The sequence below is a fragment of the Vitis vinifera genome, chromosome 18, assembly GCF_030704535.1.
Source record: "Vitis vinifera cultivar Pinot Noir 40024 chromosome 18, ASM3070453v1".
NCBI classification, from domain to species: domain Eukaryota; kingdom Viridiplantae; phylum Streptophyta; class Magnoliopsida; order Vitales; family Vitaceae; genus Vitis; species Vitis vinifera.
In genome coordinates this window covers 15,441,904-15,502,851 of record NC_081822.1, presented here as the reverse complement: position 1 = coordinate 15,502,851, position 60,948 = coordinate 15,441,904, and the positions used below count along the sequence as shown (strand labels likewise).

The window sequence follows — 60,948 nt, the reverse complement described above, 5'->3', positions numbered from 1 at the left end:
CATCATCAGTGATCGCGACCCGCGCTTCATTGGGAAGTTTTGGACGGAGCTCTTCAAGCTTATGGGTTCGGAGCTTCACTTCTCCACAAGCTTTCACCCACAGATGGATGGGCAGACTGAGAGGGTGAATGCCTTACTGGAGCTCTACCTAAGGCACTTCGTAAGTGCCAACCAGAAGGATTGGGCCAAGTTGCTAGACATAGCCCAGTTCTCATACAACCTGCAAAGGAGTGAGGTGACCAATAGGAGCCCGTTCGAGCTAGCTACGGGATAACAACCGTTAACTCCTCACACCCTAACAATTGGCTACACGGGGAGAAGTCCAGTGACTTTCAAGTTCGCGAAAGAGTGGCATGAGCAAGCTGACATAGCCCGCTCATACTTGGACAAGGCCGCTAAGAAAATGAAGAAGTGGGCTGACAAGAAGCGATGACACACGGAGTACTTGTCAAGCTCCTTCCTCAACAATTCAAGTCCCTAAGGCCGGTGCATAAGGGCCTTGTGAGGAGGTATGAAGGACCCTTCCCCATACTTGGGAAGGTCGGCAAGGTGTCCTATAGAGTCGAGCTGCCCCCGAGGTTGAAGATTCATCATGTCTTCCACGCAAGCTACTTGAAGCCCTATCACGGAGACAAGGATGATCCAAGCCGAGGGTTGTCTAAAAGGGCACCTACAGCAGTCGTGACCTCCTATGACAAGGAGGTAGAACACGTCCTCACAGACCCGGTCATCAGGAGACGATGGGTACCTCTTGCTACGGAATACTTAGTGAAATGGAAGGGACTACCAGAAAGTGAGGCTAGCTGGGAGCCAGTAGAGTATGGCAGTTCCAAGAACAGATCGAGCGGTTCCGGGCAGAAGGCGCGACGAGGACGTCTGCGGCATAGGTGGGGGAGAGTGTCACAAGCTGATCCAAATGAGCCTCCCCATGGCCTTATATAGAGCCAGGAAGCTTCTGGAGACTCCTAGAGTGGGAAGAGTGTGGAAGGTTCTAGAGAAGTCTGGAAGAATCCACACAATTCTACACCATGGTAGAAGGCACGAGAGGAGTTCGGGGCTTTCTAGAGAAATCTAGAAGACTCTTGTATATACTTGTATATAGGCTTGTACCTAGAATGATGTAGGACATTCTAGAATAGTCTTGAGTTGTAAGGAACCCTCCAAGGTTCTAGAGAGTTCCATTGGTGCCTATAAATAGGTGAGGGCCTCATTTGGCCAAGGCACCAAGCAAGTGAGCTTCCAAGCACTTGTAAAAGCTTCTTTGAGTAATAAAGAGCTTCCATTCTTTAAGGAGTTGCCTACTAAGCCTCTTAAGCTTTCGAGTCGCGAGTGTCTTAGCCGAGCAAGCTAAGCATTGGGGATTAAGGCTGACTTAGCAAGATCAAGTGTCTTGACTTGCCTAAGTGCCGCACGAGCTTAGTGAACGACTAAGTCCGTGACACTGAGCTCCTGACTTGGAGTCTTTCATGACATCAACAAACCTAAATTGTGCATAGCATTTAGAGCTCTAAGCTCACGACTTGAAGTTTTTTATGTCATCGACTGCCTTAATATGAGCATAGCATCTAGAGGCCTAAGCTCATGTCCCGGAGTCTTTCATGTCAACCACAACCCTGAGCTATTCATAGCATCTAAAGGCTAGAGCTCATCACCCAGATTCATTCTTGTCTTCCATAGCATTGAGTTATTCATAGCATTTAAAGCCTAAGGTCATGACCTGAAGTCATTCCTATCAACCACAAGCCTGAGCTATTCATAACATCTAAAACCCCAAGCTCACAGCCCTAAGCTGTCAACGACAACCCTGAGCTATTCATAGCATCTACAACCTTAAGCTCATAACTCAGAGTGGCTCATCTTAACTAGAGCAAAGAGTTCTTCATTGCATCTAGAGCCCTCAGCTCACGACCCATAATAGCCCATCTCATTCACAACCCTAAGTAGTTCATAGCATCAAAATCCTTGAGCTCATGACTCAGAGTCGTTTATGTCAATCACAGTCTTGAGTTGTTCATAGAATAGCCTTGAGATCACGACCAAGAATTGTTCATGTCATCTATAGCCCTAAGCTATTCATAGCATCTAAAGGTTTGAGCTCATGATGAAGAATTGTTCATATCATCCACAACATTTAGCTGTTCATAGCATCTTAAGGCGTGAGATCATAGAATCTTGAGTCATTCATAGCCCAAAGTCTTTCATGTTGACTACAAGCCTATTCATAACATCTAAAGCCCTAAGCTCATGACTCAAAGTTATGCATGTCATTCATAGTCCTAGGTTATTCATAGCATCTAGAGCCCTAAGCTCAAGACTTGGAGCCATTCATATTAACCACAATCCTGATTTGTTCAGCATGTTGATCCTAGAGCTCCTAACTCATAGTCTTTCAAGTCAATAATAGCCTTGAGTTATTAAGAGTATATACTGCCTCATTTCATGACTCACAGTCGTTCATGTCATCCACAACCCTGAATTGTTCATAAGATCTAAAGCCTATAGCTCACAACCTCGAGTTGTTTATTTCAACCCCAACCCTGAGCTGTTCACAGCATCTAGAGCCTTGACCTCAAGACCCAGAGTCTTTCAAGTCAACAACAGCCTAGAGCTGGTCATAGTATCTAGAGGCTTGAGCTCAGGAAATGGAGTCATTCATGTCATCCACAACCTTGAGTTGTTCACAACATCTAAAGCCTTGAGATCACGAGTTGGAGTTGTTCATGTCAATCGTGGCCCTGAGCTTTTCGTAGCATCTAGAGCCCTGAGCTCACAACCCATAGTTGTTCATGTCAACCGTAACCCAGAGTTATTCATAGCATCTACGGACTTTTCCTTACGACCTGGAGTCATTCATGTCAACTATAGCCTTGAGCTGTGCATAGTATCTCAAGCCTAAAGCTCAAGACCTGTAGCGGTTCATGTCAAGCACAACCCAGAGCTGTTCATAGAATTTAGAGCACTAAGCTCATCACCTAAAGTCATTCATGTGAACCAAAACCCTTAGTTATTCATAACATATAAATCCCTAAGCTCATGACCTATAGTCGCTCATGTCAGTCATAGCCTAAAGTTGTTTGTAACATCTAGTCGTTCATGTCAACCACAACCTAAAGTTACTCATAGCTTCTAAAGGTTTGAGCTCACAACCTGGAGTCATCATGTCAACCACAACCCTAAGCTCTTCATAGTATCTAGCGGCCTGAGCTCATGACCTGGAGTTGTTTAAGTCATCTACAAGCATGAATTATTCCTAAGATCTAGAGCCTTGAGACCATGACTCGAAGTCGTCATTGTCAACCACAACCCCGAGTTGTTCATAACATCTAGAGCCTTGAGGTGACGACTCAAAGTCTCTTAAGTGAATAACAGCCTTGAGCGGTTCATAATATCTAGGAGCTTGAGCTCATGAGCCATAGTCATCCATGTCATCCATAACCCAGAGTTGTTCATACCATCTAGATCCTTGAGCTCACGACCTGGAGTCGTTCATGTCAACCACAACCCTAAGTTGTTCATAGTATCTAGAGGCTAGAGCTCATGACCCAGAGTTTTTCATGTCATCCATTGGCTTCATTTTTTCATAGGATCGAGATCCTTTAGCTCACAACTCATAGTCATTTATGTCAATCATAGCCTTAAGCTACTCATAACATCTAGAGCCTTGAGCTCACGACCTGGAGTCTTTCAAGTTAATATCAAACTTAAGCTATTCACAGTATGTAAGGGCCTGAGCGCATGAGCCAGAGTCATTCATGTCATCCATAGCCCTGAGTTATTCATACTAATATAGAGCCCTCTGGTCATGACCTAAAGTTGTTCATGTCAACCATAGCTTTGAGTTGTTCATAGCATCCAAAGCCCTAATCTCATGACCCATAGTCATTCATGTCAACCACAACCTAGAGCTGCTCATTGCATCTAAAACCCTCAGCTCACAACATGGAGTCATTCATGTCAACCACAACTCTGACCTATTCATAGCATCTAGAGCCTTGAGCTCATGACCCAAAGTCATTCAAGTCAACAATAGACCTGAGCTCATGAGTTGAAGTCATTCATGTCATCCACAACCCTGAGTTGTTCACAACATCAAGAGCATTGAGATCACGAGCTAGAGTTGTTCATTTCAACCAAAGCCCTCAATTGCTCATAACATTTAGTGTCCTGAGCTCATGACCCATAGTTGTTCATGTCAACCACACTCTAGAGCTATTCAAACCATTTAGAGACCTAAGCTCATGACCTGGAGTCATTCATGTCAACCACAAATCTGAGTTGTTCATAGCATCTAGAGTCTTGAGCTCAGGACCTACAGCTGTTCATGTCAACCACAACCAAGAGTTGTTCATAACATTTAGAACTCTGAGCTAATGACCTAGATTTGTTCATGTCAACTACCACCTTAAGCTCTTCATATTATCTAAAGGCCTAAGCTCATGACCTAGAGTTGTTCATGTCATCTGCAACCCTGAATTATTCATAGGGTTAAGATCCTTGAGATCATGACCCAGATCTATTTCTTTCAACCACAACCTTGAGCCATTCAAAGCATCTAGAACCTTGAGCTCACAACCTAGAGTCATTCATGTCAACTATAGTTCTAACCTGTTCATAAAATCTAGAGCCTTAAGCTCATGACCCAAAGTCATTCAAGTAAAAAACAACTCGGAGTTGGTCACAGTATCTAGAGGCCTCAACTCATGAGACAGAGTCATTCATGTCATCTACAACTCTGAGTTGTTCACAACATCTACACTCTTGAAATCATGGGCTGCAGTTTTTTATGTCAATTATAACCCTCAATTGTTCATACCATCTAGTGCCTTGAGTTTACGACCTGTAGTCGTTCATGTCAACCGCACCCCAGAGCTATTCATACCATCTAGAGACCTGAGCTCACTCATGTCAACCACAGCCTAGAGCTATTCATAGGATACATGGTTCTGAGCTCATGACTTGGATTTGTTCGTGTTAACCATAACCCTAAGTTCTTCATAGTATTCAGAGGCCTGAGCTCATGTCCCAGTGTCGTTCATGTCATCTACAACGCTAAATTATTCATAGCATCAAGATTCTTGAGCTCACAACCCAAAATTGTTCATGTCAAGAACAACCTTGAGTTATTCAAAGCATTTAAAGCCTTGAGCTTACGACCCAGATTCTTTCAAATAAATAATAGCCCTGAGTTGTTCATAGTATGTAAAGGCCTGAGTTCATGAGCTAGAGTCATTCATGTCATCCACAACCTAAAGTTGTTCATGGAATCTTGAGCCTTAAGCTCATGACCCGGTGTCGTTCATGTCAATCACAACCCTGATCTCTTCATAGTATCTAAAGGCCTGAGCTCATGACCCACAGTAGTTCTTGATATCTACATCCCTAAATTAATCATATGATTTAGAGCCTTGAGCTCACAACCCCAAGTCATTCATTTCAACAACAACCCTAAGCTATTCATATGCTCTAAAGCCATTAGCTTACGACTCAGTGTCTTTCAAGTTAATAACAACCTTGATCTATTCATAGTATCTACAGGCCTGAGCTCTTGAGCCACAGTCGTTCATGGCATCCACAATCCTGAGTTGTTCGTAGCATCTAAAGCTTTGAGCTCATGACCATGAGTTGTTCATGTTAACTATAACCTTGACTTGTTCATAGCATTTAGAGCCTTAAGCTCATGACCTGTAGTCGTTCATGTCAGCCGCAACCCAAAGTTACTCATACCATCTAGAACCTTCACTACATGACCTAGATTCAGTCATATCAACCATAACCTTAATCTATGCATAACATCTAAAACACTAAGCTCATGACCAGAGTGTTTCATGTCTACCATAGGCTTGAGCTGTTCATAGTCTCTAAAGGCTTGAGCTTATGACCTGGAATCGTTCATGTCATCCATAACCTTAACTTTTTCATAGGATCCAGAGCCCTAAGCTCACAACCCAGAGTCGTTCATTTCAACCCCCAACCTTGATATGTTCATAGCATTTAGAGCCTTGAGTTGATGACCTAGAGTCTTTTAAATCAACAACAACCTTGAGCTAGTCATATTATCTAGAGGCTTGAGCACAAGAGTCAGAGTCATTCATGTCATCCATAATTGCTCATAGCATTTAGAGCCTTAAGATCATGGGATGGATTTTTTCATGTCAACCACGACCCTGCGTTGTTCGTAGTAAGTAAAGGTTTGAGCTCATGACCCGAAGTTGTTCATGTCATCTACAACCCTTAATTATTCATAAGATCTAAATCCTTGAGCTCACAACCAAGAGTCATTCATGTCAACCTAGAGTGGCTAATGTCATCTATAGCCTTGAGTTATTCATAGCATCTATAGCCCTAAGCTCACAACTCGGAGTCTTTCATTCCAACCACAGCCTAGACTTGTTCATTGCATCTAGGGCCCTGAGCCCACGACCTAGAATCGTTGATGTCATCCATAACTTTGAGCTATTTATAGCATCTAGAGCCTTGAGCTCATGACACAAAGTCATTCATGTCAACCATAACCTAACGTTGTTCATAGCATTTATAGCCTTGAGCTCACAACTAAGAGTATCCCATGTTATCCACAACCTTGAGCTCACAATCTAGAGTTGTTCATGTTAACCATAAGCCTGAGTTGTTCATAGCATCTACAACATTGAGCCCATGAACTGTAGTCTTTCATGTCATTCATAGTTGTAAGTTATTCATAGCATCAAGAGCCCTGAGCTCAAGACCTGGAGTCGTTCATCTCAACCATAGCCCAAATCTATTCATAGCATTTAAAGCCCTAAGCTCACGACCTAAAATACCTCATGTCTTCCACAACCTTAAGCTATTAAATCTAGAGCCTGATCTCACGACTTGAAGTCGTTCATGTCAACCACAACCCAGAGTTGTTTATAGCATTTAGAGCCTTGAGCTCAACACCTTGAGTGGCTAATGTCATCCATAGCCTTGAGTTATTCATAGCATCTAGATCCATGAGCTCACAACTCAGAGTCTTTCATGCCAAGCACAACCTAGAGTTGTTTATTGCATCTAGGGCCCCGAGCCCACGAGCTAGAGTTGTTCATGCCATCCACAACTCTGAGTTATTGTAAGCGTCTAAAACCCTAAGCTCATGACACGGAGTCATTCATGTCAACCACAGCCCAACGTTGTTCATAGCATTTAGAGCCCTTAGCTCACAACCAATAGTATCCCATGTTATACACAACCTTGAGATGTTCATAGCAACTAGAGCCTTGAGCTCAAGATTGAGAGTTGTTCATGTCAACCATAAACTTAAGTTGTTCATAGTATCTATAGTGTTGAGCCCATGACCCATAGTCTTTCATGTCATTCACAACTTTAAGTTGTTCATAGCATCAAGAGCCCTGAGCTCACGACCTAGAGTCGTTCATCTGAACCATAACCCAAATATGTTTATAGCATCTAGAGCCCTGAGCTCACGACCTAGAGTACCTCATGTCTTCCATAACCCTGAGCTATTAATAGCATCTAGGGCCTGAGCTTATGACTTAGATTCGTTCATGTCAACCACAACCCAGAGTTATTCATAGAATTTAAAGCCCTGAGCTCAACACCTAGAGTGGATAATGTCATCCATAGCCCTGAGTTGTTCATAGCATCTAGAGCCATGAGCTCACAACTCAGAGTCTTTCATTCCAAGCACAACCTAGAGTTGTTCATTGCATCTAGGGCCCTGAGCCCATGATCCATAGTCAGTCATGCCATCCACAACTCTGAGTTGTTTATAGCATTTAGAGCCTTGAGCTCATGACACAAAGTCATTCATGTCAACCATAGCCCAACGTTGTTCATAACATTTAGAGCCCTGAGCTCACAACCAAGAGTATTTCATGTTATCCACAACTCTTAGTTGTTCATAGGAATTAAAGCCTTGAGCTCATGATCGAGAGTTGTTCATGTCAACCATAAGCCTGAGTTGTTCACAGTATCTATAGTACTGAGCCTATGACCCGTAGTCTTTCATTTCATTGACAACTCTAAATTATATATAGCATTAAGAGCCTTGAGCTCACGACCCGAAATCATTCATCTCAACCATAGCTGAAAGTTATTCATAGTATTTAGAGCCCTGATCTCACTACCTTGAGTACCGTATGTCTTCCAGAACCTTGAGCTATTAATAGCATCTAGAGCCTGGAGCTCACGACCTAGATTCGTTCATGTCAACCACAACCTAGAGTTGTTCATAGCATTTAGAGCCCTAACCTTAAGACCTAGAGATTCTAATGTCATCAACAACCCTAAGTTGTTCATAGCATCTAAAGCCATGAGCTCACAACTCGAAGTCTTTCATGCCAACCATAGCTTAGAGTTGTTCATTGCATCTAGGGCCTTGAGCTCACAACCTAGAGTCGTTCATGTCATCCACAACTCTGAGTTGTTCATAGAATATTAAGCCCTAAGCTCATGACTCAGACTCATTCATGTCAACCATAACGTAAAATTGTTCATAACATCTAAAGCCTTGAGCTCACTATCCAGAGTTGTTCATGTCAACCACTGCCCAATGTTGTTCATAAAATTTAGAACCTCGAGCTCATGACCTAGAGTAGCCCATGTTATCTACAACTCTCAACTATTCATAGCAACTACTGCCCTAAGCTCACGACCAAGAGTTGTTCATGTCAACCACAACACTGAGTTGTTCATAGCATTAAGAGCCTTAAGCCCACGACCTAGAGTTGTTCATGTCAACCATTGCCTAGTGCTATTCATAGCATCTAGAGCCTTGACCTCACGACCTAGAGTAGCTCATGTCATCCACAACCCTAAGCTATTAATAGCGTCTAGATCCCTGAGCTCGCAAACCGTAGTCATTCGTGTCAACCATAGGCTAAAGTTGTTCATATCATATAAAGCATTGAGCTTAAGACCCAAAGTGGTTCATGTCATCCATAACCCTAAACTATTCATAGCATGTAGAGTTGTGATCTCATAACCCAAAGTCTTTTGTGTCAACCCCAACTTAGAGTTGTTCATTGCATTTAGGGCCCTAAGCTCACAACTCAAAGTCATTCATGTTATCCACAACCCTAAGCAGTTCATAGAATCTAGAGTCTCGAGCTCATGACTTGGAGTTTTTATTGTCATCGACAACCCTGAGTGTTTCATAGTATCTAGAGCCCTAAGCTCATGACCTGGAGTTGTTCATGTCAACCATAATCCAGAGTTGTGCATAACCTCTAAAGCCTTGAACTTATGACCGAGAGTGGCGCATGTCATCAATAGGCTTGAGTTGTTCATAGCATCTAAAGGCCTGAGCTAGTGACTTAGAGTCATTCATGCCAACCAAAACCTAGAGATATTAATAAAATCTAGAGACCTTAGCTCAAGACCTAGAGTGGCTCATGTCATCCAAAACCATAAGTTGTTAATAGCATCTAGAGCCCTAAGCTCACAACCCAGAGTTGTTCATGTCAACCATAGCCCAAAGTTGTTCATAACATCAAGAGCCCTTAGCTCATGACCCAGAGTAGCCCATGTTATCCACAACCCATAGCGGTTCATAACATCTAGTGCTCTGAGCTCATGACCTAGAGTTATTCATGTCAAACATAACTCAAACTTGTTCATAGCATCTAAAGCCTTGATATCATGACCTAGAGTAGCCGATGTCATCCACATCCCTAAGCTATTTGTAGCATCTAGAACCCTGAGTTCACGACTCTAAGCAATTGATGTCATCCATAGTCCTAAGTTGTTCATAGCATCAAGAGCTCTAAGCTGACAACCTATATACTTTTATTTCATCAACAACCTTGAGTTGTTAATAGCATCTAGAGCTCTGATTTCCCGATCGAGAGTTGTTCATATCAACCATAGCACAAAGCTATTCATAGCATTTAGAGCTCTGAGCTCATGACCCAGAGTCGTTCTTATCATCCACAATCCTGAGCTCTTCATAGAATCATGAGGCTTGGGCTCATGACCCATAATATTTCATATCATCAATAGCATAGAGTTGTTCATAACATTTAAAGTCTTTATCTCAACACCTAGAGTGGCTCATGTCATCGGAAGCCTTGAGTTGTTCATAGCATCTAAACCCTTTAGCTCACGACCCAGTGTCATTCATGTCAACCATAACCTAGAATTGTTCATAGCATCTAGAGCCTTGAGTTCAAGACCTAGGGTTGTCCATGTTTTCCACAGCCTTTAGATAATCATAGAATCTAGTGGCTTGAGCTCATGACCCAGAGTCTTTCATGTCTTCAGTCACCTTGAGTTGTTCATAGCATTTAGAGCCTTAAGGTCATGACTCGGATTGGCTCATGTCATTGACAGCCCTGAACTGTTCATAGCATCTAAAGCCCTTAGCTCACGACCCAAGGTTGTTCATGTTAACCACAACTTTGAGATGTTCATAGTATCTATAGTCCTTTGTTCATGACCCCGAGTCATTCATGCCATCTAGGACCTTAAGCTTTTCATAACATCTAGAACCCTAAGCTCATGACCCAGAGTCTTTCATGTCATCGACAACCCTAAGTTGTTCATAGCATCTAAAGCTCAGAGCTCAGAACCTGGAGTCATTCAAGTCAACCACAACCCAAAGCTATTCATAGCGTCTAAAACCCAAAGCTCATGACCCAAAGTAGCTAATGTGATCCATAGCCCTATGTTATTCATAGCATCTAGAGCCTTGAGCTCATGACCCAAAGTAGATCATGTCATCCATAACCTTGAGTTGTTGATAACATCAAGAGCTCTTAACTCACTAACTATAGTCTTTCATGTCATCAAGAGCCCTAAGCTCACAATCGGGAGTCATTCATATCTACCAAATCCTAGAGCTATTCATAGCATCTAGAACCCTGAGCTCACAACCCATAGTAGCTCATGTCATACACAATCATGAGCTATTAATAGCATCTAAAGCCTTGAGCTCATGACTCAGAGTTGTTCATGTTAGCCATAACCTAAAGTTGTTTTTAACAGCTAGAGCCCTGAGCTCATAACTTTGAGTGGCCCATGTTATCAACAACTCAAAGCAATTCATAGCATCTAGAGGCCTGATTACTACCAAAAAGTGCTATTTTGTAGACCTAATTATAATGGTTTTAAGCACCTTTGAGTAGTAATCATATTCATTTAACCCAATTAATTCATTAAGGTCCTTAGTAATTGGTTTTAACCATTTTGTGGCAAGTTTACATGTTTTTATCAGCTTATGAATCAATTCAAGCATGCCAAATGATGGAGGAGCTACTTGGACAAGTTATGGCAAAGCTTTTGGAAGCTCAAATTCATGAAGAACCAAGCTTTGGAGCTCCATAGCCCTTTTCCAAAGTCGTTCAAAGTATGCAAGGAAAGAACAATGGAGAAGAGGAAAACAGAGTGAAGAAAATAGAGGACAGCAGCTGCAGTCTTCTTTCGCACTTTTGGAGCACTTTACGAAGTCCATTTTATACATGCTATATACCATTTCAAAGCTCAGGAAGTCAAGAATCCAACGCTTTAAACCATGTACGATTTGGAGCTGAAATGAGGAAGATATGGCCTTCGGAAGCCAACTACTCCAGGCTTGTGGGAAAATTTCGCACAACACCTTCAAAATTCGCACAGCCCATGCGTGATGCGAATTTTCCTCTGTTTTTGCCGACTCCACTTTAGATATTTTCCTATGTATTTTTTGATGTAATTTCCTTTCTTATCCTTGTAACTAACCAATCACAAGCTTTTGCTTTTGTAAAGACTATATAAGGAGTGGAAATCACCTCTTGGAATATATAATAGATATTACGTTTTACACTTAGAAAATATACAGAGCTCTCTCGTTTCTCTTTTCTCTTTACTATTTCTATTTTCTTAGTAGCCAAACAGCCTCTGAGGGCTTTTCCTTAGAGGATGATTGGCTAAAACTTTTAGTTTCTCAAAGTATGGATGTTATGTGATGGCTTGGATGCAATCCCCATGGAAATTTCTCGCACTTGGAAGGTAAGGTAGACGTTTTTCATTAAAGGTTCATTAATGCAAAGTTTGGTTTTTATTTCCTTTGGACAACTTCCAACGACCAATACTTGATAAGCTTTTGGATTTCTATCCATTAGTTATCTCCTACGAGCTATTGGAAGGTGAGGTTTTCAATTCCAAGTTTTGCATTAATCCGTTAGAACCAATTTCAATGGGCATTGAAAGGTGAGTTTATCACCTGGAATGACTTTGAGTTGCCAATATTTGGTAAGCTTTTGGCTTTAGACCATTAGTTATCTCTTACGAGCCATTCAAAGGAAGTCTAAGGTGAATAACCATTGATGAAATTCACTACCATCTGTTTTGCCATTTTAAAGGATTAAAACTTGATTTGCTAAATCCATACCGGTTCGGGAAGCAAGCATCACCATAGTTGCAATCCCAATGCGAGGAGCCTATCCTGAGATTTCCAATTTGCATAAGAGCCAGAGCATAGATATCCTATCTTTGAGAAACTTGTTTTTACACCCTTTCATTTTAGTCTTTAATGTTAGCTTAGATTAGTTTAAATCTTTCTAAAACATTTACATTTTATTTTAAAGCTAACATCCATAAGAAAATCACCTATTTTCGTAATTTGAATATCACTTGTGTTTACGAAAACCCTTCCCAGTGAACGATCCTAGAACCACCATGCTATAGTAGCTTGGCTACTTTAGTAATAGTATTTAAGGTATAAATTTTGTTGATACGCCTTTAAAGCTAAGCTACCATGAGTCGAATCAAGGCTTAAGCTCACGACCTAGAGTAATTCAAGTTAGCGATAGCCTAAAGCTATTCATAACATCTAAAGCCCTGACCTCACGATCTATTATAACTAATGTGATCCACAAGCCTGAGCTATTAATAACATCTAAAGACTTGACCTCACAACCCAAAGTAGATCATGTGATCCACAACCTTGACTTGTTTATAACATCAAGAGCCTTGAACTAACGACCTGTAGTCTTTCATGTCATCGACAACCTTTAACTATTCATAGCACTAAAAGGCTCAAACTCACGATTGAGAGTCGTTCACATCTACCAAAGTCTAGAACTGTTCATAGCATCTAAATCCTTAAGCTCACAATCCATAGTAGCTCATGTCATCCACAACCATGAGGTCTTAATAGCATCCAGAGCCTTGAGTTCCCGACCCAGAGTTGTTCATGTAAGCCACAACTTAGAGCTATTCATAGCAACTAGAGCCTTGAGCTGATGACCTAAAGTAGCCCATTTTATCCATAGCCCGAAGTGGTTCATAGCATGTACATACTTAAGCTCATGACCCGGAGTCATTCATTTACACAACAGCTCAGAGCTGTTCATAGCATCTAGAGCCCTAAGATCCTGACCTAGAGTAGTTCATTTCATCGAAAACGTAGAGTTGTTCATATAATTTAGAGCCTTTAGCTCAACACTCAAAGTAGTTGATATCATCCACAGTCCTGAGCTCTTCATAGCATTAAGAGCCCTAAGTACATGACCTAAAGTTGTTCATGTCAACCTTTGCCCAAACCTGTTCATAACATCTAAAGACCTTAGCTCACAACCTAGAGTAGCTTATGTCTTTGACTATCCTGAGCTATTCATAGCATTTAAAGCCATGAGATCACAACCCAAAGTCATTCATGTCAACCACAACCTTGAGATGTTCTTGGCATCCAGAACCTTAAGTTGTTCATATCATTTAAAGCCCTAAGCTCTTGACCTGAATTCTTTCGTGTCATCAACAACCCTGAGTTGTTCATAGCATCTAGAGTTTTGAGCTCGCAACCCGAAGTTGTTTAAGACAACCATAGCTAAGAGTTGTTCATAGAATCTAGACCCCGAGCTTATTACACAATGTTGCTCAAGTCATCAACAGCCCCGAGATTTTCATATCATCTTAGGCTTTAAGCTCACAAACTAGAATCGTTCATGTCAACCACAACCTTAAGCTATGCATAGTATCTAGAGCCTTGAGCTGACGACCCAGAGTACCACATGTCATCCATAGCCTTGAGTTGTTTATAGGATCTAAAGCCTTGAGATGGCAACTCGAAGTCGTTCATGTCAACCACAACCTTGAGCTATTCATAGTATATAGAGCCCTAACCTCATAACCCTGAGTCGTTCATTTTGTCCACAACCCTAAGCTATTCATTGCATTGAGAGCCTTAAGCTCATGACCCAGAGACTTTCATGTTAATGATAGCCTTGAGTTGGGCATAGTACCTAGACCCCTAAGCTTACGAACTAGAGTCGTTCATCTGAACCATAACCTAGAGCTGTTGATTGCATCTAAAGTCCTGAGCTCGTGATGTAGAGTGCCTCATGTATTTGATAGCCTTTTGGAGTCTCTCATGTCATTCACAGCCTAAAGCAGTTCATACCATCTAAAACCTTGAGCTCATGACTTGGAGTCGTTTATATCATCCATAACCTTGAGTTGTTCATAGCATATAGAGGCTTGAGTTCACGACCTAGAGATTTTCATGTTATCCACATCCTTGAGTTACTCATAGAATCTAAAGCCCTAAGCTTATGACTCATAGTCATTCATGTTAACCACAGCCCAACGTTGTTCATAAGATTCAGAGCCATGAGCTCACGACCTAGAGTAGCCCATGTTATCCATAACCCTAAGTTGTTCTTAACATCTAAAGCCTTGAGCTCATGACCCAGAGTCATTCATGTCAAGCATAGCTCTAAGTTATTCATAGTATCACGAGCCCTAAGCTCACAACACAGAGTCATTCATGTCAACCATAACCCATAGTTGTTCATAGCATTTAGAGCCTTAAGCTCACAACCCAGAGTTGCTCATGTCATCCATAGCCCTAAGCTATTCATAGTATCTTAAACCTTGAGCTCACGGGTTCCTGAGTCATTCATACCATCCATAACTCAGAGTTGCTCATAGCATTTAGAGCCCTAAGCTCATGACCCAGAGTCATTCATATCAACCACAACCTTGAGGTGTTCATAGTATCTTGAGTCGTGAGCTCACAACCCAAAGTCGTTCAAGTTATTCATAGCCCTGAGCTCATGACACAGAGTCATTCATATCATCCATAGCCTTGAGTTTCTTATAGCATTTAGAGGCTTGAGCTCACGGGATCCCTAGTCGTTCATATCATCCACAATGTTGAGTTGTTCAAAGCATCCATACCCTTGAGCTCATGACCTAGAGTGGCACATATCATCCACAGGCTTGAGCTATTCATAGCTCTTAGAGCCTTAAGCACACGACTCAGAGTTGTTCATGTCATCAACAACCCTGAGCTATTCATAGAATTTAGATCCCTAAGCCCACGACCTGAAGTCGTTCAGGTCATCATAAGCCTTGGGCTATTCATAGCATATAGTGTTGTGAGCTCATTGCGTGGAATCGTTATGTTATGCACAACCCTGAGCTATTCATAGAAATTATAGCCATAAGCTCATGACCAATAATCATTCATATTATCTAAAGCTCTAAGTTGTTCATAGTATCTTGTGACCTGAGCTCACAGGATCCTGAGTCATTCATATCATCTATAACTTTGAGCTGCTCATAGCATTTAGAGCCTTGAGCTCACGACCTGAAGTCATTCGTGTCAACTACAACCTTGAGCTATTCATAGTATCTTGAGTCATGAGCTCACAACTCAAACTCATTCATGTCATCCACCACCCTTGGCTTATGATGCAGAATCATTCATTTCATCCACATCCCTAAGTTGCTCGTAGCATCTAGAGGCATTAGCTCACGGGGTATCAAGTCATTCATATAATTCACAATGCTTAGTTGTTCAAAACATCAATAGCCTTGAGCTCATGACCTGGAGTAGCACATATTATACATAGCCTTGAGTTTCTCATAGCATCTGGAGCCCTAAGCACACGACCCAGAGTCATTCATGTCATCAACAACCCTAACCTATTCATGGCATTTAGAGCCCTATGCCCACAACTAAAATCTTTCATGTCATCTATAGCTTTAAACTTTTCATAAAATCTAGAGCCCTGAGATCACGGTCCTGGAGTCGTTCATGTCATCTTTATCCCTAACTTTTCATAGCATCTGAAGCCTTGAGCTCATGACTCAGAGTCATTCATGTCCACCACAACCCTAAGCCATTATAGCATTCAGAACCTAGAGCACCCTACTCAGAGTTGTTTATGTCAGCTTTGAGCTCCTAACATGAAGTAGTTCATGTCATCCACAAGCCTGAGTTGTTTATAACATTTAAAGACCTAAGCTCAAAAATTGAAGTTGTTCATGTAATCCACAACCTTCAGTTGTTCATAGCATCTAGAGCCCTGAGCTCATGACCCAAAGTCATTGATGTCCACCATAACCTTGATCTGTTCAAAGCATTTAGAGCTCTAAGCAAACAACCTTGAGTCATTCATCTCATCAATAGGCTTGAGTTGTCATATAGAGCCCTGAGCTATTAATAGCATCTTGAGTCTTGAGTTCACGACCTAGAGTAGTTCATGTCATCCATAGCTCTAAGCTATTTATAATAATTAGAGCCATAGGCTCATGACCAAGAGTCATTAATATCATCCTCAGCAATGAGTTGTTTATAACATCTTGAGGCTTGAGCTCACAATATCCCGAGTTGTTAATATTATCCTCGGTTTTAAGCTGCTCATAGCATCTAGAGCCTTGAGCTCACAACCCTGAGTCATGCCAACCATAGCCACGAGTTGTTCATAGTATCTGGAAATGTGAGCTCATGACCTAAAGTCGTTCATGTCATCCATAACATCTAGAGGCCTAAGCTCATGGCATCCCAAGTCGTTCATATCATTCATAATGTTGAGTAGTTCAAAGCATCCACAACCTTGAGCTCATAACTCAGAGTAGCACATATTATCCAAAGCCTTGACTTGTTCGTAGCATCTAGAGCCCTAAGCTCACGACCTAGAATTTTTCATGTCAACTACAACCCTTAGCTATTCGTAGTATGTAGAGCCCTGAGCACACGATGAAGAGCCATTCATGTCAACCACAACCTTGTTCTATTCATAGCATCTAGAACATTGAGCTCACAACATAGATTTGTTCATGTCATCCAAAGCTATGAGTTATTCATTGCATCTTGAGCCTTAAGCTCATAACCCGAAGACATTCATGTCCACCACAACCCTGATTTGTTCATAGTATCTAGATTCCTAAGCACATGACCTGGAGTTGTTTATGTCATCCACAACCATGATTTGTTCATAGCATCATGAGCCCTAAGCTCATAACTTGAGGTATTTCTTATCATCCACAACCCTGAGTTGTTCATAGCATCTAAAGTCTTGAGCTCACGACTTAGAGTCGTTTATGTCAACTATAAGCCTGTGTTGTTCATAACATTTTAGAGCCTTGGTCTCATGACCAAGAATCATTCATATCATCCGTACCCCCGAGTTATTCATACCATCTAGAGGCCTGAGCTCATGAGATCCCGAGTCATTTGTATCATCCATAACCTCCAGTTGTTCATAGCATCTAGACCCCTAAGCAAATGACCCAGAGTTGCTCATGTAATCCACAACCTTGAGTTGTTCATAGCATCTAGAGTGCTGAGGTCACGACCCAAAGTCATTCATGTCAACGACAACCCTGAGCTATTCATTGCATCTAAAGCCCTGAGCTCATGGCTTGAAGTCATTCATGTTATCCACATACCTGAGTTGTTCATAGCATTTAGAGTCATAGGCTCACGACCAAGAATCATTCATATCATCCATGACCCTGAGCTATTTATAGCATCTAGAGGCCTGAGCTCATAAGATTCCAAGTCATTCATATCATCCACAAAGCTGAGTTGGTCATAGGATCCATAGCTTAAGCTCACAATCTAGAGTAGCTCATATAATCCATAACCTTGAGTTGTTCATCACATCTAGAGCCTAGAGCTCATGAATCGGAGTGTTCATGTCAACCGTAGCCCTGAGTTGTGTGTGAGATCTATTGCCCTGAGCTCACGACCCAAAGTTGTTCGTGTCATCCACAACCCTGAGTTATTAATAACATCTAGAGTCCAGAGTTGTTCATAACATTTAGAGCCTTGAGCTCACAACCCAGAGTCATTCATGTTCACCATAGCCTTGAGTTGTTCATATCATCCTTAACCTTGAGATGTTCATAACATCTTGAGACTTGGACTCATGGGATTTTGAGTCATTCATATCATCCAAAAATCTAGGCTTTTCATAGCATCTAGAGCCCTAAGCTCACGACTCGAAGTGGTTCATGTCAACCACAACCTTGAGTTGTTCATAGTATCTGGAGTTGTGATCTAACGACTTGGAGTCATTCATGTCATGCACAGCCTTGAGCTCAGATGTAGAATCACTTATATTATCTACATCCCTAAGTTGTTCATATCATCTAGAGGCCTAAGCTCATGGGATCCTGAGTCATTAATATCACCTACAATTTTGAGCTATTCAAAGCATCCAACCAGAGCCATCTCAGGCCTCTCCTCTCGTAGTGCAGACTTTGCCCTCTGAGGAGCCCACTACAGGAGATGATTACTACTCAAAAAGTGCTATTTCATAGCTTGTAATTAACTCTTTTAAACACTTTTGAGTAGTAGTTATTACCTTCTAACCCAATTAACATGTTAAGGACCCTTGCAATCAATTCTAATCAAATTGTGTTAAGTTTTGGTGTTTTGATAGCTTTTTGATCACCAAAGCAATCCAAGATTGAGGAGAGTTATTTGGAATCCATGGCAAAGCAATGGAAAGCTTAGAAACATGAAGAACCGAAGCTTTGAAGTCCTTTTCCATAAGCAAATCCGGAATGCAAGGAGAGGAAGCAAAGAGAAATCTGCCATGAAGCATTCTTGATGACAGTCATGTCAGACACTTTTGGAGTACTTCCTGGAGTCCAATTTATGCATGCTATTGTCGTTTCGAAGCTCAGGAAGTCAACAATCCAATGCTTCAAACGGTGCATGATTCGGAGTTGAAATGAAGGAGTTACAGCCATTGGAAGCCAATCACTCCAAGCTGAAGGAAGAATTTTGCACGGCTGCGAAATCACCCTTTTGCTGCGAAATGATTTCGCAGCCATTTTGCACACTGCTGTGGAATTTCTCCTGAAGTTTCCCGATATTTGCGACCGACACTTTTGAATATTTTGCTTCAGATTTTTTATGTCTAAATCCCCATTTCCTCCTTGTAACCCACCAATTATAGGATTCCTTAGTTATTAAGTTTGGAAAAGGGGTGAATAACCTCAGATATTTTGTTTTGTAATTTTCTTTATATATAGCTCTTGGGAGCCTGTTCTCGAGAGGAGGAAGAAGAGGATGACAACCCTTTTGTATAAGTAAGAAATATACCTACAGAGCACTTGCTCTGCTTTTCATATATATTTTTGTTTTCTCATTCTTTTTATTTCTAGCCAACCAAACTCTGAGGATTTTTCCTTAGAGGACGAGAGGCTAGGCTTTTCGTCTCTTGGAGTGAGGAAAGTCGGGTAAGTTTTCACATGCATAATTTGGAAGTTTTGTTGTTTTAGTTTTTAATGAAGGGAAAGTGTAACCCGTTAATGGTTTTTATCTTTTTAGTTAACTTAAAACGCCTTTAATTCACCTGAGCCAACACTTGGTAAGGCAAGTGATCTCCATCCATGGAGATGCACTAGTTTATCTCTTGCGAGCTTTTGGTAGGTGGTTTAAAGGTAGGATTTTCTATAATAGCCAACACTTGGTAAGCTTTTGGACTCCAAGGAGACATCCATTAGTTATCTCTTGCGAGCTTTTGACGGGTAATCCAAGGTTAAAGATCACCTTGAATGGCAAATGCTAGGTGAGAGGCACGAGCCATTGCAAGATGCATCAGTGAGAGGGATTTAGTGTTTGAACCCATTAATGGGAAGCATCTGTACAACACCGGTTAGAGAATTAACTATATGTTAATTCTCTAATGCGAGGAAAAGAAACAAGTGACCGGAACTCCCTTTTTGTATGAGGAATCTGAGCCTAGTGATCTGAAACTCCAAGAAACACTTTTCTTTGTAAGTAAAATCAGTTACTATTTTTGGTTAGTTTAAAACCAAACCTTATTTCATTCAATCTTTATGTTTTCTTTTAAAGCTAGCCTTGAAATGAAAAGGCACCAATTCAGCTTTGAATTAATATCAATTGTGATGTGAAAACCCATCCCAGTGAACGATCCTAGAGCCACTATGTTATAGTAGCTTTGTCTTTGCTACCCTAGTACATGGTGTAATAGGTTATAAATTTTGTTGATTACTCCCTCAATCAAGGAGCACCAGCTGGACATGAATCAGCTGAGACACCAATTGGGCACGAATCACCAAGAGATATCATGGTGCCTTTATTGAGAATACCTATTGCTATCAGCTTTCATTAATAGTGATCCAATCCATAAGGAATATATAACCAACTTACAATCTTACTAATTATTACTAAAAAAGTGTTATTTTATAGCTTGTAATTAACTCTTTTAAATACTTTTGAGTAGTAGTTATTACCTTTTAACTCAATTGGCATGTTAAGGACCCTTGCAATCAGTTTTAATCAAATTGTGTTAAGTTTTGGTGTTTTTCATAGCTTTTTTTATCACCAAAGAAATCCAAGAATGAGGGAGATCTTTGTATAGTTCATGGCAAAGCAAGTTGAAGCTCAAATTCCTGAAGAAACTAAGCTTTGGAGCTTCATAACCCTTTGCCAAAAACCAAACGAGGATGCAAGGAAGAAAAGCACAGAAGAAATCAACCATCCATCAATTTCGCAAGTTGTGGAATCCAACTTGCGAAATTTTCATAACTTGCGAAATAAGAAGATGAAAGGAATCGTTGCAGGACAGAGAGCTGATTAGTTGCAGGACAATTTCACAACTTGCGAAACCACAATTCCAACTTGCGAAATGAATAATTTCAACTTGTGAAATTTTCGCAAGTTAAGTTTGAACTTGCGAAATCCACCTGTAACCTTCATATATTTTGCACCGACTATGTTAGATTTTTACCTTAAGATATTTTGTGTAAATTATATATTATCTCCTTGTAATTAGCTGAAGATCTTTTAAAGATATTTGAGATATCTAACTAAGGGGTTGAAAATATCTCTCTTTATATATCTTAATATCTCTTTTTGTAATATCTATCTCAGAATCTCAGAAGACATTCGAGGGGGGATCACTTGTATATTTTTTAGTAAGAAATATACAGAGCTTTTGCTCTGCCTTACCTACTCATTTTGATTGTATTTTTCTCACTAGCCAAACAAACTCTAAGGGTGTTTTCCCAGAGGATGAGTGGCTAGGCTTTTTGTTTCTTGGAGTGAAGGAAGCTGGGTAAGGTTCCGAATGCAAAAGTGGAAGTTTCATTGTTTCAGTTTTTAATGAAGAGAAAGTGTGATCTGTTAATGGTTTTTATCTTTTTAGTTAACTTAAAATCCCTTAAAATCACCTGGGCCAACACTTGGTAAGCCAAGTGGACTCCGTCCATTGAGTTACACTAGTTTATCTCTTGCGAGCCTCTGGGAGGTGGTTTAAAGGTAGGATTATCTAGAATAGCCAACACTTGGTAAGCTTTTGGACTCCTAGGAGACATCCATTAGTTATCTCTTGCGAGCTTTTGACGGGTAATCTGAGGTTAAGGATGACCTTGAATGGCCAATACTAGGTGAGAGGTATGAACCATTGCAAAATCATTCAGTGACAGGGATTTAGTGTTTGAACCCATTAAGGGGAAGCATTTGTACCACACCGGTTCGGGAAATAACTATATGTTAAATCCCCAATGCGAGAAAAAGATCCAAGTGATCGGAATATCCCTTTTTGTATAACGAACCTGAGCCTAGTTATCTAAAACTCTAAGAAGCACTTTTGTTTGTAAGTAATTTCAGTTACTTTATTATTGGTTTCACTTAAAACCAACCTTTTCAAACATATTTATGTTTTCTTTTAAAACTAACCTTGAAAAGAAAAAGCATCAATTCAGTTTTTGAACTAATATCAGTTGTAATTTGAAAACCCATCCCTGTGGACGATCCTAGAGCCACTATGCTATGCTAGCTAATGCTACCCTAGTATATGGTGAAATAGGTTTATAAATTTTGTTGATTGCTCTCGTATGAGGACCGAAATCAGAGTACACCAGTTGATTGAACACCAATCAACAGGTCATACACCAGCTAGGCATGAATCAAATGGCGCCATTGCCGGGGATGGTGCCAACTTTACAATGATGTAACCTTTTAAAAAACACTTGTGATCTTCATCACAATTTTGGTGATTTTTCTTTTCTTTTACTAACTCTTTTTAATTGTTTCTTTTACTTGTTCATATTTTAGCCTATCTTTTAATTTAGTTTTTAATTAATCTTAGTTTTTTTATAGTATTGTTTTCTTTTGTTTTCTTTATTTTTATTACAGTTGTTACTAGTTGTGTATGCCATATTGGATACGAGATAGTGGAGGAAGACTTGTGAAAATTGAAACACCTCACGAAACAGAGTTGGAATTGTGTTTGAACATCATGGAAGCTACACCTGAAGATCAGCATAGTCACCATGGTCAGCAGGACGATCCCAATGCATTCAGATCAATGAGGAACCGCATGCATCCACCTCGTATGAGTGCACCATCATGCATAATGCCTCCTACAGAGCAGCTAGTAATCAGACCGCATATTGAGCCACTTTTACCTACTTTCCATGGAATGGAAAGTGAGAATCCCTACACGCATATCAAAGAATGTAAAGATGTTTGTAATACATTCCAAGAGGGAGGAGCTTCAATCGACTTGATGAGGCTAAAGCTATTTCCTTTCACCCTGAAGGATAAGGCCAAGGAGTATCCGAACTTGGACTAATTTGCAAGCTGAATTTCTCAAGAAATTTTTCCCTACTCATAGGACCAATGGCTTGAAAAGGCAAATTTCAAACTTCTCAACTAAGGAGAATGAGAAATTCTATGAGTGTTGGGAGAGATACATGGAAGCTATCAATGTTTGTCCTCACCATGGCTATTGGTGAGCTACTTTTATGACGGTATGTCTTCCTCAATGAAGCAACTCCTAGAGACTATGTGTGGAGAAGATTTCATGAGTAAGAATCCGAAGGAATCCATGGATTTCTTGAATTATGTTGCTGAAGTTTCAAGAGGATGGGATGAACCAAACAAGGGAGAAGTGGGAAAAATGAAGTCTCAACCAAATGCTCTTAATGCTAAGGCTGGGATGTATACCTTGAACGAAGATATTGACATGAAAGCAAAAGTTGCAGCTATGACAAGAAGATTAGAGGAGCTAGAGCTTAAAAAGATGTGTGAAGTGCAAGCCATTTTTGAAACACCAATGCAAGTTATGCCTTGTTCCATTTTTCAATCTTATGAGCACTTGGTGGAGGAGTGTCCTATAATTCCAATTGTTAGAGAAATGTTTGGAGATCAAGCGAATGTCATTGGACAATTCAAGCCCAATAACAATGCTTCATATGGAAATACCTACAATTCAAATTAGAGGAACCATCCAAATTTCTACTGGAAACCAAGAGCACTTCAGTACATGTAACTAGGCCAAGCATCTCAACAAGCTTCAAATCTTGAGCAAGCAATAGTGAATCTAAGCAAGGTCGTGGGAGATTTTGTTGGAGACCGGAAATCCATCAATGCTCAACTCAGTCAAAGAATTGACAGTGTAGAGAATACATTGAATAAAATGATGGATGGAATGCAAAATGTTCTATCTCAGAAGATAGATAATCTCCAATACTCAATCTCAAGGCTCACTAACCTTAACACAGTGCAAGAGAAGGGAATGTTTCCTTCTCAACCTCACCAAAACCCCAAGGGTATCCATGAAGTGGAAGCTCATGAGGGAGAATCTTCACAGGTGAGGGATGTCAAAGCCATGATCACTCTCAGGAGTGGTAAAGAGGTTGAGCTGCCAACACCCAAGCCACATGATGAAACAGAGAGTGAAAAAGAGACAGAGATGAGGGAGGAAATCAAAGAAAAGAAGAAATGGAGCAGTGGAAGGAAAGAAGACCATGATTTAATAGTGAATGAAGATTCGGAGAAGATAATTATGAATGGAGATGTGATGAAGAAACACATGCCTCCACCTTTTCCTCAAGCTTTGCATGGGAAAAAGGGAATCGGCAATGCATCAGAAATTCTTGAAGTATTGAGGCAAGTGAAGGTCAACATCCCATTGCTAGACATGATCAAACAAGTGTCGACTTATGCAAAATTCTTGAAGGACTTGTGCACTATCAAAAGAGGGTTGAATGTGAATAAGAAAGCTTTCTTGACTGAGCAAGTAAGTACCATCATACAGTGCAAGTCTCCAGTGAAGTACAAAGATCCGGGCTGTCCTACCATCTCAGTGATGATTGAAGGGGAGTTAGTAGAGAAAGCTTTGTTGGACTTGGGGGCAAGCATGAATTTACTACCATACTCTGTCTACAAGCAATTGGGACTTGGTGAATTGAAGCCAACATCAATCACTCTATCTCTAGCAGATAGATCAGTGAAGATTCCAAGAGGGATGATTGAAGATGTCTTAGTTCAAGTTGACAATTTCTACTATCCAGTGGATTTTGTTGTTCTTGATACAAACCCAATTGTCAAGGAAACTAATTATGTTCCTATCATACTTGGAAGACCATTCCTAGTTACATCAAATGCAATCATCAATTGTGGGAATGGACTTATGCAACTCACGTTTGGCAACATGACATTGGAGCTCAATATCTTCTATATGTCCAAGAAGCCAATCAATCCGGAAGAAGAAGAAGGTCCAGAAGAGGTGTGCATCATTACAAGAAAAGTTGAATGAAAGTCTTAGGGATCTTGATGAAGGGTTGCCTGAACCCTCAGATTTGCTTGCTACTCTACCAGGTTGGAAGAGGATAGAAGAAATTCTACCTTTGTTCAATGAGGAGGAGATACAAGAAGCTGTTAAAGAGGAGGCCCCAAAGCTTAATCTAAAGCCACTGCCCACGGAGTTGAAGTATGCATACCTAGAGGAAAATAAGAAGTGCCCTGTTGTTATATCTTCATCTCTTACAATCCTCAGGAGGAGTGTTTACTTAAAGTTCTCAGGAGATGTAAGAAAGCAATAAGATGGCAAATATCTGACTTAAAAGGTATCAGCCCTTTAGTCTGTACACATCATATATACATGGAATAAGAAGCTAAGCCAATTTGTCAACCTCAAAGAAGATTGAATCCTCATATGCAAGAGGTGGTGCGAGCTGAAGTTCTTAAGCTACTTCAGGCCGGTATTATCTACCCCATATCAGATAGCCCATGGGTGAGTCCTACTCAAGAAGTGCCAAAGAAATTAGGGATCACAGTGGTGCAAAATGATAAGGGAAAAGAAGTTGCTACACGCCTCACTTCAGGTTGGAGGGTGTGTATTGATTATAGAAAATTGAATGTTGTGACAAGGAAAGATAATTTTCCATTGCCATTTATTGATCAAGTATTGGAGAGAGTCTCAGGTCATCCTTTCTATTGTTTCTTAGAGGGCTACTCCGGGTATTTTCAAATAGAAATTGATGTTGAAGACCAAGAGAAGACCACATTCACATGTCCATTTAGAACATATGCCTACAGAAAAATGCCTTTTGGTTAATGCAATGCACCTGCAACATTCCAACGATGTATGTTAAGCATTTTCAGTGATATGGTGGAGCATATTATGGAAGTTTTTATGGATGATATCACCATATATGGAAGCACATTTGAGGAATGCTTAGTCAACTTGGAAGCTATTCTGAACCGATGCATTGAAAAGGACTTAGTGCTTAACTGAGATAAATGCCATTTTATGGTACATCAAGGAATTGTCCTTGGCCACATCATCTCCAAGAAAGGCGTTGAAGTTGATAAAGCAAAGGTGGAACTTATTGTCAAATTGCCATCCCCAACAATTGTAAAAGGAGTGAGGCAATTCCTTGGCCATGCTGGGTTCTATAGGAGGTTTATTAAAGATTTCTCTTAACTTTCAAAGCCTCTTTGTGAACTATTGGTGAAGGATACTAAATTTGTATGGGATGAGAGATGTCAAAAGAGTTTTGAGCAACTGAAGCAGTTCTTGACAACCGCTCCAATAGTGGGGGCTCCTAACTGGCAACTACCTTTTGAAGTGATGTGTGATGCCAGTGACTTTGCTATAGGAGTTGTTCTTGGTCAAAGAGAATATGGAAAGCCCTATGTGATCTTCTATGTAAGCAAAACATTGAACAAAGCACAAAAAAACTACACAACCACAGAGAAAGAATTGTTGGTTGTAGTTTTTGCCTTGGACAAATTTCGTGCTTATCTGGTAGGGTCTTTCATTGTGGTTTTCATTGACCACTCAACTTTAAAGTACTTATTGACAAGGCAAGATGCAAAAGCAAGGCTGATTAGATGGATTCTCTTACTACAAGAGTTCAATCTCCAAATCAAAGACAAGAAAGGAGTGGAGAATGTGGTAGCTGACCACCTTTCAAGGTTGGCTATATTGCACAATTCCCATGGTTTACCTATTAATGATGATTTTCCGAAGGAGTCACTCATGTTGTTAGAAAATGCTCCTTAGTATGCTCATATTGTTAACTATCTAGTTACTGATGAAGTTCCAAGTGAGTGGAAAGCACAAGATAGGAAGCACTTCTTTGAAAAAATTCATGTCTACTATTGGGAAGAACCTTTTCTTTTCAAGCGTTGTACAGATCAAATAATAAGGAAGTGTGTCCCTGAACAAGAGCAACAGGGGATCCTCAGTCATTGCCATGAAAGCGCATGTGAAGACCACTTTGCCTCTTAGAAAACAACCATGAAGGTGTTGCAATTAGGTTTCAGTTGGCCATCACTTTTCAAAGATGCTCACACCATGTGCAGGAGCTGTGATAGATCCCAAAGGCTTGGGAAGTTAACATGTAGGAACCAAATGCCTATGAACCCCATTTTAATAATTGATCTTTTCGATGTTTGGGGCATTGACTTCATGGGACCTTTCCTTATCTCTTTTGGTAACTCTTACATTTTGGTGAGGGTAGACTATGTTTCTAAATGGGTTGAGGCAATCTCGTGTAAACACAATGACCGCAAAGTTGTTCTCAAGTTTCTCAAAGAGAACATCTTCTCAAGATTTGGGGTGCCTAGGCCCATAATCAGTGATGGAGGTACTCATTTTTGCAACAAGCCTTTTGAAACTCTCTTAGCCAAGTATGGGGTGAAGCACAAGGTAGCTACACCTTACCACCCTCAGACTTCTGGGCAAGTTGAGTTAGCAAACAGGGAAATCAAGAATATATTGATGAAGGTGTTGAACACGAGCAGAAGAGATTGGTCTGTTAAGCTCCATGATTCATTATGGGCATACAGAACAACTTACAAGACTATTCTTGGCATGTCTCCCTATCGCCTAGTCTATGGCAAAGCATGTCATCTCCTTATGGAAGTTGAACACAAGTCTTGGTGGGCAATTAAGAAGGTAAACATGGACTTGAACAGAGCTAGGATGAAGAGGTGCTTAGACCTTAATGAGATGGAGGAATTGAGAAATGATGCCTACATCAATTCCAAAGTTGCAAAACAGAGGATGACAAGGTGGCATGATCAGTTAATCTCCAACAAAGAATTTCAAAAGGGACAAAGAGTCTTACTTTATGACTCTAGGCTCCACATCTTTCTAGGAAAGCTAAAATCAAGGTGGATAGACCCTTTCATTATTCACCAAGTGCATTCCAATGGATTAGTGGAACTACTTAATTCCAACATCACAGACACTTTCAAAGTCAATGGCCACCGTCTTAAGCCATTCATGGAGCCTTTCAATCAAGACAATGAGGAAGTCAGTCTCTTTGAGCCATAACAATCTTAACCAAAAAGGAGTAGATGGACTTAGTCTTTCTGAAGACTAACCAAAGTCCATGTTTTTTGTTTCAATTTTTTATTTACAAGCTTTATTATTTGTTTTAATTTTAATTCTAGTTTTAATTTATTTTATTTTGATCTAACTTAGACTTTTTGGATGATCAAAATTAGGAGGAACTTCAAAGGAATTGGAGGAAAGCCTTAAAGAACCAAAGAAGGAGAAAAAGCCTGAAAAACAGAGCAATATTTCAACTTGCAAAAATGGGGGCCAACTTGTGAAATCCTCAAAGCTTAAATTTGTAAGTCCACTATTCAACTTGCAAAAATTTTCGCAGCCTGTGAAAGCACCTCCAGGCACACGTGTGCCATTTCGCAACTTTAAAATCCATTTTCGCAGCCTGCAAATCAAGTTGCAGAATGGGGCAACTTGTGAACCAACTTGCGAATTCTAGCCAACTTGTGAAAATACCAACCGTCGTTTAAATTCCTATTTAAACCTCTGATTTTTTTTTCATTTTCATTTCGCACAGCCACTCCAAGTTGCGAAAAAACCCTATAAGTTGTGAAGCCCCTCAAATTCCAAAGTTGGAAGCCTAGAGGTCGTGCATCTGAAGAAGAACCACTATGCGCACCTTTGTGTACCTTGTGGAACACAAGCCTCTCCATTTCAGCCATGGCTAAGACAAGAGGAGCCCAAGCCGCGTCTCCATCAACTCGCAACCCCAAACCAAGAGCTTCACCTGCGTGGGATTTGACATCTGAGGCACCACAGGCCTCTGCCATTCCATTTTCTGAGGGTGGAGTGCCATCTAACCTTCCTCAACGTAGGTACGAGACGAGCAGACCACCCACTACACATGGGGCAAGCACTTCGCACCCCAAGAAATCAATTCGTCGCCCTCCTATGAAGAAATCCAGAGTTTCAGGCCCAGGAGAGTCATCTGCAGCTCCACAGCCTCAGCCGCCTACTACAGAGTGTCAGATTCCTTCTGGGATGGCTCCAGAAGTGATTATCAGGCAACCTATGGTTACACAGCCACCTATAAAGGGAAATTTGGATTGTCGAGCTAGGCCATTCCATTCCGAGCTATGCTTTGATATGGAGACTTTCAGATAGCAGCCGGAGCTCAGAGATTCATTCCACCTACTGCAAAGATACCATTTGGAGCACCTAATGACTCATAGGGACTTCTTCTATCCCAGAGTAGCACTAGACTTTTATTAGTCTATGACTACACGTCGCGTTCGGGATCCTACTGTCATCCACTTCACTATTGATGGACGCCATGATATCTTTGGAGCCAAACACATTGCAGAGGCCTTGCACATTCCATATGAGCCTGTGAGTCTAGCAGATTTCAGAGAGTGGTCCCATTTTTCTTAGAGAGACATGGTCCATATATTGTCCAGGGGGACCTCTACACGCTCATTTCTTCTTAGGAAGGAGCTTCCACCTGGAATGCTTCTTCTGGATGTTGTGCTGCACTCCAACATATTTCCATTTCAACATATGGTGCAGAGGAGAGGAGCTATATTGGAGGCTTTATTCCGGATATCAGAGGGTTTCTACTTTGGCCCTCATCATTTGATTATGACCTCTCTTCTCTACTTTGAAGAAAAGATCCATAGGAAGAAGCTCTAGAGAGTAGATGCCATTCCATTACTTTTTCCTAGGCTGCTCTGTCAAATATTAGAGCATTTGGGCTATCATTCTGAGCCTCAGCTTGAGTGTCGCCACATTTGTCGAGAGTTATTCACTCTCGACAAATGGAATCATTTGACGGCCCATGTAGCACCTCTAGGAGCCTGATGCGACTCATGGTAGCTTAGCTTTAAAGGCGTATCAACAAAATTTATACCTTAAATACTATTACTAAAGTAGCTAAGCTACTATAGCATAGTGGTTCTAGGGTCGTTCACTGGGAAGGGTTTTCGCAAACATAAGTGATATTCAAATTAGGAAAATAGGTGATTTTCTTATGGATGTTAGCTTTGAAAGAAGATGTAAATGTTTTAGAAAGATTTAAACTAATCTAAGCTAACATTAAAGACTAAAATGAAAGGGTGTAAAAACAAGTTTCTCAAAGATAGGATAGCTATGCTCTGGCTCTTATGCAAATTGGAAATCTCAGGATAGGCTCCTCGCGTTGGGGTTGCAACTATGGTGATGCTTGCTTCCCGAACCGGTATGGATTTAGCAAATCAAGTTTTAATCCTTTAAAATGGCAAAACATATGGTAGTGAATTTCATCAATGGTTATTCACCTTAGACTTCCTTTGAATGGATCGTAAGAGATAACTAATGGTCTAAAGCCAAAAGCTTACCAAATATTGGCAACTCAAAGTCATTCTAGGTGATAAACTCACCTTTCAATGGCCATTGAAATTGGTTCTAACGGATTAATGCAAAACTTGGAATTGAAAACCTCACCTTCCAATAGCTCGTAGGAGATAACTAATGGATAGAAATCCAAAAGCTTATCAAGTATTGGCCGTTTGAAGTTGTCCAAAGGAAATAAAAACCAAACTTTGCATTAATGAACTTTTAATGTAAAACGACTACCTTACCTTCCAGGTGTGAGAAATTTCCATGGGATTGCATCCAAGTCATCACATAACATCCATACTTTGAGAAACTAAAAGTTTTAGCCAATCATCCTCTGAGGAAAAGCCCTCAGAGGCTGTTTGGCTACTAAGAAAATAGAAATGGGGAAGAACAGGAGAAGAGAGAAAAACAGAGCAAGGCTTTGTATAGTCTATATATTTATATATTTATATCTCCATCCGTCTCTGTATATATTTTACAATGGATGCCCGAGAATATATATAGAGAAGTTTTTCCAACCTTCCTAGCTAAGAAATCTTATGATTGGTGGATTACAAGGAGAAGAATGGAAATTTATACAAAAATATCTAAAAGAAAAGATCTAAAGTGGAGTCGGCGGAACAGAGGAAAATTCGCACCACGCATAGGCTGTGCGAATTTGGAAGGTGTTGTGCAAGCTTCGCACAAGCTGAAGGTGTTGTGCGAATTTCAAGGTGTTGTGCGAATTTCGCACAACCCTGGAGCAGTTGTCTTCCAAAGTCCATATCTTCCTCATTTCAGCTCCAAATCATACATGGTTTGAAGAATTGGATTTTTGACTTCCTGAGCTTTGAAATGGTATATAGCATGTAGAAAATGGACTTCGGGAAGTGCTCCAAAAGTGCGAAGGAAGAGTGAAGCTGCTGTCATCTGTTTTCTTCACTTTCTCTTTGCTTCTCTTTGCTTCTCTCCTTTGCTTGGCTTGTCTTAATGATCCAAAAAGCTGTCAAAACAATAAAACTAGCCACAAATATGATTAGAAGTCATTGCTAGGTCCTTAACATGCTAATTGGGATAAAGATGGAGAACTACTACACAAAAGTGCTTAAAACATAATGAATTAAAGGCGCAAAATGGCACTTTTTGGGTAGTAATCAGAGCCCCAGATATGCCAGCACCTCTAGAGCCACCACAGGCACAATAAGCTGAGATACTTACAGATATCATACCACTTGCCCCTACAGCACCTTATACAGTGCCCACGCCTGAGGCTACATTTTCTGCTCCGCCTACCACTCCTGAAGCTCCACTAGTTGTACCAGCTACATCAGCACCTCCTCCATCTGAGTCCTCTATCACCATATCCAGTTCAGAGTTCAGAGGCCTATGTCATACATTGTAGACATTGAGCACTACTCAAAGTGTTCTCGCCCAGCAGATGATAGTCATACGTGCACGTCAAGATCAGCTTATTCCCATGTAAACCCAGCATACTGCCATCCTTAGTCAGATACAGCAGCATTTGGGTATTCCGCCACCACCTGAGTATGATATGCCTGGTCCATCAGAGCCTACAGCTCCATTTGAGGAAGCTACTTGATTACTACTCAAAAAGTGCTCTTTTATAGCTTGTTATAAACTCTTTTAAACACTTTTGAGTAGTAATTAATGCCTTTTAACTCAATTGGCACATTAAGGACCCTTGCAAATGTTTTTAATCAATTTTTGGCTAGTTTTGGTGTTTTTGGTAGCTTTTTTTACCATTGAAGCAAGCCAAGAATGAGGGAGAACTTTGTGCAATCCTTAGGAATGAGATTCCAAGACAATCAAGAGATGCAATGAAGATGATCAGAGAAAGAAATCCATCATGAAACAATTTCGCATGGTGATGCGAAATCTTCACATGCTATGCGAAATTCAAAGGGTAGCAGTTTCAAGGCTAATTTAGAGAATTTCCTGAAGTCCATTATCCACATACTATATATCATTTTGAATCTTGAGAAGTCAGGAGTCCAATGCTTCAAACAGTGTGCAAATTGGAGCTGAAATGAAGAAGTTATGGCCATTTGAAGGTAGCTACGCCAAGCTGAAAAGGAATTTCGCATCACCTTTTCTTGATGCGAAAATTTCAGCACTGACTTTCCCCGATGCGAAAATTTTCGCACTCACTTTCTCTAATGCGAAAATTTTCGCACTGCCATTCTCCGATGCAAAAAATTTTGCATCACCTTTCTCTTATGCGAAAATGTAATATTTAGATATTTTACATCGACTCCGTTAGATTTTTACCTTAAGATATTTGGTGTAATTATCTACCCTCTCCTTGTAATTAGTTGAAGATCTTTTAAGATATTTAGGATATCTAATAAAGAGGTTGAAAATATCTCTATATATATATCTTAAGATATCTCCTTGTAATATATCTCATATCTCCGAATCTCAGAAGACATTCGAGAGGGGATCACTTGTACATGTTTTAGTAAGAAATATACAGAGCGTTGCTCTGCCTTACCTACTCCATTTGATTGTATTTTTCTTTCTAGCCAAACAACCTCTAAAGATGTTTTCTCAGAGAATGAGTGGCTAGAATTTTTGTCTCTTGGACGGAAGGGAGCTAGGTAAGGGACCCGACTACAAAAGTTGGAGTTTTCCTTGTTTCAGTTTATATTTTTAGTTAACTTAAAATCCCTTATAATCACTTAGGCCAACACTTGGTAAGCTTTTCGGACTCAATCCATAGAGATCCATTAGTTATCTCTTGTGAGCCTCTGGTAAGTGGTTTAAAGGTAGGATTACTTAGAATAGCCAACACTTGGTAAGCTTTTGGACTCCCTGGAGACATCCATTAGTTATCTCCTGATTCGTGCCCAATTGGTGTCTCAGCTGATTCGTGTCCAGCTGGTGCTCCTTGATTGAGGGAGTAATCAACAAAATTTATAACCTATTACACCATGAACTAGGGTAGCAAAGAAAAAGCTACTATAGCATAGTGGTTCTAGGATCGTTCACTGGGAAGGGTTTTCAAATTACAAATGATACCAATTCAAAGTGAATTGGTGCTTTTTCATTTCAAGGTTAGCTTAAGAAATAAAACACAAACTTTGGTTGGTAAAAGGTTTTAGATTCAAACTAATGGCACAGCAAGTAATAGAAATTACTTATGAAGACAAACATTCCTTGGAGAGTTAGGTTCACAGGGGAGGTTCCTCATGCAAAAACATAGCTTCGGTCAGATGGTTCATTTCCTCGCATTAGAGAATTAACATATAGTCAATTCTCTAATCGGTGATGTAAAGATGCATCCCTTAATTGGATTTCAGCTCTAATTCCCTCTCACTGATACAACTTGCAATGGTTTGTGCCTCTCACTAAGCCTTTACCATTCAAGGTGATCTTTAACCTTGGACTTCCCTTCTCAAGCTCGCAAGAGATAACTAATGGATGTCTCCTTGGAATCCAAAAGCTTACCAAGTGTTGGCAATTCTAGAAAATCCTACCTTCAAGTCACCTCCAAGAGGCTCGCAAGGGGTAAACTAGTGCATCTCCATGGACGGAGATCACTTGCCTTACCAAGTGTTGGCCCAGGTGACTCCAAGGTGTTTTAAGTTAACTGAAAACATAGAAATCACTAAAGGATCACACTTTCTCTTCATTCTTGGCTGAAACCACAAAGCTATATATTCATGCACTTGGAACCTTTCCCGGCAACCTTAGCTCCAAGGAACTAAAGGTTTAGTTACTCATGCTTTGGGGAAACTTCCTCAGAGAATTCATAACTAGTAAATGAAAAATACAATCAAAGTGAGAAGGTAAGGCAGAGCAAAGCTCTGTATTTTACTTTCTTTCAAACTTTTACAAAAGGGTCGTCTCTCTTGAGAACAGGCTCCCGAGAGCTATTTATATGAAAAATTACAATAACAACTATTACATGGATATTTACTCTTTTTCCTAACTTAAAAGCTAAGGAATCCTATAATTGGTGGCTTACAAGGAGAATTTTGGGATTTAGACAACAAAAATCTGAAGAAAAATATTTCCATGTGTCGGTCGCAAATATCGGGAAGCACTAAGGACCAATTCGCAGGTGAAAACGAGGTCTGCGAAATTTCGCAGACGCGTAAAAAGGGCTGCGAAATCACTTCGCAGCAAAAGGCTGATTTCGCAACGCTGCGAAGTTGGCCTTCAGCTTGCGGTGTTCGGCTTCCAACATGTCGCAACTATCGGGAAACTTTAGGGGGAATTCCACAACACTGTGCAAAATGGCTACGAAATCATTTCGCAACAAAAGGGTGATTTCGCAGCCGTGTAAAATTCTTCCTTCAACTTGGAGTGATTGGCTTCCAATGGCTGTAACTCCTTCATTTCAACTCTAAATCACGCACCGTTTGAAGAATTGGATTGTTGACTTCCTGAGCTTCGAAATGACATATAGCATGCATAAATTGGACTTCAGGAAGTGCTCCAAAAGTGGCTGACATGACTGTCATCAAGAATTGCCTCATGGTAGATTTCTCTTTGCTTCCCCTCCTTGTACTCTGGATTTGCTTATGGCAAAGGACTTTAAAGCTTTGGTTCTTCATGTTTCTGAGCTTTCCATTGCTTTTCCATGGATTCCAAGTAACTCTCCTCAATCTCATATTGCTTTGGTGATTAAAAAGCTATCAAAACACCAAAACTTGACACAAATTGATTAGAAGTGCTTGCAAAGGTCCTTAATATGTTAATTGGGTTAAAAGGCAATAACTACTACTCAAAAGTGTTTAAAAGAGTTAATTACAAGCTATGAAATAGCACTTTTTGAGTAGTAATCATCTCCTGCAAGCTTTTGAAGGGTAATCCAAGGTTAAGGATCACCTTGAATGGTAAATGCTAGGTGAGAGGTATGAGCCATTGCAAGATGTATCAGTGGGAGGGATTTAGCGTTGAAATCATTAATGGGAAGCAACTGTAACACACCGGTTGGGAGGATAACTATAGGTTAAATCCCCAATGCGAGGAAAGATCCGGAATCTTCACTTTTGTATAAGGGACCTGAACCTAGTGACCTGAAAATCCAAGAAACCTTTTCTTTGTAATTAAAATCAATTACTATTTTTTGGTTAGCTTAAAACCAAACTTTTCCAACCAAAGATTATGTTTTCTTTTAAAGCTAACTTAGAAAAGAAAAAGCACCAATCCAATTCTTTAAACTAATGTCAGGTGTGAAATGAAAACCCATCCTAGTGAACGATCCTAGAACCACTATGCTATGCTAGCTATGCTACCCTAGTATATGGTGAAATAGGCTTATAAATTTTGTTGATAACTCCCGTTTGAGGACTGAATCAGAGAACACCAATTGGGGATGAATCAAATGGCGCCATTGTCGGGGATGGTGCCACTTCACAGTGATATGATCTTTTTAGGATACTTGTGATCTTCATCACAAGTTTGGTAATTTTTCTTTTCTTTTACTAACTTTTTATTTTATTTCTTTTTATTTATCTCTGTTTTTTAGTTTATCTTTTAAATTAGTTTTTATTTAACCGTAATTTTCTTTCTTTCTAGAATTGTTTTTCTTGTGTTTTTTTTCTTTTTTCAGATATTGCTAGTTGTGTATACCATATTGGATATGAGACAGTGAGGGAAGACTTGTGAAAATAAAAAATCCTCACGAAACAGAGTTGGAATTGGAAGTGGAAGTCATGGAAGCTATACCTGAAGATTAAAATAGTCCACATGCTCCAGCAGAAAATCTCAACGCATACCTGATTACTACTTAAAAAGTGTTATTTGATAGCTTGTAATTAACTCTTTTAAACACTTTTGAGTAGTAGTTATCACCTTTTAACCCAATTAACATATTAAGGACCCTTGCAATCAATTCTAATCAAATTGTGTTAAGTTTTGGTGTTTTGATAGCTTTTTGATCACCAAAGCAATTCGAGATTGAGGAGAGTTCTTTGGAATCCATGGCAAAAGATGTTCGGACAAGGCGTCCGGACACACCATCGGTGGGCTGTGGAAGGCTATCGGAATGACGTAGCAAAGCTTGCTCACTTTAGTCAATGATCCGGACAACATATCCGGATAAGATATGCTATCATCCGGGGTGTGATGTTCGCGAGTGCCGTGTGCTTCTCCCTGAGGGAGTCCGGATAGGGGAGCGCGCCGCGTGTCCTCTTGGGGAATCCAGACGGAGTTGCTCCGGATAGCGATGCACGCTCCATGTCATCAGGGAGAAGGGTCTCTACACCTTGCACACGCAGACGGTTCCCCTTGTGACGCGCGGCATAGCTTATTCCACCTGGGGAGGAATTATGTCCGGCCGACATTCCACCTTCTCCGGATGTCTCACATCCGGCGCTTGACACCGGATGGGAGAGGAGGACGTTTCAACTTTCCCGGTCAGACATGTCTGGATCTTCTGATAGCACTTACCCGGAGAGCATCCGCAGCCGACAATTCAGATTACCCGAAGAGCTTGGCTCGTTAGACACTTGCGATTCGCCGGATCCATTTCTGCCCACAATCAAAAAGCAAACTCTGATAATACTAACGACCAAGTCTTCATTTTGCACAGTGCAACGGAATCTCTCCTGAAGCTTCCTGATATTTCCGACCGACTTTTTGAGATATTTTGCTTTAGATATTTGATGTCTAAATCCCCAAACTCTCCTTGTAACCCACCTATCATAGGATTCCTTAGTCTTTAAGTAAGAACAAAGGGTGAATAACCTCTGATAGAGATAGTTTGTAATTTTCTGAAAAATGGGAGAGTGGGGAGCTTGCTCTCAGACGCATCCTTTGTACAATTTTGCAAGAAATATATTTTACAAAGCACTTGATCTGTTTTTCCTTCATATTTTTGTTTTCTCTTTAGTTTTCTTTCTATCCAAACAAGCTCTGAGGAAGTTTCCTCAGAGAATGAGTGGCTAGACTTTTAGTTCCTTGGAGCTAAGGTTGCCGGGAAAGGTTCCAAGTGCAAGAATTTATAGCTTTGTGGTTTTAGCCATTAATGAAGAGAAAGTGTGTTCCTTTAATGAATTCTATGTTTTTAGTTAACTTAAAACACCTTCAATTCACTTGAGCCAACACATGGTAAGGCAAGTGATCTCCGTCCATGGAGATGCACTAGTTTACCTCTTGCGAGCTTTTGGGAAGTGATTTGAAGGTAGGATTTTCTAGAATTGCCAACACTTGGTAAGCTTTTGGACTCCAAGGAGACATCCATTAGTTATCTCTTGCGAGCTTGAGAAGGAAAGTCCAAAGTTAAAAGATCACCTTGAATGGCAAATGCTAGGTGAAAGGCACGAGCCATTCCAAGTTGCATTAATGAGAGGGAATTAGAGCTGAAATCCATTTAAAGGATACATCTGTACAACACCGATTAGAGAATTGACTATATGTTAATTCTCTAATGCGAGAAAATGAACCAAATAACCGAAGCTCTGTTTTTGCATAAGGAACCTCCCCTGTGAACCCAAACCTCTAAGGAATGTTTTTGTTCATAAGTAATTTCCATTACTTTTTTTTTAGTTAGCTTGAATAAAAAACTTCGTTTAACCAAAGTTTGTGTTTTATTTCTTAAGCTAACCTTGAAATGAAAAAGCACCAATTTAACTCTGAATTGGTATCAATTGTGAGTTGAAAACCCTTCCCAGAGAACGATCCTAGAGCCACTATGCTATATTAGCTAAAGCTATCCTAATGCATGGTGATATAGGTTATAAATTTTATTGATTACTCCTTCAATCAAAGAGCACCAGCTGGACATGAATCAACTGACACACCAATTGGGAACGAATCAAATGGCGCCGTTGCCGGGGAAGGTGCCAACTTCATAGTGATATTATTTCAGTATACTTGTGGTTTTTATCACAAGTTTGGTGAGTTTTCTGTCATTTTACTAACTCTTTTAGTTGTTTCTTTTACTCGTTTATATTCTAGCATAGCTTTTAATTTAGTTTTAGTTAAGCGAACTCTTTTTGGTAGTTTTGTTTTTTTTTTTTGTTTTCCTCTGTTTTCGTTTTTTTTTTGTTATAGTTGATACTAGTTCTGTATGACAAAGTGGATACGAGATAGTGGAGGAAGGCTTGTTAAACTTGAAACACCTCATAACAAGGAGTTGGAATTGAGCTTAAACATCATGGAAACTACACCTGAGGATCAGCATAGTCACCATGGTCATCAGGACAATCCCAATGAATTTAGATCAATGAGGGATCGCATGCATCCACCTCGTATGAGTGCACCATCATGTATAGTGCCCCCTACAGAGCAGCTAGTGATCAGACCCCATATTGTGCCACTTCTACCAACTTTCCATGGAATGGAAAGTGAGAATCCCTATGCCCATATCAAGGAATTTGAAGATGTTTGTAATACATTCCGAGAGGGAGGAGCTTCTATCGACCTGATGAGGCTTAAATTATTTCTTTTTACTTTAAAGGATAAGGCCAAGATTTGGCTTAATTCTTTAAGGCCAAGGAGTATCCGTACTTGGACTGATTTACAAGCTGAATTCCTCAAGAAGTTTTTTCCTACTCACAGAACAAATGGCTTGAAAAGACAAATTTCAAACTTCTCAGCTAAAGAGAATGAGAAATTCTATGAGTGTTGGAAAAGATACATGGAAGCCATTAATGCTTGTCCTCACCATGGCTTTGATATGTGGCTGTTGGTGAGTTATTTCTATGATGGGATGTCTTCCTCAATGAAGCAACTCCTCGAAACAATGCGTGGAGGGGATTTCATGAGTAAGAATCTTGAGGAAGCTATGGATTTCTTGAGTTATGTAGCCGAAGTCTCAAGGGGATGGGATGAACCGCATAGAGGAGAAGTGGGAAAGATGAAGCCTCAACCAAATGCTCTTCATGCTAAGGCTGGGATGTACACCTTGAATGAAGATGTTGATATGAAAGCAAAATTTGCAGCTATGACAAGAAGAGTGGAGGAGCTAGAACTGAAAAAGATGCATGAAGTGCAAGCTGTTGTTGAAACACCAGTGCAAGTAAAGACATGTTCGATTTGTCAATCTTATGAACACTTGGTGGAGGAGTGCCCTACAATTCCAGTTGCTAGAGAAATGTTTGGAGAACAAGCAAATGTCATTGGACAATTCAAGCCCAATAGCAATGCTTCGTATGGCAATACTTACAAATCAAGTTGGAGGAATCATGGAAGCCAAGAGCACCTCAGTACCAACAGCCAGCTCAACCATCTCAACCATCCCAACAAGCTTCAAGTCTTGAACAAGCAATAGTGAATCTCAGCAAGGTTGTGGGAGATTTTGTTGGAGACCAAAAATCCATCAATTCTCAACTCAGTCAAAGAATTGACAGTGTAGAGAATACTTTGAATAAAAGGATGGATGAGATGCAAAATGATTTATTTCAAAAGATAGATAATCTCCAATACTCAATCTCAAGGCTCACTAATTTAAACACAGTGCAAGAGAAGGGTAGATTTCCTTCTCAACCTCACCAAAACCCCAAGGGTATCCATGAAGTGGAAACTCATGAGGGAGAATCTTCACAGGTGAGAGATGTTAAAGCCTTGATCACTCTAAGGAGTGGTAAAAAGGTTGAGTCACCAACACCCAAGCCATATGTTGAAGAGAAGGAAGAAGAAGAGACAAAGAAGAGGGAGGAAATGAAAGGAAAGAATAAAGATATCAGTGAAGGGAAGGAGGACCGTGATTCAACAGTGAATGCAAATCTGGAGAAAGAACTTATTAAGGAAGAATTGATGAAGAAACACACATCTCCACCTTTTCCTCAAGCTTTGCATGGGAAAAAGGGGATAAAAAATGCATCAGAAATCCTTGAAGTATTGAGGCAAGTGAAGGTCAACATTCCATTGCTGGACATGATTAAGCAAGTTCCATCATATGCAAAGTTCCTAAAGGACCTATATACTATCAAAAGAGGGTTGAATGTGAATAAGAAAGCCTTCTTGACTGAGCAAGTGAGTGCCATCATACAATGCAAATCTCTTTTGAAGTACAAAGATCCAGGATGTCCTACCATTTCAATTATGATTGGAGGAAAGGTAGTGGAAAAAGCTTTGTTAGATTTGGGAGCAAGTGTGAATTTGCTGCCATACTCTGTTTATAAGCAATTGTGACTTGGTGAATTAAAGCCAACATCAATCACTCTATCTTTAGCTGATAGGTCAGTGAAAATTCCAAGGGGGATGATTGAGGATGTTTTAGTTCAAGTTGATAATTTCTACTATCTAGTAGATTTTGTTGTTCTTGATACTGATCCTTTAGTTAAGGAAGCTAATTATGTTCCTATCATCCTTGGAAGGCCATTTCTTGCTACTTCAAATGCAATCATAAATTGTAGGAATGAACTTATGCAACTCACTTTTGGCAACATGACACTTGAACTTAATATCTTTCATACGTCAAAGAAGCTAATTACTCCAGAAGAAGAAGAAGGTCCAAAAGAGGTATGCATTATTGACACTCTAGTGGAGGAGCATTGTGATCAGAATATGCAAGACGAGTTGAATGAAAGTCTTGAGGTTCTTGAGGAAGGGTTGTCTGAACCCGCTGATGTCCTTGCTACTCTACAAGGTTGGAGGAGGAAAGAAGAGATCCTACCTTTATTCAATAAAGAGGAGGGACAAGATGATGTAACAGAAGAATTCCCGAAGCTCAATTTGAAACCTCTGCCCTTGAAGTTAAAATATACATACCTGGAAGAAAATAACCAATGTCCTGTTGTTATATCTTCATCTCTTACCAGTCATCAGGAGATTTCTCTACTTGAAGTTCTTAAGAGGTGCAAGAAAGCAATAGGATGGCAAATATCTAACTTGAAAGGAATCAGTCCTTTGGTTTGTACACATCACATATATATGGAGGAAGAAGCCAAACCAATTCGTCAACCTCAAAGAAGATTGAATCCTCATTTACAAGAAGTGGTGCGAACTGAGGTACTGAAGCTACTCCAAGCAGGTATTATTTATCCCATATCTGACAGCCCTTGGGTAAGTCCTACTCAAGTGGTACCAAAGAAGTTAGGGATTACTGTGGTTCAGAATGAAAAAGGAGAAGAAATTGCTACATGCCTCACTTCGGGTTGGAGGGTGTGTATTGACTATAGGAAATTGAATGTTGTGACAAGGAAAGATCATTTTCCACTCCCGTTTATTGATAAGGTGTTGGAGAGAGTCTCTGGCCATCCTTTCTATTGTTTCTTGGACGGGTACTCAAGGTATTTCCAAATTTAAATTGATGTTGAAGATCAGGAGAAGACCACTTTCACATGTCCATTTGGAACATACGCCTACAGAAGAATGCCTTTTGGTTTATGCAATGCACCTGCAACATTCCAAAGATGTATGCTTAGTATCTTCAGTGATATGGTGGAGCGAATTATGGAGGTTTTCATATCACCATATATGGAGGTACATTTGAAGAATGCTTAGCAAATTTGGAAGCGGTTCTTAAAAGATGCATTGAAAAAGACTTGGTGCTCAACTGGGAGAAATGCCATTTTATGGTACATCAAGGAATTGTCCTTGGCCATATCATCTCCGAGAAAGGCATTGAAGTTGATAAAGCAAAGGTGGAACTTATTGCCAAATTGCCATCCCCAACCACTGTAAAAGGAGTAAGGCAATTTCTTGGCTATGCAGGGTTCTATAGGAGATTTATACAAGACTTCTTTAAGCTTTCAAGGCCTCTTTGTGAACTTTTAGCTAAGGATGCTAAGTTTGTCTGGGATGAGAGATGTCAAAAGAGTTTTGATCAATTGAAGCAATTTTTGACAACCGCTCCAATAGTAAGGGCTCCTAACTAGCAATTACCCTTTGAAGTAATGTGTGATGCCAGTGACTTTGCTATAGGAGCTGTACTTGGCCAAAGAGAAGATGGGAAACCCTATGTGATCTACTATGCAAGCAAAAAATTGAACGAGGCTCAAAGAAACTACACAACTACAGAGAAAGAATTGTTAGCTGTGGTGTTTGCTTTAGACAAGTTTCGTGCTTATTTGGTAGGGCCTTTCATCATTGTTTTCACTGACCATTCGGCCTTGAAGTATTTATTGACAAAGCAAGATGCAAAAGCAAGGTTGATTAGATGGATTCTTTTGTTACAAGAGTTTGATCTCCAAATCAGAGACAAGAAAGGGGTGGAGAATGTGGTAGCTGACCACCTTTCAAGGTTGGCTATAGCACATAATTCCCATGTATTACCTATTAATGATGACTTTCCTGAGGAATCACTTATGTTGTTAGAGAAAGCTCCTTGGTATGCTCATATTGCTAACTATTTGGTTATTGGTGAAGTTCCAAGAGAGTGGAAAGCGCAAGACATGAAGCACTTCTTTGCAAAGATTCATGCTTATTATTGGGAAGAGCCCTTCCTTTTCAAGTATTGTGCAGATCAGATCATAAGGAAGTGTGTCCCTGAAGAAGAGCAACAAGGGATCCTCAACCATTGCCATGAGAATGCCTGTGGAGGCCACTTTGCCTCTCAGAAAACAGCCATGAAGGTCTTGCAATCAGGGTTTACTTGGCCATCGCTTTTCAAAGATTCCCATATGATGTGTAGGAGTTGTGATAGATGCCAAAGACTCGGGAAGCTTACAAAAAGAAACCAAATGCCCATGAACCCCATCCTTATAATTGATCTTTTTGATATTTGGGGTATTGACTTCATGGGACCTTTCCCAATGTCTTTTAGTAACTCTTATATATTAGTGGGGGTGGAATATGTTTCCAAATGGGTGAAGGCAATCCCCTGTAAACATAATGATCACAGGGTGGTTCTCAAATTTCTTAAGGAGAACATCTTCTCAAGATTTGGGGTGCCTAAGGCCATAATCAGTGATGGAGGTACTCATTTTTGCAACAAACCTTTTGAAACCCTTTTTGCCAAGTATGGAGTGAAGCATAAGGTAGCTACACCTTATCATCCTCAAACTTCCAGGCAAGTGGAGCTAGCAAACAGGGAAATAAAAAACATACTGATGAAAGTGGTGATTACAAGCAGAAAAGATTGGTCTATTAAGCTACATGATTCATTATGGGCATATAGAACAGCTTATAAGACTATTTTTGGCATGTCCCCCTATCGTCTCGTCTATGGCAAAGCATGCCACCTCCCTGTGGAAGTTGAATATAAGGCTTGGTGGGCAATCAAGAGGTTGAACATGGACTTGATCAGAGTTGGGGCAAAGAGGTACTTAGACCTTAATGAGATGGAGGAATTAAGAAATGATGCTTACATCAATTCCAAAGTTGCAAAACAGAGGATGAAGAAGTGGCATGATCAACTAATCTCCAATAAAGAAATGCAGAAAGGACAAAGAGTCCTACTCTATGACTCAAGGCTCCATATCTTTCCAGGAAAGCTCAAGTCAAGGTGGATAGGTCCTTTCATTATTCACCAAGTACATCTCAATGGAGTGGTGGAATTACTAAATTCCAATGGCATAGACACCTTTAGAGTCAATGGTCATCGCCTCAAGCCATTCATTGAGCCGTTCAAGCCAGAAAAGGAGGAAATCAACCTCCTTGAGCCACAAAAAGCCTGATCAGAAAAGGGTTAGATGGACTTGGTTTCACCAAAGTCCATAATTTTGTTAAATATGTTAATTTTTAAGTTCTGTAAATTATTTGATTGTAATTTTGGTCTTAAATTATGTTAATTGTAACTTTTTTTTTTTTGAATGATTAAAATCAAGAGGAATTGCAAGAAAATCGAAAGAAGCTGCTCTGAGCTGATGCCATTCCCAGCTCATCAGGGCCATCATAGGCCCCTCCTTTTGTTGATCAGCCTATGCCTCATCAGGAGCCTCCTACAGGAGAGGCAACTGAGCCATCATTTCCACAGCATCACTCCACGTCACTCAGGAAGTACCACTTCCTCCCTATTTTTAAATCGCTCTTATCACATTGAGGACAATGTTCAGCTTGGTTGGGGGGGAGAGTTGAGGAAGGAAGTTTTTGTTATTAATGCTAAGTTATTTTGGTAATTTAGTTGCTTTTTGCTTAATTTTAAATTTTTTTCTTCTTCTACTCTCCATGGTTGTTAAGGAAAAATTTTCAAAATGAAAAGGGAGAAATTGAATTTTTGTCTTTTCACTTGACTTAGAGTTTGTATTATGCTTACTAAAGTTGATGAATTATTGAAACTTCTATTGAATTCAACCTTAGTTCTTCCACTTCAAGCTATTCACACACTGTGCACAATAGGTTCCAATTATAAGATGAAAAACTATTTCCCTCTTGACTTAGGAAAATTTTGGACTTGGTACCTTTGACCTTAATTAATAGTGTTGGGACACCTTTTAAAGGCCAATGAGCCTTTGAAAAAAAAGAATAAAGAAAGAAAAAAATGTTTGCTTGCCTTGAAACCCGAGCAAGGTCTGAGGGGTATATGGTGAAAATCTTTAAAACCTGGTGCCCTAAGCCTTCATGGGTTGGGAGTCACCGACCTCAATGCTTGTTACAAGGGTGGATAGGTGGAGTTTAACATACTGTAGGTGTTTGGGTATTAAAATTCATTCTCAAAAGTCTGGGGTAAAATCTGAGGAGTTAGTGGTTGAAAGATCCCTAAAGCTTGATGCCCTAAACCTTAATTGGTTGGGAGTCATCGATGGACCCCCGTTACATGGACAAGTTAGAAAAGAATACCTTTAGCCTTATACTCATACAATGAAAAAATTTGTGAGAAAAAGAGGTGCGTTCTTAGCCTATTGGAGGCTGATTAGTTTGCTAAGCTTTGAAAAAGAACTAGGTTTGGGGGAGAGATTAGTTCAACATACTATATTCGAAAACTAATAAATAACACTTATATTTTTGTGGAAGAGTAAGGCTTGACCCTTTGGGAGTGGAAACTATTTTAAAACTTAAATTTGCATAATGCCTTCTCTTTAAGAATTGTGATTAGACAAGTTATTTGATAACTCTACTTGAAGTTTGAGTTTTATTTCTTTAATGTTCCATGTGAGAGTTAGATCATCATGCCACTTGAAAATTCTTTTTTGATCAGCATGATGTTGTAAATTATAGTACTGTTTATTTTTATTTTTATTTTTCTCTCCTTCATTGCTAAGGGACTAGCAATATGTCGGTTGGGGGGAGTGATTACTACTTAAAAAGTGTTATTTGATAGCTTGTAATTAACTCTTTTAAACACTTTTGAGTAGTAGTTATCACCTTTTAACCCAATTAACATATTAAGGACCCTTGCAATCAATTCTAATCAAATTGTGTTAAGTTTTGGTGTTTTGATAGCTTTTTGATCACCAAAGCAATTCGAGATTGAGAAGAGTTCTTTGGAATCCATGGCAAAAGATGTCCGGACAAGGCGTCCGGACACACCATCGGTGGGCTGTGGAAGGCTGTCGGAATGACGTAGCAAAGCTTGCTCACTTTAGTCAATGATCCGGACAACATATCCGGATAGGATATGTTATCGTTCGGGGTGTGATGTTCGCGAGTGCCGTGTGCTTCTCCCTGAGGGAGTCCGGATAGGGGAGCGCGCCGCGTGTCCTCTTGGGGAATCCACACTGAGTTGCTCCGGATAGCGATGCATGCTCCATGTCATCAGGGGGAGGGGTCTCTACACCTTGCACACGCAGAGGGTCCCCCTTGTGACACACGACATAGCTTATTCCACCCGGGGAGGAATTCTGTCCGGTCGACATTCCACCTTCTCCGGATATCTCACATCCTACACTTGACGTCAGATGGGAGAGGAGGACGTTTCAACTTCCCCGATCAGACATGTCTGGATCTTCTGATAGCACTTACTCGGAGAGCATCTGCAGTCGACAATTCAGATTACTTAGACAGCTTGGCTCGTCAGACACTTGCAATTCGCCGGATCCATTTCCGCCCACAATCAAAAAGCAAACTCTGATAATACTGACGACCAAGTCTCCATTTTGCACAGTGCAACAGAATCTCTCCTGAAGCTTCCTGATATTTCTGACCGACTTTTTGAGATATTTTGCTTTAGATATTTGATGTCTAAATCCCCAAACTCTCCTTGTAACCCACCAATCATAGGATTCCTTAGTCTTTAAGTAAGAACAAAGGGTGAATAACCTCTAATAGAGATAGTTTGTAATTTTCTGAAAAAGGGGAGAGTGGGGAGCTTGCTCTCAGACGCATCCTTTGTACAATTTTGCAAGAACTATATTTTACAGAGCACTTGCTCTGTTTTTCCTTCATATTTTTGTTTTCTCATTAGTTTTCTTTCTAGCCAAACAAGCTCTGTGGAATTTTCCTCAGAGAATGAGTGGCTAGACTTTTAGTTCCTTGGAGCTAAGGTTGCCGGTAAAGGTTCCAAGTGCAAGAATTTATAGCTTTGTGGCTTTAGCCATTAATGAAGAGAAAGTGTGTTCCTTTAATGAATTCTATGTTTTAGTTAACTTAAAACACCTTCAATTCACTTGAGCCAACACGTGGTAAGGGAAGTGATCTCCGTCCATGGAGATGCACTAGTTTACCTCTTGCGAGCTTTTGGGAAGTGATTTGAAGGTAGGATTTTCTAGAATTGCCAACACTTGGTAAGCTTTTAGACTCCAAGGAGACATCCATTAGTTATCTCTTGCAAGCTTGAGAAGGGAAGTCCAAAGTTAAAAGATCACCTTGAATGGCAAATGCTAGGTGAGAGGCACGAGCCATTGCAAGTTGCATTAGTGAGAGGGAATTAGAGCTGAAATCCATTTAAAGGATACATCTGTACAACACCGATTAGAGAATTGACTATATGTTAATTCTCTAATGCGAGGAAATGAACCAAATAATCGAAGCTCTGTTTTTGCATAAGGAACCTCCCCTGTGAACCTAAACCTCCAAGGAATGTTTTTCTTCATAAGTAATTTCCATTACTTTCTTTTTAGTTAGCTTGAAACAAAAACTTCGTTTAACCAAAGTTTGTGTTTTATTTCTTAAGCTAACCTTGAAATGAAAAAGCACCAATTTAACTCTGAATTGGTATCAGTTGTGAGTTGAAAACCCTTCCCAGAGAACGATCCTAGAGCCACTATGCTATATTAGCTAAAGCTATCCTAATGCATGGTGATATAGGTTATAAATTTTGTTGATTACTCCTTCGAGCACCAGCTGGACATGAATCAGCTGACACACCAATTGGGAACGAATCAATACCGATCCATGAGAGACCGCATGCATCCGCCTCGTATGAGTGCACCATCATGTATAGTGCCACCTACAGAGCAGCTAGTGATCCGACCACATATTGTACCACTTCTACCTATTTTTAATGAGATGGACCGTGAGAATCCCTACCAGCATATCAAGGAATTTGAAAAAGTTTGTAACACTTTCCGAGAAAGAGGGGCTTCGATCGACTTGATGAGGCTTAAGCTATTTCCTTTCACTTTAAAGGACAAGGCCAAAGTATGGCTTAATTCTTTAAGGCCAAGGAGTATCCGATCTTGGACTGATTTGCAGGTTGAATTTCTAAAGAAATTTTTTCTGACTCACAGGACAAACGACTTGAAAAGGTAAATCTCCAACTTCTCTGCTAAGGAGAATGAGAAATTTTATGAATGTTGGGAAAGATACATGGAAGCTATCAATGCTTGTCCTCACTATGGCTTTGATACATGGCTATTAGTGAGCTATTTTTACGACGGTATGTCTTCCTCAATGAAGCAACTCTTAGAAACAATGTGCAGAGGAGACTTCATTAGTAAGAATCCGAAGGAAGCCATGGATTTCTTGAGTTATGTAGCTGCAGTTTCAAGAGGATGGGATGAGCCCAATGCTAGAGAAGTGGGAAGAATGAATTCTCAACCAAATGCTTCTAATGCTAAGGCTGGGATGTATACTTTGAATGAAGGTACTGATACGAAAGCAAACTTTACAGCTATGGCAAGAAGAAGAATGGAGGAACTTGAAGTGCAGACCATTTCGACACACCAATGCAAGCTAAGCCATGTTCAATTTGTCAATCTTTTGAGCACTTGGTGGAAGAGTGTCCTACTATCCCAGTTGTGAGAGAAATGTTTGGGGATCAAGCAAATGTTATTGGGCAATTCAAGCCCAATAATAATGCTCCATATAGCAACACCTACAATTCAAATTGGAGGAACCATCCGAATTTCTCTTGGAAGCCAAGGGTACCTTAATACACGCAACCTGGCCAAGCACCCCCGCAAGCCTCAAGTCTTAAACAAGCCATTCTGAATCTTAACAAGGTCATGAGAGACTTTGTAGCAGACTAGAAATCCATCAATGATCAATTCATGCAAGTAAATGCTCAGATCAGGCAAGAAAATGCTCAGATCATGCAACAAATAGCCAATCGAGACAGAAGGATGGATGGGAAGCAGAATGATCTATCTCAGAAGATAGATAATCTCCAGTACCAGATCTCAAGGCTTACTAATCTCAACACAGTGCAAAAAAAAGGAAAATTTCCTTCTCAACCTCATCAGAATCCAAAGGTTATCCATGAAGTGGAGGCTCAAGAGGGAGAATCTTCTCAGATGAGGGAAGTCAAAGTAGTGATCACTCTAAGGAGTGGTAAAGAAGTTGATCGGCCTACACCCAAGCCAGAGATTGAAGCAGAGAAAGAGAAGAGAGGGGAAAACAAAGGAAAGAAGAAAGGGAGCAGTACAAAGAAGGAGGACCTTAAAGCTAAGGTGAATGAAAAACCGGAGAGGACCATCAACCAAGAAGAAATGATAAAGACGCACATGTCTCCACCTTTCCCACAAGCTTTGCATGGAAAGAGGGGAATCAACAATGCATCAAAAATTCTTGAAGTGTTGAGGCAAGTGAAAGTTAATATCCCTTTGCTAGACATGATCAAACAAATTCTGACTTATGCAAAATTCCTGAAAGCCTTATGCACTATAAAAAGAGGGTTGAATGTGAGTAAGAAAGCCTTCTTAACTGAGCAAGTAAGTTCCATTATACAGTGTAAGTCCCTAGTGAAATACAAAGATCTGGGCTGTCTTACCATATCAGTGATGATTGGAGAAACGTGTGTGGAGAAAGCTTTGTTGGACTTGGGAGCAAGTGTGACTTTGCTACCCTACTCTGTCTATAAGAAATTAAGACTGGGAGAGTTGAATCCAACATCAACCACTCTATCTCTAGTAGATAGATATGTGAAAATTCCAAGAGGTATGATTGAAGATGTCCTAGTTCAAGTTGACAAGTTCTACTACCCAGTGGATTTTGTTGTTCTTGATACGGATCCAGTCGCCAAAAGAACTAACTTTATTCCTATCATACTTGGAAGACCATTCCTAGCTACTTCAAATGCTATCATCAATTGTAGGAATGGAGTCATGCAGCTTACGTTTGGCAACATGACGTTGGAACTCAATATCTTCTATATGTGCAATAAACAATTCCATCCGGGAGAAGAAGAAGGACCAGAAGAGGTGTGCATGATTGATAACTTAGTGGAGGAGCATTGTGATCAGAAGATGCTAGAAGATCTGAATGAGAATTTTGGGGATCTTGATGAAGGGTTACTTGAACCCTTAGATTCGCTTGCTACTCTGCCTCCTTTGAAGATGAGGGAAGAAATTCTCCCTTTATTCAATGAGGAGGAGACACCAGAAGCTGTTAAGGAGGAGCCCCCAAAGCTTATTCTGAAGCCATTACCCACTGAGTTGAAGTATGCATACTTGGAGGAGAATAAGCAAAGCCCTGTTGTTATTTCTTCACCTCTTACCACTACTCATAAGGATTGTCTACTTGAAATCCCCAAGAGATGTAAGAAGGCAATAGGGTGGAAAATTTCTAATTTGAAAGGGATCAGCCCTTTAGTCTGTACTCATCATATATACATGGAAGAAGAAGCTAAACCAGTTCGTCAACCCCAACGAAGGTTGAATCCTCACATGCAAGAGGTGGTGCGAGCTAAGGTGCTTAAGCTACTTCAGGCCAGTATTATCTACCCTATATCAGATAGCCCATGGGTGAGTCCTACGCAAGTCGTGCCAAAGAAATCAAGGATCACAGTGGTGCAAAATGATAAGGGAGAGGAAGTTTCTACACGCCTCACTTCAGGTTGGAGGGTGTGTATTGATTATAGAAAGTTAAATGTGGTGACAAGGAAAGACCACTTCCCATTGCCGTTTATTGATCAAGTGCTTGAGAGGGTCTCAAGACATCCATTTTACTGTTTCTTGGATGGCTACTCCAGGTATTTTCAAATTGAAATTGCTGTTGAAGATCAGGAGAAGACCACTTTCACTTGTCCATTCGGAACTTATGCATACAGAAGAATGCCTTTCGGCTTATGCAATGCACCAGCAACATTCCAAATATGCATGTTAAGCATTTTCAGTGATATGGTGGAACGTATTATGGAAGTCTTTATGGATGATATCACCGTTTATGGAAGTGTGTTTGACGAATGCTAAGTCAATTTGGAAGTTGTGCTGAACCGATGCATTGAGAAAGACTTGGTGCTCAACTAGGAGAAATGCCATTTCATGGTACCCCAAGGGATCGTCCTTGGGCATATTATCTTCAGCCAAGGCATTGAGGTGGACAAAGCAAAAGTTGAACTGATTGTCAAGTTGCCATCACCAACAACTGTCAAAGGAGTAAGGCAATTCCTTGGTCATGCTGGGTTCTATAGGAGGTTCATTAAAGATTTCTCTAAACTTGCAAGACCTCTTTGTGAGCTATTGGTGAAGGATACTAAATTTGTATGGGATGATCGATGTCAACGGAGTTTTGAAGAATTGAAGTTATTGCTGACAACTGCTCCAATAGTGAGAGCTCCCAACTGGCAATTACCCTTTGAAGTGATGTGTGATGTCAGTGACTTTGCTATAGGAGTTGTTCTTGGGCAAAGAGAAGATGGAAAGCCCTATGTCATCTACTATGCAATCAAAATGTTGAATGAAGCGCAAAGAAACTACATAATCACGGAGAAAGAATTGTTGGTTGTAGTTTTTGACTTAGACAAATTCCACGCTTACTTAGTAGGGTCTTTCATTGTGGTTTTCACTGACCATTTGACCTTGAAATATTTGTTGACTAAACAAGATGCAAAAGCGAGGCTGATAAGATGGATTCTCTTGCTTTAAGAATTCAATCTTCAGATCAAAGACAAGAAGAAAGTGGAGAATGTGGTAGCCAACCATCTTTCGAGGCTAGCCATAGCACATAATTCCCACAATTTGCCAAAAAATGATGATTTTCCAGAGGAGTCACTCATGTTGATATAAGCCACTCCTTAGTATGCTCATATTGCTAACTATTTAGTTACCGGAGAAGTTCCAAGTAAGTGGAAAGCATAAGATAAGAAGCACTTCTTTGCAAAAATTCATGCTTACTATTGGGAAGAGCCATTCCTATTCAAATATTATGCAGATCAAATAATCTGGAAGTGCGTCCCTGAGCAAGAGCAACAGGGGATCCTCAGTCATTGCCACGAAAGCGCATGTGGAGGCCACTTTGCTTCTCAGAAGACAGCTATGAAAGTGTTGCAATCGGGTTTTTGCTGGCCATCACTCTTCAAAGACGCCCTCACCATGTGTAGAAGCTGTGACAGATGCCAGAGGCTTGGGAAATTAACGCGGAAGAACATGATGTCTTTGAATCCCATTTTAATAGTTGATCTTTTTTATGTATAGGGCATTGACTTCATGAGACCTTTTCCTATGTCCTTTGCTATTCTTACATCTTGGTGGGAGTGGATTATGTTTCTAAATGGGTTGAAGCAATCCCGTGCAAGCAAAATGACCATAGAGTTGTTCTCAAATTTCTCAAAGAGAACATCTTCTTCAGATTTGGAGTACCCAAAGCCATAATCAGTGATGGGGGTACTCATTTTTGCAACAAACCGTTTGAAATTCTCTTAGCCAAGTATGAGGTGAAGCATAAGGTAGTTACACCTTACCACCCTTAGACTTCTAGGCAAGTTGAGTTAGCCAACTGGGAGATAAAGAACATACTGATGAAAGTGGTGAATACGAGCAGAAGAGATTGGTCTCTTAGGCTTCATGATTCATGATAGGCTTACAGGACAACTTACAAGACCATTCTTGGAATGTCTCCTTATCACATAGTCTATGGCAAAGCGTGCCATCTCCCCGTTGAAGTGCAATACAAAGCTTGGTGGGCAATCAAGATGCTCAACATGGACTTGAACAGAGCTGGCGTGAAGAGATTTCTAGACCTTAATGAGATGGAGGAATTGAGAATTGACGCCTATATCAATTCAAACATTGCAAAACAGAGATTGAAAATGTGGCATGATCAGTTAGTCTCCCACAAACAATTCCAGAAGGGACAAAGAGTCTTGCTTTATGACTCTAAGCTCCATATCTTCCCGGGAAAATTGAAATCAAGATGGATAGGTCCGTTTAATATCCATGAAGTCTATTCAAATGGAGTAGTTGAGCTACTTAGTAGTACTAGGACTTTCAAAGTCAATGGTCAATGTCTCAAGCCATTCCTGGAGCCATTTTCTAAAGACAATGAGGAAATCAACCTCCTTGAACCACATCAAGCCTGAAGGAAAAATGGTTAGATGGGCTTAGTATGTCGGAAGACACTAAGTCCATATTTTTTTATTTTTGTTTGTTGTTTTGTTTTAAATATTAAATTCAAGTTTTATTGATTTGATATATGTTTTTAAAATTAAAATTTCTAGCTTTAATTTTATTTTATTAGGACTTAATTTAATTTTTGACAATCAAATACAAGGGAAGTCCAAAACAAAGGAAAGCAGAGCACTTCGCAAGACAAAAACTCAATGCGAAAAATTTTCGCATCAGCTATTCTCAGTGCAAAAAATTTTTCATCACAAATTCTCAATGCAAAAAATTTCACATCAGTTTCGCAGCAGCTATTCTCAGTGCGAACTCAGTACGAAAAATTTTTGCATCAGCTTTTCTCAGTGCGAAAATTTTTCACATCGGCCATTCTCAATGCGAAAAATTTCGCATTAGTTTCGCATCACCAATTCTCAATGCGAAAAATTTTCGCATCAGCCACTAGCAATTTTCGCATCAACCAAATGTCAATGTGAAAAATTTTGCGTCAGCTACTAGTCGTGCGAAACCCATGCAAAACACCAATGGTCACTTGTGCAAATTTCTAACGGCCAGGAAGGAAACCAAAAGTCATTTGAAATCCCTATTTAAAGACCTCCAGCTAACCATTTCGCACAACCATCCTCAATTGCCAAAAACTCATTGCCGCCTTACAAAGCAAATTCCTCGCCATTCCACACCCCGCGGCCACCAAGAAAAAGAAAAGTAATCTACTTCTCGCCCATATCAGCTATGGTGCGCACCAGAGGGGGCCATACAGACCCGTCTGCATCTCGCGAGGCCCGGCTAAGTGCCTCCGCTCCTCAGGATCCATCTCAGGCCTCTCAGGCCCTGAACGTACCATCTTCTGAGGGTAGAGTGCCTACTAGCCCTCCTCAGCGCCGGTATTCGACACGGAGACCACCAACTTCTCCGCCCTTAGAGCCATTAGTACACCGCGTTCCACCAAAGAGAGTCAGGACCTCAGGCCTTAGAGAGACATCTAGTCAGGCTCCAGTCGATTCTCAAGCCCCAGGAGATATTCAGAGACCTTCAGGGATTGCTCCTGAAGTCATCATCAAGAGACCTATGGTTACCGCGCCGCCCATTCTGGGCAATTCAGATGGTAGAGCTTGGCCATTTCACTCTGAGCTCTACTTTGACATGGAGGCTATGCAACAACAGCTGGACCTTTGAGATTCGTTTGCATTGCTCCAAAAGTACCATCTTGAGTGCCTGATGACTCCCAGTGAGTTTTTCTACCCCAGAGTAGCCATGGATTTCTATCAGTCCATGACTACTCAGGGCGCCCAGAGCCCCACAACCATTTGTTTCAGCATAGACAAATGTCAGGGTATCTTAGAGGCTAGGCATATTGCTGAGGCTCTCCATATTCCATTTCAGCCAGAGGATCTAGAGTAGTTCAGACAATGGTCCACCATATCTTAGCGAAACATGGTTTGCATTCTATCACAAGGGACTTTTGGAGATACATGCCTACTACGTAAGGAGCTTCCATCTGGGATGCTCCTAGTAGATGTATTGTTGAGGTCCAACATTTTCCTTCTTCAGCATTCAGTGTAGAGGCGAGGACCCATTCTGGATGCATTATTCATGATATCTGAGGGCTTCTATTTTGGTCCACACCATCTGATTATGGTCGTTCTCCTATACTTCGAGGAGAAAGTTCATAGGAAAAAGCTATAGCGAGCTAACGCGATTCCATTACTATTTTCGAGGCTACTCTGCCATATATTGGAGCATGTGGGCTACCCTATTGAGCCCCATCTAGAGCTCTGCCACCATTGTCGAGAGTATTTCACTCTCGACCAATGGACACAACTAGCAGAGAGGAATTCAGCGGATCAGCACCTGAAGCAGTCTCACCCAAGCCATCATCTCCAATGCCAGCACAGCCTGACTAGGCACAGCAGGAGCATCCCACAGAGTGTATTCCATCCACCCCTGCTACATCATCTATGCCTCAGGCCGCCTCTACTGATCCTCCAACTACACCCCCTGTTCCACAAGCTACACCTCTTCTATCACAGGACTTTATCACCATATTTGGCTCAGATTTTCATGGCATGGTATTATTATTCAGGACACTCAACACCACGCACAATGCTCTATTCCGGAAAATGAGAGACATCTGAGCTTAGCAGGATCGACATACTATTATTCTTAACCAGCATACTGCTATCCTTAGTCAGATACAACAACATCTGGGTCTTGCACCACCTCAGACTGATATTCCTGGGCCATCAGAGCCGAGAGCTCCAACTAAGGAGACGATTCCAATTGAGGAGACCATCACAGCTGATGTCCCACCTCAGGCCATTCACGAGACAGCCCCAGAGCCCTCATGTCCACCAGAGAACCCCGTTCCTTGATCATTTCTTTATATTTTATTTACTTAGTATATTAGTTGATATTATATATCCTGGGATTGGACGTATTACATGATTATTTCATTGTACTTTCTCAGAGTAGTATATACATATCATTTTTGTTTATACTTGGCATTTTCTTTTCTATCCCCTTTACTCATTATTAATCTTTTGTTTTTTTTTTTTTGAATCATGTGGTTTCTCCTATACGACTCAGACTCCATGTCACTCAGGAGGTACCACTTCCTCCCTTTATTTATAATCGTTCTTGCCACATTGACGGACAATGTTGATCTAGGTTGGGGGGAGAGTAAAGGAAGGAAGTTGTTAATAATGCTAAGTTATCTTGTTAATTTAGTACTTTTCGCTTAATTTTTAAAATTTTAAATTTTTTCTTAATTTTAAAAGTTTTACTCTACTCTACATGGTTATTAAGGAAAAATTCTCAAAATGAAATGGGAGAAATTGAATTCTTGCCTTTTTATTTGAATTCAACCTTATTTCTTCCACTTTAATCTTACCACACACGGTGCACTTTAGGTTCCGTTTATAAGATGAAAAACTATCTCACTTCTTGAACTTAGGAAATTTAGACTTGGTACCTTTGACCTCATTTTAATAGTGGTGGGACACCTTATAAAAGGCCAATGAGCCTTGAAAAAAAAAAAGAACAAAGTGTTATGCTTGCTTTGAAACTCGAGCAAGGTCCGAGGGGTATATGGTGAAAATCTTTAAAACCCAATGCTCTAAGCCTTAATTGGTTAGGAGTCATCGAGCTCAATGCTCATTACAAGGATGAATAGGTAGAGTTTAACATATTGTAGGTGCTTAGGTATTAAATTTCATTCTCAAAAGTCCGGGTTAAAATTCGAGGAGTTAGTGGTTGAAAGATCCTTAAAGCTTGATGCCCTAAACCTTTGATTACTACTCAAAAAGTGCTATTTTATAGCTTGTAATTAACTCTTTTAAACAATTTTGAGTAGTATTTATTACCTTTTAACTCAATTGGCATGTTAAGTACCCTTGCAATCATTTCTAATCAAATTGTGTTAAGTTTGGTGTTGTTGATAGCTTTTTTTATCACCAAAGCAATCTAAGATTGAGGGAGAGCTCTGTATAATCCATGGAAAAGCAAATGGAAGTTCATTTACAAGAAGAATACAAGCTTTGGAGCTTTGTAGTCCTTTACCAAAAGCAAACCAAGAATGCAAGGAGGAAAAACAGAGAGAGGAATCTAACATGAAGAAATCCAAGAGGATAGCAACTGTAGGACTCATTTTAAACACTTCTTGGAGTCCATTTTATACACACTATATGTTAGTTCGAAGCTCGGGAAGTTAGGAGTCCAACGCTTTAAATGGTGTGCAAATCAGAGCTAAAATGAAGAAGTTATGGCCATTGGAAGACAATCGCACCAAGCTGAAAGACAATTTTGCAAGCTGCAAAATCACAAAGTGCAAGTTGCGAAATCAACCTTTTCTTGCGAAATGAACACTTTCAGCTTGCGAAATTTTCGTAAGTCATGTTGCAAGCTGTGAAATCCACCTATGTGCTCCCAGATATTTGCGACTAACTCTTTTAGATTTTTTTCTTTAGATATTTGTTGTTTAAAACCTTATTTTCTCCTTATAATCCACCAATCATAGGATTCCTTAGTTAGGAAGTAAGAAAAAATGGTGAATAACCTCCTATATATCATTTGTAATTTTCTTTCTACAGATATATCTCGGGAGTTTGTTTTCAGAGACCAACTTTTGTATAGTTTTGAAGAAAGTAATACATAGAGCTTTTGCTCTGCCTTACCTACTCATTTTGATTGTATTATTCTCACTAGCCAAACAAGCTTTGAGGATGTTTCCTCAAAGAATGAGTGGCTAGGCTTTTTTGTCTCTTAGAGTTAAGGAAGCTAGGTAAGGTGCCGAATGCAAAAATTGGAAGTTTTGTTGTTTCAGCTTTTAATGAAGAGAAAGTGTGACCCGTTAATGGTTTCTATGTTTTTAGTTAACTTAAAATGCCTTAAAATCACCTGGGCCAACACTTGGTAATGCAAGTGGTCTCCGTCCATTGAGATACACTAGTTTATCTCTTGCAAGTCTTTGGGAGGTGGTTTAAAGGTAGAATTTTCTAGAATAGCCAACACTTGGTAAGCTTTTGGACTCCAAGGAGACACCCATTAGTTATCTCTTGCGAGCTTTTGACAGGTAATCCAAGGTTAAGAATCACCTTGAATGGCCAATACTAGGAGAGAGGTATGAGCCATTACAAGATGATTCAGTGACAGAGAATTAGTGTTTGAATCCATAAAAGGGAAGCATCTGTACCACACCGGTTCGAGAAATAACTATATGTTAAATCCCTAATGCGAGGAAAAGATTCAAGTGACCATAACTCTCTTTTTGTAATAGGAACCTAAGACCAGTGATCCAAAAACTCCAAGAAACACTTTTCTTTGTAAGTAATTTCCATTACTTTATTGGTTTCACTTTAAAACCAACCTTTTCAAACATCTTTATATTTTCTTTTAAAGCTAACCTTGAAATGAAAAAGCACCAATTCAGCTTTGAATTAATATCAGTTGTAATTTGTAAACTCATCCCAGTGAACGATCCTAGAGCCACTATGCTATGCTAGCTGAGGCTATCCTAGTACATGGTTAAATAGGTTATAAATTTTGTTGATTACTCCCGTCTGAGGACCGAAATCAATAGGACATACACCAGTTGGGCATGAATCAAATGGCGTTATTGTCGGGGATGGTGCCAACTTTACAGTGATATCATCTTTTCAGAGTACTTGTGATCTTCATCACAAGTTTGGTGATTTTTCTTTCATTTTACTAACTCTTTTAAATTTTTTCTTCTACTTGTTCATATTTTAGCATATCTTTTAATTTAGTTTTAGTTAATCTTAGTCTTTTTGTAGTTTTGTTTTCTTTTGTTTCTTTGTTTTTGTTACAGTTGTCACTAGTTGTGTATGCCAAATTGGATATGAGACAGTGGAGGAAGACTTGTGAAACTTGAAACACCTCATAAAACGGAGTTGGAATTGTGCTTGAACATCATGGAAGCTACACCTGAAGATCAGCATAGTCACCATGGTCACCAGGACAATCCCAATGTATTTAGATCAATGAGGGACCACATGCATCCACCTCGTATGAGTGCACCATCATGTATAGTGCCTCCTACAAAGCAGCTAGTAATTAGACCGCATATTAATCCGCTTCTACCTACTTTCCATGGGATGGAAAGTGAGAATCCATATGCACATATCAAGGAATTTGAAGATGTTTGTAATACATTCCAAGAGGGAGGAGCTTCAATTGACTTGATGAGGTTGAAGCTATTTCCTTTTACTTTGAAGGATAAGGCCAAGATTTGGCTTAATTATTTAAGGCCAAGGAGTATCCGAACTTGGACTGATTTGCAAGCTGAATTCCTCAAGAAATTTTTCCATACTCATAGAACAAATGGCTTGAAAAGGAAAATTTCAAACTTCTCAGCTAAAGAGAATGAGAAATTCTATGAGTGTTGGGAGAGATACATGGAAGCCATCAATGCTTGTCCTCACCATGGTTTTGATACTTGGCTATTGGTGAGCTATTTTTATGACGGAATGTCTTCCTTAATGAAGCAACTCCTCGAGACTATGTGTGGAGGAGATTTCATGAGTAAGAATCCGGAGGAAGCCATGGACTTCTTGAGTTATGTGGCCGAAGTTTCAAGGGGATGGGATGAACCGAACAATGGAGAAGTGGGGAAGACGAAGTCTCAACCAAATGCCTTTAATGCTAAGGCTGGGATGTATACCTTGAATGAAGATATTGACATGAAAGCAAAAGTTGCAGTTATGCCAAGAAGATTGGAGGAGCTATAACTGAAAAAGATACATGAAGTGCAAGCCGTTGCTGAGACACCAGTGCAAGTCATGCCATGTCCTATTTGTCAATCCTATGAGCACTTGGTGGAGGAGTGTCCTACAATTCTAGTTGCTAAGGAAATGTTTGGAGATCAAGCAAATGTCATTGGACAATTCAAGCCCAACAACAATGCTTCAAACGGTAATACCTACAACTCAAATGGGATGAACCATCCAAATTTCTCCTAGATGCCAAGAGCACCTCAGTATACACAGCCAGCTCAAGCATCTCAACAAGCTTCAAATCTTGAGCAAGCAATAGTGAATCTAAGCAAAGTCATGGGAGATTTTTTTGGAGATCATAAATCCATCAATGCTCAACTCAGTCAAAGAATTGATAGTGTAGAGAATACATTGAATAAAAGGATGGATGGAATGCAAAATGATTTATCTCAGAAGATAGATAATCTCCAATACTCAATCTCAAGGCTCACTAACCTTAACACAATGTAAGAGAATGGGAGATTTCCTTCTCAACCTTACCAAAACCCCAAGGGTATCCATGAAGTGGAAACTCATGAGGGAGAGTCTTCACAGGTGAGAGATGTTAAAGCCTTGGTCACTCTAAGGAGTGGTAAAAAAGTTGAGCTGCCAACACCCAAGCCACATGTTGAGAAAGAGGAAGAAGAAGAAGAGACCAAGAAAATGGAGGAAATCAAAGGAAAGAAGAAAGATAGTAATGAAAGGGAAGAGGACCATGATTCAACAGTGAATGCAAATCTGGAGAAAGTAGTTATCAAGGGAGATGTGATGAAGAAACACACACCTCCACCTTTTCCTCCAGCTTTGCATGGGAAAAAGGGAATCAGAAATGCATCAGAAATTCTTGAAGTATTGAGACAGGCGAAGGTCAACATCCTATTGCTAGATATGATTAAACAAGTGCCAACTTATGCAAAATTCCTAAAGAACTTGTGTACTATCAAAAAAGGGTTGAATGTGAATAAGAAAGCCTTCTTGACTGAGCAAGTAAGTGCTATCATACAGTGCAAGCCTCCATTGAAGTACAAAGATCCGGGTTGCCCTACCAACTCAGTCATGATTGGAGGAATTGTAGTGGAGAAAGCTTTGTTAGACTTGGGAGCAAGTGTGAATTTGCTACCATACTCTGTCTACAAGCAATTGGGACTTGGTGAATTGAAGCCAACATCAATCACTCTATCTCTAGCAGATAGATCAGTGAAAATTCCAAGAGAGATAATTGAAGATGTCTTAGTTCAAGTTGATAATTTCTACTATCCAGTAGACTTTGTTATTCTTGACACAGACCCAATTGTCAAGGAAACTAATTATGTTCCTATCATACTTGGAAGGCCATTCCTAGCTACATCAAATGCAATCATAAATTGTAGGAATGGACTTATGCAACTTACGTTTGGCAACATGACATTGGAGCTCAATATCTTCTATATGTCCAAGAAGCCAATCACTCCGAAAGAAGAGGAAGGTCCAGAAGAGGTGTGCATCATTGACACTCTAGTGGAGGAACATTGTAATCAGAAAATGCAAGAGAAGTTGAATGAAAGTCTTGGGGATCTTGAAGAAGGATTGCCTGAACCCTCAGATTTGCTTACTACTTTACAAAGTTGGAGGAGGATAGAAGAAATTCTACCTTTGTTCAATAAAGAGGAGGCACAAGAAGCTGCTAAAGAGGAGACCCAAAAGCTCAATCTGAAGCCCCTGCCCACGGAGTTGAAGTATACATACCTAGAAGAGAATAAAAAGTGCCCTATTGTTATATCTTCATCTCTTACTACTCCTCAGGAGGTGTGTCTACTTGAAGTTCCCAAGAGGTGTAAGAAAGCAATAAGATGACAAATATCTGACTTGAAAGGCATTAGTCCTTTCTATACACATCATATATACATGGAAGAAGAAGCTAAACCAATTCAAGAACCTCAAAGAAGATTGAATCCTCATATACAAGAGGTGGTGCGAGTTGAGGTTCTTAAGCTACTTCAAGCAGGTATTATCTATCCCATATTAGATAGCCCATGGGTGAGTCCTACTCAAGTGGTACCAAAGAAGTCAGGGATCACGATG

At 40.1% G+C, this 60,948-nt stretch overlaps 1 non-coding gene and 1 pseudogene across 1 annotated transcript; one reads left to right on the top strand and one right to left on the bottom strand.

Annotated features, from left to right (window-relative positions):
• Positions 1-429: 429 nt before the first annotated feature.
• On the top strand, positions 430-51,109 carry LOC132253095 (uncharacterized; annotated as a pseudogene).
• Positions 22,848-22,955, bottom strand: LOC132253297 (small nucleolar RNA R71). The gene has a single exon (XR_009465172.1). It is a non-coding gene; the product is annotated as a small nucleolar RNA R71 (small nucleolar RNA).
• Positions 51,110-60,948: the final 9,839 nt, after the last annotated feature.